The following is a 72,089-nucleotide window of genomic DNA, read 5'->3' on the forward strand; positions in this document are numbered from 1 at the left end:
TGGTAGCGATTGGAGGATTTGCTTCATTTGGTGGTGATGCCTCACTTTGGCATATTAGCTGGAATCATGAATAAGTAAACTGTCCAAGTGTATGAGGAAGTTTTGGCTGGTGATGGATTTAATGAGCTAGGTGAGATAAGGGGCAAGACCAGACAAACCATAAAACTGACGCTGAGTAGTAGTAGTAGTATTTGCATGATTAGGCAGACTGCTTGCGCGTGGCCGCACAAAGGAATACGATGGGAAGCAGTGTTGCCAATAGTAAAGTCTGTATTTTCTTCCTGTCATGGCTGTCTGCCATGCAACGCTGGCCTGAGGCTAGCAGAGAGTGAGCTCATGGTAAAAAATAAAAGAAGTTACGCACTTGATGTCATGACAAGTTCATGGTGAGAACATGAAAGGCGGCATTGTTTAGCATACTTTGATGCTTTCTGTCTTGATATTGTCAAACATTCCTACACAGTCCCATGTCTGCAACCCTTCCTTGTCCTACAACTAAATCCCCAGTTCTTAGCTGTAAAAATTATGTTAACTTACTGTATCTAGTGCAGCAAGCTTCAGAATTACATATTCTTTTTGCCGAGTCTGTACGAATAATATGAAGCTACCCCCAGCAACCAGTTAGCTTAGCTTAGCACAAAGACTGGAAACAGGGACAGAGGTTTGTTTAGTACTTCTGTTTTTGTACTGATTAAATAATGTGTTAAATAGTGAGCTTGAGAAGTGCTAGCAGGACAGAGCCAGGCTAGCTTTTCCAACCATTTTCAGTGTTTGTGCTAAGCTAAGCTAATTGGTTGCTGGTTGTAACTTCATATTTAGCGTACAGATAAGACAGTGGAAACCTATCAATCTTCTCATCTAACTCTCAGCAAGAAAGCAAATAATTGTATTTCCCAAAACTGTCCTTTACAGTAGTAACACAATTTAAAGTATTGATTGATTGACTTAAAGGATGTAAGAAGTTGAATCGGCAAAACTCACTTGAATGTAGGCCTGCTTTACTTCAATAGGGAATTTTCCCAAATTACATTAATCTTTTAGGCTTTCATATCAGTGAAATGTTAAGTGTTAGTCACCTCTGCAACAGTTAATCTGGAGGCTGACGTCAGTATCAGCAGGAATGTTGATGTCTCAGGGTCAAGAAGTCCATTAAGGGGTTGGGGTAGAGAAGGAACATTCTTCACTCGGCTGGCGGACTCTATTCTGGATCAGTGTTAGGTTTGACACACAAGCTGAGAGGAATGCCTAACCTCTTTGCTAAAGGTCTCAGACGCAGTATGGTCTCAGACCTCTCTGTGAAAGTTTTCAAACTGTGCCTGAGTTGCAGCAAGGCGTAGGAGCAGTTGAGAGATAGACAGTGGAACATGACCAAATACACTTCAGGGGCTTTCAGGCCCTGCCAAGCATGAGATAGATGTGATTTTTCATCCATTTGCATAGGTGTGAGTTTGATCCTCCTGTGCAAGTGAGAACAGTCACTGTCGGTCAATTCCCACCATGAAATTACTGTCACTGATGTTGAGCATGCACCCCTCATGGACAGTGCAGGGTGGCTGAAAGGTGGGAGTTTAACAGGTAGGGCTGCTTTGAAGAACCACACCCAAGACAGAAATTCAGCATGAAGACCAGGACATACATATGTGGGCAGGGCTTACAGCGCTTATAGCAGCACTATATGTACAATGCATACTATTATGAAATAGTCAGCTTATAGAAAGAATGAGTTTAAAGCCTCTTGTGAGCTGGGTGGATGTGTACTGTACTGGAACATATCCCAGCATGAGCTGGGTGGAGAAACCCAAACCTAGATGTACTGTTGAAATCCCTATTAACAGACACAAAACTCAGAGTAACTTCCGAGGGAAAGAACTACTGATCAAAACCGCTCAGATGCAGAGTGAGGCACATTTTCCTTAGAAAACTGCTACTGACTGTAAACTTGTAGTATTACTCTGATTTTCCAAATTCTGTAGGTTTGTGTGAACGTGCCTTAAAGGCTCACACTAAAATTCAACAAAAGTGCATTCATTGCACCAGCTATAAAAAAAAGGTAGGAGTGTTAATAAACCGGTACTACTTTCAAACCAATGTTAGGGAGGGGAAAATGGCTTAGTGTCAAGTGAAATTCTCAAACAAATTAATTAAATCATGGAAACTACAAATTAAACCGATTAAAACACAAATGAAAAATACAGTATGTGCATTTTGGCACTGCACAGTGAGCGTACAGCATATTGTGATTTACAGGTCATTTAGGCCACATACCAACTCGGCAACTCCCTTTTCTTTTAAGAGTTAATGCAATACTGACATCAAGTGATGGTTTCCTGTAAATCTAAGAATAACTGTCACTTTGTCAATAAGAGTTTTAATAAGATAAGAGTTAGACAGTCATTTTAAGACCTAAAGAAAAAACACATGTTGCACCTTGTGACAACCAAAACCACACAGCCATTCATCATGCCTGAAATTAGCTCCATACATGCAAGTACTTGCCAAAACGAATCCTTGCATCATAAATCAGCACTCAGTTTCTCAACATTTAGGCAATTCATAAAGACTTTGTAAATGTGTCAGTTTGAGGAAAACATCAAGCAGATATTTTTGTTGATAGTTTAAGGACTGCTCCATTTTAAAAATGTGTTTGAGAATCTTTTCTTCGTAGCAATAAAGACTGAACCAACCATGCACACTTATATCAGTATAAAGACTGAATTATAAAGGCTTCTTGCACGCAAATTACATAATGTGGATGCTTCTATATAGTGATCTATCACACTCAATCTCTACATTGTTTTAGCTCTGCTAACAGGAGCAATTATGATGGAAGATGGTTCAACAAGAGTGCACAAAAAGAACAAACTCCGAAATCTGTTGACCCTAAAGGTCCATCTCTTTCACTCTGTTCTCTCCCAGCAGACAAATGTGACCCACTGCTGAGCAACTGCACACATTTACAGGCCTGAGTGCCTTTTAAGGACGTGTTCTTTCTGTTAAATAAAACCCAGCTCTGAGTAACCTTGTTCAAGCTATGAAGCATTTCTGACCTGCTGGGAATTTCAAAAATGACAATGCTGCCACCTGCAGGGCAGGTTTTAAATGTTTGGTTAGCTTTTGCATGTTGTTTCTAGAATAAGTGATATATTTTGTATCTACAGACCTTATTTATTAACCAATACTATTTGTATTCTGAAATTATAATCAAATCGTTAGAAAGTTGTGGTGTAAGTTGTTTTTTTTATTCACTTTATTTTTCCTCTCTTTGTGATCTGCCAAGAGGAAAGGCTCTTAACCTGCCCTTACAACAGATCTGTTATCAAATTACCAACACACAAAATCTGCTGCGCTAGTTACTGTAGGTTTAGTGACTTCATAGTTAGGCAAATACAACATAAAAGTGGGAGTATCCCAACAAATGTGTGTCTTCCCGTGACCATGACACCAGTCACAAAGACATTTCTTGCTTCCACAGTGGTTTGGACAACATTCTTCAATTGCTCTGTTGACTAAATTGCAACCAAGAATAATCATTTAATATATACATGGTTAAGCAAAAATCATAGTTTTCAGCCCCTTAGTTTAGTTTGTTATGGTTCACACAAACATGCACATAACTTTACTTTTACAATAGAGGATAAATACTGACGCTAACTGATCTGAGAAAGATGAGAATAAGTGAACACTGATCAAAGGCAACATCTTGATCCAGATAGATTAATTAAAGCCATTCAATGACGTCACAAAACCTCACACGTTTTCCTCTATTGTCAACTTGAATCACAAAAGACACAACAAAGCAAATCCTTTATTATCACTTTAATTTTATAGGGGAACCACAAGTACTTTAAAAGAAGGTTATACAGCGCTGTACATTTGGGAGCAGTACTGACAGACTTGATAGTCATATCTTCTCCCGTTAAATACTATTCATTTAAATGTTCTATAATCTTATAATGATACAGTGATACAATAAAAGCTTGTGTAACTGGTCCTGCAGCTTTTCTGATATGTCGATATCATTTTTGTTAGGACTGTTATTTCCTTGTCATTTTTTTTTTTTCCAAAAAAGGAAAATAAAAGTTATGATCAAAAACCATACGACAGGCAGAAACTGCCAGGCTGTAATCCTGTATGACTCCCAATTCACTCACACAATAGAGAGAAAGAGAGACAGAGAAAGGGAGAAGGGGGAAAAAAAAGAGATACAATTTTCATATTCTGAAGGCTGGTCCATGATGGAAATGGACATCAGTTCATAGTGAGGTACAGAGAAGCACAAGATATATTTTGTACTTTCTGCAACTTTGACTCCTTACTCTGCCCGACCATCAATCCCATTGGAGGCTCACTTCCATAACTGAGTGCTCAGAGTCTGGCCAGATCCAGAGGCAGCCCAACCACCCATAGCTGACGGAGGCTGACCGAAGGCCATCTGACCGCCCGCACCGTTCAGAGCCAACCCTGACATCTGCTGGTTCACCTGGGGGTGTTTGAGAGATCAGTATTAATAATCAGGATTAAATCATGGACTAAAACCTGTAGTGGTCAACTGGCCTCTAGCCTTAAACTACTACGAGCTGAAGATTTATTGACGCATCATTATACCAATCACTATCTACATGTTGGATGCTATTTTTACCATGTTTTTAAAAATCTGCTCTCAAAGTTTGGCTCAGACTAAAGCTCTTCCTGTTCCACTGCTACCTTTACACACAAAACTCACTTCTCTCGCTTAAGTGTCTCGTGTTCTGCCCTTTAATAGTCAGAAATCAAATACTGCAGGTCTAAAAAGTACCTAAACCCAGTTTTAAAATCCTGCTTGAGGTGCCATCTAGTGGTTGCTGCAAGCTCTGTCCACACGCTGTACAGTGGAGCTTTTCACATGACACTATTGTGCAATGCATCATCACAGCCGGGTGTGGTCATAAGTGAAAGATCTGACGGAAGTGCTACACACTTTAACCCAACCCATAGAGCAGGTGATGTGTTTGTATTAAATACTTTCAGGCCTCTGAAAATCCTTCAAATGCAACAATCCAAGAATGACAAATACTGCTACTGATCCTGTGATGAGGGGACACATATGCTTCTCTTTAAGGGGCCACAAGCCAAATAGAGCTGTTATTGCAGAAGAACAAGATATAATGTGAAGTCGTTTGTTAAATAATCTATGACAATAGTGCTGTTGATCTGATTGTCATACCTGACCCATGTTCCACTGAGCTTGCTGCCCAGGCTGGATGGCGTACATGCCCTGAGCAGGCACCATGCCTGCAGGCATTGCACCACCCTGTGGTCCCATCATTCTGGGGGCCATGCCCATCACACCAGCGGCGGGCGCATTCCCCATGAAGCCATTAGGCATTGTCATCCCAACCATCATGCCTGGACTAGGCCCCATCATGGCTGCCCCGCTCTGAGCCATCATAGCGCCCATGACAGTTGTAGGCGGCATGGCTGTGCCCATGCCAGGGAAGGCCTGATAACCAGCAGGGGCCTGGACAGGAAACTGCATCTGAGAGGGGCCCATGAACATGCCAGCTGTGGGGGGAAGGAGACATGGAAACAGAGAAACAAAACAAGTTCATATTTCGTTGTATGCGTTTCAGGAGCCTGTTAGTGAATCAGGATTAGAAGTTAGGACAGTTATTTGTGACTGTGTTGGGAAATAAAGACAAGCATCTACTTGCTCCTTGTGGATTCAGTTCTAGTGATGTCACCACATCCTCAAGTCTTAGCTACTACTTGGTGAGTAAAATGTTACTCTAGCTGACAGAAATGATGGCCAGAACTAAAAAAATAACATCTATGTTGTCAAAAATATGGGCTTCCAGATGGGCTGGAAGAGGTTTTATCTGAGAAGAGCAGACAGCTGGGCTTTGGGTGTGTCTGATAACCAGAGATGTAGAGGGTTTCAGCATAGAGGAAGGTTAGCTATCAAACCTCAGAACTTCTTTGGTAAAGACTCAAAAGTGTCTGTAAGACTGAGAAACCACAGCGGTTACTTTCTTTTTTACAAAACGAAACACAGCCAGTAGTCCTTCAGCAGATCCGGAGGTGTAGAGATATGAAATGCCAAAGTACACGTTATCACGAGCTCGTTATCTTTAGAAATATTTCAAAAGAAATCGTCATCAAATGTTTGCATTGTACAGCACCTTGTAACTCTGGTTTTGAAAGGCGCTTTATAAATAAAATTTACTTTTTTACTTACTAATTTAATTCATAATGTCTAATTATTTTCTTGACATGCATATACATACTTTTTTTCTCTTCTTTTCCCCAAATTGTTTTTCATGTATTTCTTTGTTTTTGTTGGATTGTTGTCTACTGATTGGTTAGTTTTTCTGCTCATTTTGTTTGCTTCTTGTTGTCATTTATTTTGTGTTGTATCTTTCTAAATTATGTTAGCTTACTTTGTTTTTCTTTCCCGATTCTTGTTGTTTGTTTTTCTCCATAAGTTGAGGAGAGGTCCATTGTGTTAGCCTGTGGCTTTTTGATCTCTCCTAACACATCTCTTTATTTTTATTATTTGGATTTTACTGCAGTCCTATGTGTGTGCAAATAAAATAATAATAATAATAATAATAATAATAATAATAATAATAATAATAATAACAATAATAATAATAATAATAATAATAATAACAACAACAACAGTCATGTACCAAAAGCTGGCAATGAGTGGTCAGATTTGTAATATCTCTTGCTAATTCTTTGAATAGATATTTCAAAGATGCAAATGAAAATTTTTGCCAATTTTAGACTGCATTTTATTAAGTTAACAGGCTTGTGTTTAGACAACATTTTTCAATTTAAAAAGGTGCACTATGCAGAATTTTCCTAAAAAAAAGAACCAAACATACAATACAACAATAATCCCTCTCAATCATCACTTATGACCCACTAGAAGTGTGTGGCAGTGTATTTATCTACAGAGACGCTTTGCTTTAGAACGTAACCGCCGTGAACATTCAGAAAACAACACTGCTTTGTTCAACCACTGATGCTCTCTCTCTCTCTCTGTCTCTCTCTCTTTCATTTGTGCTCTCAGCTCGCAAAATGGGGTGGTGGTGCAAAATTTGACCATTTTTAACCGCTCAAGAATTGACAAAAACGGTCAAAAATCCCCCCAAAATACCACATTAAGACATCAAGATCTTGAGGAACACCACAAAAAAATCATGCTGTGATTTAGTAACAAAAACATTTGACATTTAGAGTTTTTTGTAAGAACTGCATTTTTCAGCGATTGGATGGCGAGCACTTCTGTTCTGGAAATTGCTCAGAAACCCCCTTATTGTGAATGTACCTAGGAAAGCCACACATCCTCTGAATGCCCTCAGTCTTTGGTTTGTGGTTGTAAAGTTTCATGAGGCTGTGATTATCCTAGAGGTCACAATAGGACATTTTACAGAGTGAGGCGAAGTTTCAAAAAATTGGTCTCACTACAATGAAATGGCTATTATGAGGATTAACATCATCACACATGAAAAAAATTGGGCTAATTGAATCCACAAGAGTCTCAGCTTTCCAGTCATACCAAATTTATGCAATTCAAAGACTGTTTAGGGAACCCAGTGTGCCAAAATATTCCAACCCACCATTTTTAGAATAGGCGAAAATACATTTATACTGCATGCAAAAAACTGCATGGGATTAACATAAAGTGGGCATGTCTGTAAAAGGGAGACTCATGGGTACACCTAGAACCCATTTTCATCTGTCTTATCTTGAAGTGAGAGGTCAAGAGACCCCTTTCAAAATGGCCATACCAGTTTTTCCCTCGCCAAAATTTCTTTTTATTTAGCCCCCTTCCTGACGAGCTAGCATGACATGGTTGGTGCCAATGGACGCCTGAGGTCGTCTAGTTTCATATAATACCAGCATCTTCACTCTAGTTTTAAAACTGAGCCCACTACGGCCTAAAAAAAAACATTTATATTTCTCAATCCACAGAGACAAGTAACACAAATGAGTTACATCATAATAACAGGATAAACTTCTAAATTTCTGAACATTAGGGTCCTTACCGGCAGGAGCCTGCTGGGACATGCTGTTAGTTCCATACAGGGACAGGATGGAGTCCTTGGACAGCGGCTTCTTGGCATTGTCCTCCGTCTTAGTGGTGCTACTGCTGTCACTGAACAAATCGAGGTCTCCCTGTCCTGACCCTGAGCTGGCTGCACCTCCTGCTGCTGGAGCTTGTGTTGGGGTGCTGGCTGCGTTACTGGAGCTCACCTAGAAGGAGGAAAAGGACTCTGCTGTTTAGAGGACACACTGATAAAGAAAAAGTATGAAGTGACAACAGATGTCTCAGATTCACTTTTTAGGCTAAATAAATAGTGAAATGATTGACAGAGAAGCGTTAGCATACTAAATTTGGACTGGCCATTTGATTGGTACTGTAGCAGTAAGGTCATTTATGACAGAGGGAAACTGATGATGTTTCTTCTCTTTCATTTGGTTTCACTGACTCGGTTTCACTATCACTGCCTTGTGGGCTGTGGATGCTGATTTTTTATTTTTTTTACTGCACTGTTAATTTCAGTTTTTTCAACTAGACAACCATTTCTGTTGAGCCTTGGATGAGGGAACCTTTGCTTGGTTTTACCTGAGAAAATTGAGCTGTTGATGTGGATGCGGGGAGGGGGTTGGATACCATGGGGCCAAATATATCCAGGTCATTGTTGTTCTGGCTTGTGCTCGTGCTACCGTTGTTAGTTGATGCAGCTGCCGGTGCGTCTGCGACAGAAAAGTGAACAGACTGGTTTTACAGGTGAAAAAGTAGCTTTAACAGGAAGAAAAACAACACCGTGAGACTCTTAACATCAATTCAGAATGTCTAACTGGTTGTTTACCAACGTGAGGCTTCATTTCACTGAAAATAAAAATCCTAATCCAACATCTAACTGCTGTGAAAAAAAGAGAGAATATTTATTCTGCAATCCACCCTCACTGCCACAGAACTGCCCACACAGTGACAATAACTATTAATATAGTAGTATAATAAAAAAATAAATCAGCTTATGCTTATTGGCTCACTGACCACAGAGCAAAAACAACAGTAAACATGCCATTCTCCTTAAATAATGCCAATTCCCCTCTAAGCCAATTGGTAACATAAATAAGTAATCTTTTTAAACAGTAAATGCTGTAATGAAGTATCGACATCCAATCACAGTCTGAGCTACCTCATTAAATAAATAGATGGACGAGTACACTGACAAATGGACAGATAATCAGGTGTACCTTTACCTGAATGTTTGATCACAAAGGACAAGAAATATCGACAAGAGCACAACTTTCTACACATCAAGACACAACTAACTGCTATTTGTACACTGTAAGAACTACTGCAACAGATCCATAAAAACCAAAATTATCTCTCCACTAGAGTTGGGAGATATGGATTTAAAGTAATATGCCATGTCACTATATGTTTGGGATGCCTGTGCTGTGCTGTAGGCAAGTGTGATCATGTGTTGCCTCTTTTTTGGTGAGACAACAGCTACACCGCTTCCTCTAGCTGCCTCACAAAAAAAAAAAAAGCCTTGCAGTGGTTCACAAAGTGTGTAAAGCAGCGGGAGGAATTTTATACTTTCCTTTTAACAGGAACTTAAAAGAACAACAGACTTCCTTACAGCTCTGACACAGAGAGCGCGCTGCTGCCTGTTAGTTGAAAGGAACAGGGGCATACAGTCATAGTGCTTCCTTTGTTAGGCGGGTGCTGCACGACGAGTAGCAAGCAAGAAAGGTGACGGTTTCTCTCTAATCCGCTGTTTGATCCATACAAGCTGAGTCGATCAGTTTACGGTGACAACTCGGCTGAAGAAGGAGAAAGTCACAGTTTGATGCAGGATCACGACACGTCAGTCTAGTTAAGTCGTCCCCTGCTGTGAAGGTATATAATCTCAGACACAGCTCGATCATGCTGCATCAAGCCAGAGGTGAAACGGAAGCCTGCACCCATCATATATATACAGTGAAATGACTGTATACTGTGGTTCCTAATGCCATATACATATTAAATATCAGTGTGAAATATCAGAAGCTTGATCAAGAATTATGAGGCACCTGAAGTCCACACAAACTCCAAACAACTGGCTCAATCATTTTCATCTAATCATTTATTAGATGAAACTTTATTTAGGCTGATTCCATAAACAATATCTCGGTCTTAGTCAGCAGATTTTTAGGGCAGCTTTTTGACAATTATTTTTGTCCAGTAACATATGAACAGCAAAGATATCAGAAACACTCACCAAGGCCTAGTAGGTTCACAGCGGGTTCTGAAGTCTTAGCGGGGCTGATTTTGGGGGCTGGCCTGGACTCTTCACTCTTTAAAAGAAATGTGGTAGTTGTGATAAGTAGGACTCACTCAGTATGGGTGAAAAACAACGCTGAGGAGCATGTTTATGCAGCTCTACTCATACTTACTTTGGTGTAGGATGACACCTTGCTCCCTCTGTCAGGCTCCCTCTCTTTCTTACTATCTTTTGGCTGAAAAAACAAAAAAAAAAAAAAACTCAACAGTGAAGAGCAGGCTTGAGTACACAGGAAAGTGTACACTAGCTGAAACCAGTTGTCAGTAAATGTGTGTACACTAATTCACTGAAAAAACACCCTCAAAGTGAACAGTAGGGAATATACACAAGAAATTATAGAGAAAATGAAGTGAAACATACACTGCTCCCATTGGTCACATTCTTGCTGTAGTATTTCTTCTTCTCATATTTATCCCTGATGAAGAATTCCACTGCTCTGAGGTCAGAGTTAAGGGAGAATGAGGTGTCAAGCAAGCCAAAATGAATTACTATATATACAGTTGGACACTTTTAGGTTCAGTGTGTCTGCTGATAGTGAAGGATACTGGTCTGTTTGAGGTCTTCTGAAGTTTTCTGGAAGGTTGGCCTCATAAAGCTGCCTGGCCTTGGTGTTACCCATGTCCTGTATACTCTGAGAAAAGGAAACACAAAGGGTTAAACAGAAGACAGAAACTGTTCATATAAGCTGAAATATTTAAAAGGCACACTCCATTGAGTTTACACATGATGATCAGCTTGCTCATCACGAGGAGAACTACTCATCCTGTGAAGACAGCGGTATAACGTCTGTGGCTCGAGCGCAGCTTTCTCATGTATGAGAAAATAACCCTGATGATGTCATAAGGGTTATCTTGGTTTGGATTTAAGAGCTTGAGTCTTTGTTACAAACTGGGGGTGTGGAGTTTGTGACAGGTGGGTGTCTAACAAGTAGCACATCAAACGGGATGGGGGGTGTCTGGGAGCATTCACACCATCAGGCAACTTTAGACAGTTGTGAGATTGTTGAGTTGGTCGTGTGAGGGTTAAAAATACAACGCACTTAAGTCTCTCTCCACTTACAAATGTGTTTTTTATATTGTTACTTCAGCTGGATTGTTGACCTTCACTGTACACAATGATGTATATGCAGAGTTTAACGCTAGAAGACTGTTTTCACATTCATCTACTGAAAGTGCAAATTTCTCTGTGCTCATTGAAAATCTGATTTTAAGGGGTGGGTCTAAGAGCAGGATTTTGTGACATCACAACTAGTTGGAAGTCAATAGCACTTTACAGAAGTGTGATGTGAGAACCTGAAGAGTGGGAGACATCTTAGTAGAAGTTAAACCTTTGAATATTCACAGATTCTGGAGTTTTCCAAAGAGGGAGAAGGAGTAGATGTAATGTAATAAGAACATATAACAGGTCATTTAACTTTTTTTGTGCAAAAACCATATTAGTACAACTGGGCTGATGTATGACATCAATATTTGTTTAACTTTACCATCACTTCCATATTAAAAAGCAGCAAGTCAGATACATTGGAAGTTTCACAAAAATGTTTCCCAGTTGTAATTATGACTCAGACCTTCAAGTGAACAGTAATTTGAAAGTTGAAAACTAGTCATTATGGTAACATCCATATGACTATATAATGATATATGAAGTCAGCATACTGAAATACCCTGTCAAGTTGCATTATGGGACACGTAGGATCTAGCATATTGGAAGCTTGACCCACACTATGGATTTAAAGTTAGGATGTCTCGGCCTCTGCTGCACAGAATCTGAACGTTCTGTTTTTCATCTGTCTCTCCCCAGTCCATCAACTTTATTGAGGTGCAGTGCTAAATTATTGGGAGTGCCCTTTAAAAAGGAAATGGAAATTTGCAATATTGTCACAGCTCTATGGGATTAAAAAGAGAAGGCTGGTGGTCAATAGAGGACAGATGTGCACAAGTAAAAGGATGCTGAAATCAACCTGCTTATGTCCTATAAAACAAAGCCTTTGAAATGATGTTTCACCAACATTACTTAAATTAATTTAGGACTGAGGTGATAAAAGGCAGGACATAAGCAGATACACTGTCATTTTCTGATACACAGTACCTGGATTTGATCTGAGGTCCATTGGTCCAGGTTGACTGATTTGACCCTGGATATGTGTACACCCAGGTTCCTGTGGATGCCAGCACACCGGATGCAGATAAATACTCCCAGATTCCAGGATGCCCATCTTGGACCTGATAAAGAAAAAAAAAACATTGTGATTTGAAAATGGAGAAATGTCTGAAGAAAAAACATAAACATGAACAATCTTGTAGTGACTTAAAAGTGCCAAGAACAGTCTCTGCATTCTTTACCAATGAGCTCACATGAAAGCCAGAATCAATTTGCCACACTTCTCTGAACGCTTGTAAAAAAAAAACACAACAAAACAGGCAGCTGAGCTGGAGGTGTTACAGTTTAACTGGTGTTGAATCAACTGGTGGTTTCCACGTGTGTGAGGCTGTTGTTGCGATGGTGATCTCAGGACGCTAGAGGAGAGGACTAAGGAATGTAGGTGACTGTGTCAATGTCTGTTCAAAACACTGCAAATATCAATGAATCGTTCAAGTTGTTAGCATCGTAATCTGATGTCAAGTGGATCTGAGAACTGTTTAATACAGCACACAAGTGAAACATAATGTTACATGCATCTCATACTCGGCTCAAACGCAGCAGGGAGTGAGCAGGAGGTAGAGCTTGCGAAGTGTGATCGACCAGATTAACTTGCAATTCATCAGCCATCAATCATGTTTTATATGAAAGGCTATTTATTTCTCTCACCACAATATTCTACGTTATTCATCACACTCATTCATTGGAATCAGACATCACTAGACTTCAGCTTTCATTCTGCAAACAGGAACTGAAATTAGAGAACCTTTCACTGCATGCGTTTAAACACAATCACGTCTGATCAGTACTGTTGTCTGTCCTTATAACAGGTCACATTATTAGGTTAGTCTAGTTACCATGTAACAAGACACAAAGCTGCACCGTACTGTTAATGTAAATCTGTAGGATTGACACTATTATTGTTATTTTTCCCTTTACATCTTTACGCCAGAGTTGGCATGTTGTCTGAGCTGTTATGTTAACTATTTGATTGGTTTCACTGATGCAAGATGTAAAAGGCAGCCAGTATTACTTGTAAAGATACATGATATTATTGTTTAAACAAAAACAACTCTTGACATTTTTCCCCAAACTGGATAAGAGGGCAGTGAGGGCAGACAGGAAACAAAGGTCCCTGGCTGGAGTCGTACCAGGGAAGTTGCAGTTCGGTGGCATGTGCAGTGACCATTCAGCTACTGGGGCATTACACTGTTTGACTATATTATATAACACTACAATTCACTCAAGGCTAAGGTGACCAAGTTCACACCAGTGTTTTTAAAAGCATCCAGGTTTTATTACTGATTACTGATTACTAATGTTAATATCACAGCCAGCTCTGGGACTCGTAGTTTCATGTCTCTCCTATTGCCTCGATGTCTCCGTGATAGACTTTTTAAGACAACAGTGGTAATACGTTAAAACGTTCAACGGTCCAGTAGGTCGTTACCTTAATGTATTACCTCATGTATGTTTGTTCAGACGAAAATGAATATTCCAGTAAACCGTTTCTATTGTAATGTTTCAAAAGACACCGAGAAGACAAAGGTGATACAGAGAAATACATCCGAATTTATTGTTTATTAATGTTTATTTCCTGGTTAGTCGACAAGCCACGCCTACGACACATCTGTCTCACGCACGCGAGTCCCACCAGTCAAACTGTAACAGAGGCGGCGGAGAGGTAGAGCTTATGTAGATTTAGAGAAGTTAGCTTGCTAGTTAGCCACTTTGTTTAGCTTAAGGGGAAGAGATGTCAGCTGACACACCAGCGAAGTAGCTTAGCCTTGCTTAGCTTAGCCGACGCAGATGCTACATAAACACCAGATTCTGAGTGAAACTGCGAACTTTGTGTGGTTAAAAAAAAGAGAAATATCCGTCAGTGTGAGTGTTTTACCTTTCGCCTCGCAGTCGGCGCAGTACTTGTTGTCTTCCTCCCTCAGCATTTTGGACAGGATGGCCTGGTGCTGCTCGTTGAGTTTCTGGGCCTTCTCTCTCTCCGAGCGGGTCGTCATATTTACGGCTTAAACTGGACTTACTAAATAAAAAAGAACTCTACTTTAATCAGTCGGCAATCGAAAGAAGTTTCTGATAAAAGAACATAATCAGAGGAGCGAGCGCCTCCGACTGGGATCTGAAAACACCCGGAACCGGAATCCCTTCTCCGCCCACAGGGATTGTAGCGCTGACGCGGCGACCGCACTGGATTGGACGACGAGTTCTGACGTTGTATGACGTCAGCTTATGAGTTGCTTATGAGTTAACTTTTAACAGCTGTTGAGTAAACTGTCACAATTTATTACTGATCATATCTACCCTCAGTTTTTATTACTTTGGAAAAATGTATTGTTTGGATTCACTCACTTAAATCTCTGCTGGCAGCTCTATTTAATTCATTTGTTTACTATTTTGACCAAATTTTATATTCACAAATCCAAATTCTTAATCAAAAAGCCAAACTTTTCAGAGCTGACTGTTAATATATCAAACATGCCTTCAATCTCTTAATGTACAAAGAAAAAAGCTGTTAAAGCTTATAACCATTGTAAGCTTTGTAAGATCTTTATTAACTGTTTTTTTTTATTACAACCTTCAGTCCTCCTTGCATGTTTGTGATTGTAGACTCAAGTTGTACACACAATGTGTGTATACAACTTGTTGTATACTTGTTTCAATAAAGCTGTTTAAAAAAAGAGTTAACTCTTATATGAAAAAATGCTCCTCAAACTTTCTTCATTCCAAAAAAAGAAAGCTACTGGCATGATGTTTAATTCACAAGCATAACTTCACTCCTCACAGGCTTTTTATCTGGAACAATAGATATATTTTGTATAAAAATAAATCTATTTTATAACAGTGGTTTTGTAATAATATCTTATTATGTCAGTTATTCAACCAACATGGTCAACTTTATTCAACTCTATGGTATCTCTGTTCCACCAAAGGATTTCTCAGTCATCTTTGATGCTGTCCCCTCGGGTATTATTTAGCTTTTTAAAGCCTTTAAGAGAAATGGCAATCACCCTATACTGTTAGATGCAAGTCAGTCACGTAAGTTGTACGTTTTATGGGGAGCTCAGAGAAACACTGGTATATTTATTTTGGTCCTGCCTGTATACAAAACAACTTGTACCTTTTGTTTTCAGTCAAGAGTGAGGGACAGCCAGTAGGCCCTGGTCAGAAGACCTCAGTGACCTACTGGCGATATAGGGATAGAAAAGGTCACAAATGTACTCAGATGCCTGTCCATGCAGGGCTATATACATGAAAACAAGAACCTTAAAATGAATCCTAAACCTGATGAGAGGCCAATGTAAAAAACATAAAATAGGTATGATGTGAGTAAAAAGTTCATCTCCTATAGATAATTTAGACGGTGAAAGATGCCTCCTGGTCACCTACAGCATTACGAGAAGATCATTGACGATCCGAATTTTGAGCTTTTGCCTCGGAACACAATATCACATCACAACAAATGCAGTTACGGTGTTTAATGAACATTAGGAACATACAAATGAACAAAATCTACATATTTACAGTACATCTCATAATGGGGTATCTGACTGTTTCAGAGAGTCAACTTAATGAAATTCTTTTAAATGAAACTGAATTTTTAAGGCCAGTTTAACGTAGCTGGTAAAACAGCTATTTGTTGTGGAAACGCTGCCAATGAGCTGACACTCTCTAATTAGAAATACAGGCAGATAAGTGGTGCTTGAGATGCTTAATACACCACTGCCTCAGCAAAAGTCTTCCAGGCGGATCTTGAAGTTATCCTCTTGGTGCCTCACTGCAATACAGTAGCGGAGCAGCATCTCTATGTACGGTGGCCAGAAGGTGGAGTCTATTGTCACGTAGGGGTCATGTGGTGTTTCCAGGGCCTTGTTCATCAGCAGCTGCGGGGCACAGAAGACAGCGAGAGACGGGGGTTAAGGTAGTAATGGGGAAAGATGATATAGTCATCAGGTATACAGAGAGATGTCCTACATTTACACAGGGACCATTCAATAGATTTTGAGTTGTATTTTTCCTTTATCTGACAATACACACTGGAAGCAAAGGAAATAGATAAAATGTGACAAAAGTGCTGTGCCACATTTAAAGGATAGGTGAACAATTTTTCAGGTGTGTCTTAAAACAACAGTCAGGTGTCCATATAAACACTGAGAGAGGTTTTCCTCACTGTAATCATCCTTCCTGTTCATACTGGCTGTTAAAAGATTCCCTTCAAATGTGCTTTCAGTGTAAGTGATGGGGGCCAAAATCCACAGTGTATCCACACAGTCATTTTGTGCAAAAATACATTGAAAAGTTGATCTGAAGCTTATATGAGGCTTCAGCAGTCTGAGTTAGTCATATCAAGTGCATATCTGCCACATTTACAGTCTTTTTAGCACCTCTTTGTGTTTCCTCAGACAGTGTTTCCCTGTTGAGCTGCGGTGGAAGTATAGTAACAAAAAGAGGGACTTGACAGATATCTACTTGATTTGACTCATTTGGATGCTGAAACTTCATATTAGCTTCAGATACACTTCTAAATACATTTTTGTACAGAAGGAGGCTTGTGGATTTTGTCTCCCATCACTCATATTGTAAATGCATTATGAAGGGATCGTCTAATGGTCAGAATGAAGAGGAGGGATGATTATGGCAAGAAAACATGTTTTAATGTTCATCTGGGCAATTGACTGCTGTTTTAAGACAGACTTATCCTTAAATACAGGATGTTTATGTGTACGTGGTATGTGCCATGGCCACCAGGACATTAGATCTGTGTTTAAGAAGAACTTTTATATACATATTACAAAATGAGTTGCTGACTATGCAAATCTTGACACCTTGAAGCAAATTGTGACTGTGTATTTACTTCTGTACTCTAAGGGGATGTTAGGGATGGGATTATAACTAATTACTACATATTTATATAGAAAATACAAACAGTTACAGTATAGCTTTTGTTTATATTACCGTCACCACTGCAATAACTAATAACAAAACACAGATGGGAGCTTTTCCTTCACCACAATTAATTAACTAATTCACATTAACGATGCTCTGGTACCAGTAAACCAGCATACAGAATACCAAGGGCTTCTGGAGACGGCTGACATAAAAGATACGCAGCTGTTATTAATTTTATTAATTACAGCTGTGCTTTTCCTGCTATATTTCAATATGACTGCAGTGAAAAAGGCTGTATCGAGACCTGCATCCTTCAAAGAACATAACACAGTCACTACCATCAAGCACTGCTGTGTGAAGTATAGTCAACAAATGTTTTAAAACTATCTCAAAAGGTTTTCATCTTACTGTATTTAAGTTATTATTAAGATTATGTTGTAAACCAAGACAATTTACCCCAAAAAATTGAACCATTAAATGTTTTTTCAAATCAGCTTTGCAAAAAAAAAAAAAGAAAACTAGTAGAAGCAAACTTATCAGGATATGAGCTCCATAAACACTGTTGCAATTCCTGCTGTTTGTTGACAGAGGTCAATAACCAAAGGTATCTATCACTATCACTGACTGTAGTAAAATCAATGATTTGTCCCAAGTTGCAAGGACGCTGTTCATGGAATAAAACACATTGCTGGTGAGTTTTTCAGATGTCACTTTTGATGCTTTGAACACAATGAACAAAACATTTTTTTTTTTTTTTTTTTTTTTTTTTTTTTTTTAAATTGTACTGTTGTGTCTCAACGACTAATATCACAAAACTTAAATGTAATTTAAACAAGCTGCCTAATTAAGGATCCACCAGATGTGAGTGGATTTTTCTGTTATTTGGGTAAACTGAGCATTTTGCATTCATTCTTATCCTGACAGAATAACAAACATATTTAAAGTATAACGAGGTGGAAGCTGATTTTTGAAAAACCTACAGATTTTTAAAAAAAAGAAAATAAAAGAAATAAATAAATAAAAAAATCCTTCATCAAAACAAAACCTTAGTGGCAGACAGCTATGCTTAACAAAGCTAAGTAAAGACTGCTTTCACTTAAAGGAAAATGAATTTGACATACAAAGCTGATTATGTGGTGCATCAAAACCCACCTCCAGAATTTCATGGAGTGAAATCAAGTCTTCATTCAACTCCTGGGGAGCGTTCTGTAAATAAAACCAACAGATGTTAAGCTACACGGGAGTAATAACGACACAGATTTGGCCTGTAAAACAAGCTGCAAAAGCACAGACGACCATCAGACACAAATCAGGTCACTGCACCTTCTTCTTCTTGTTTGCACTGAAATCATTCTTAGGAACAGGAATGTGTTTCTCCAGGATGTCTGCCAGACACTCCATCAGCCTCTCCTGGTAGACCTTCATTTTCTGGATTTTCACCTTGGTGTCCTGTAATATACTGTGAAATGTCAACAAACACACAAACGTTTAGTGCAATATTCAGAATTTTGAGAATTCTTCCAACATATGTCATTTGTCATTGTTTTTATGAGTTTCAAAATGTTTAATTTGAGTATATTCACATTTATTCATCTCAGCAGAATGGCATTATTTTTCCAAGTTTCTCTTAAGATGCTTTGCTGCCCTCCAGTGGAGATACACTACTTAAACTCCTGTGGTTCAGTGTGTCTTTGCCGTCACACTTACGTTTGCTCTGATAAATTCTCCTTTTCCATTTGAAGTCGTTCCAGGTGGTCATTGACAGCTGCCAGCACCTGTTTCTTCTCCTCTAGCCACTTCTGTTCACTGAAAAACATCGACATGAAACTGATGAAATGTCTCCTCCATTCACCTCTGAAAAGCATCGGTAGGAAGTTATGGAAAACCTCCACTCAAACTAAAAGGTTACTTACAGTTCTTTAGTTTCTCTCAGTTTGGCTCTCTTGGCTTCATAGCAAGAAACAACCATCTCAAGTTCAGAGCACAGCTTGAGCATCTGTGGAAAACAAAGAGGGAAGAATGGATTACACGACTGGAGCGATGCATTTAATTTGACACTTCAGGAAAACACATTCTTCAGTGTTGCATTTCACACAGAGACGTACCTCCTCGTTCCCAGCTTGAAGTAAAACTTCAGAATTTGCCGCCAGCACTGCAAAGAGCAAAATAAATAAATACATAAAGTGAAAATGATATAATCTCAAGTTACATGCAGCAAATATACAATGTGAATTTGATTTGAATTTGTGTGGAATCACAATTACATATAATCAGGGATGTTTAAGGCACCAGCAAAAAAATCAGGTGATTAGTGTCGATTTATGAAAATCATAATTCAGCTGTAAACAGTCATATTTATTTCATATTTATCGGTGTTGTATTGTTAACGGGGAAACTTACATTTAGGCTCCACTGTCAGCCACTGCTTCAGTTCAGCTTCTGTTGCTATCAGCCTGTTTACTGACTACAGAGATTAGTATTCTCAACAAACAGAAGAAAGAACCGCACCACATTTATGATATCAGACAATTAAGTTATTAATACTGCATTTATAAACCAAATAATGCCACATTTTGTAGAAAAACAAATGCCCGTAAATGATTCTCAGTGGGATTTCATTCTTATAGATGACGGTAAAGTTCCTAATGCACATGAAATCAAAATTCAAGTGACAGAAAAGCAACAGAAAAGATAACTGAAACTGTCATTAATATTCCTTTGTTATGTTGGTTTGGGGAATCTATTCTGAGCAGCATTTAGTAAATGCCACAAATAAAAACCAGTCATTACCCACAAAGTATTCTAGACAGACATTTACCACTCTGTACAACATCTATGCAGGACCACAGGACTCTGCCAAACTCACTCTGATTACTGTCTTGTGCTTCAAGTCCTGCGGGTTTATTCTTAACTTCTGAAAATCAACATTTAGTTTTTGTGCACCTGACAGTGAAATTATCATCAACACATCCTCAAGATCAACAGTCTCGATAACCCTGGACAGTTCAAGACTATGATCTCAAACCGCCAAACCTCACTATGCAATAGTTTAACTCTGCATATGTTCTTTTTACTCTGCATCTCAACATCACTGCAAATGAGGGAAACATCAATGATTTTCAAGGCTTTCAAAATAAAAGTTTGAATGAATGACGATAGAAAACGTTAGATAGATAGATAGATAGATAGATAGATAGATAGATAGATAGATAGATAGATAGATAGATAACTTTAGTAAGATATACAGGAGAAAACACAGTGTTACAGCAGCAACTTGACATAAATAATAACAATGACGTAGGTATGAATGAATCTCACCTGTTCTTGTGGATTCTCACAGAAATCTGGTTCACTCAGTATAATCTCATTCTGAAGCTGCAGCACAGAGAAACACAGTCAGCAGTCTGTAACATTACTCCTGCACATCCAGAGTCTGTTAAAGTCAAAGGGCAGCGTGGATCATGAGTTTACCTTTTCCAGCTGAACAAACTGCTCCTCACACAGGTTCATCAGCTCGGTCTGAGCAGCCTCTGACAACTCTGCTACTGCCTGGTCACTCGCCTTCACCTCAGCCTGAACATGACAACACAGAAACGATTGTGTTTTGAATAAGTTAACGTTACTGGTTGTAGCTCGTGATGGTGAAATGATGGTTGAACTGATATTCATTTACGTAGCAGCGCCTGGATTCTCGGTAATAAACGCGACAACATGGCGCAGTGAGTTATAATGTAAGTATCTGGACAACAGAGATAAGCCAAAGGACTCGTAGTCTTACCATAGTGAGTAAATTTCACTTGTTTTCCTTCTCTGTGCTGACAACAACAAACACTTCCGTTTCAAAATACCGCCAACATCGATGACGTCTCGTCTGCGACAGAGGGGAGTGTTCAAGAGCGCTAATGCTGCGCAGGACTGCGCTTTAAATCTCCTCCTTCTCCTCCTCCTCCTCCCCCTCCCCATCCTCTCTTTTCTGCATCCATTCTTCTTCTTCTTCTTCTTCTTCTTCTTCTTCTTCTTCTTCTTCTTCTTCTTCTTTGGTTTTACTGGCGGAATAAAAACCAACGTTGAAAGTGCATGCCGCCACCTTCTGTATCGGAGTGTGAAACATCATGACTTTAAACAACAAAAACTAACAAACAAACAAACAAAAAACTTTATGAAGAAGTTATATTCCTTTGAACCTGTAATTGTTTGTCTCAAACAGCCTTAACAACCTTTGATGCTCCACTTCCTATATCTACCAGCCTGCTGCCCTTCAGTTTTTCTCTTTCTACCCTGAACTTCTTCTCTTCTTCAGTTACATCTTTTTTCCTACATTTACCTTAATTACTTCTCACTCTTTTGTAATAATCTCTACCCTTGGTGTCGTTATTCCAGATTTCCTGCCAAGATGTCATTACTCCCTAATGAATTAGTGATTCAGTAAATCATTTTTAGAGAGAATGACTTTTAAATGGTTTAAAATGATCTCTGCACAGGTCTTTTAAACTGTTCACAGTCATGTAGATTAAAAGACCAGAAGACCAAAGAACAAATAGCCTACCTTTTTTGAGGGAATGGGTAACTCTTGCTTTAAGGATGTCATACAGATCTCGACTGGTAAGTAAGTAGAAAATTATTGGTTCCCTCAGTTTTTTGTTGTAACCAATATGAAAATACACAGTTATGATGAAGCATCTTCACAGAGATGCAGAATAGGGCAATGAGGGGCTTGTTGTTTTCTCTACTTAATAGACAAAAATGCTTCTAAGAAAGCCTCCCGACCCTCCTGAATAGCAAATTAAAACAAAACTAAAACAAAACATACATTTAGATGGATTAAATATAAAAGACATGTATAATGGATACACAAATAAACTGTACCCAAGTTCAATTTAGAGGTACTTTACTTACCATTTTCAGCTACTTCTACTTCACTACATTTCTTAGGGAATAACTGCAATTTTTTTTACTCTGCTACATTTATTTGACGGTTATAGTCACTAATAACTTCCAGAAAGATCCAGATTTTATGTACAAAAGCACATGATCATCATGTCCAATATAATACATTGTTAGAGAGTTAACTACCCAACATATAAAGTACCAAAGTTAACATCAACAGTCTGCTTACATGTTGGTGAAATAACTCAGTAGGATTATCCTACATTGTACCTTTGATCGTAAGTTTTGCCAACAATGGTTTCACTCAAGCAAGGTTTTAAATGCAGGACTTTTACTTGTGCAGTAATTGAGGTATTTCTGCATAAAAGATCAATATTCACTTAATACCTCCACATAGGGTCATATGAATATTATGGAAATATGCTGCTAATTTCAGAGTCCTTTATGCATTGCACCCACCAGTCAGGTCCACTGAGGGAGCAGAAGGTGTCATTATGGATTCAGATTGTGTTGGTCAGTAATGCAGTGTTGTGCAAAAGGATGAAAACAGACACCAGTGAGCTACTATTATCCTGAACATGGGTTCTAATAAGTCTAATGAGACATAAATGCTGAGAGTCAGAGGAAGCAGACCTGCCTACTGCAGCCTGCATAAAGACATGACAACTGACTTCTTACCAAAATCAAACTCAGCTACCAAGAATTCAACAGATTCTCAGATCAAAACAAAATTCAGTGTTTTCTTGGGCGGAAACATTACGTTACAAACAACATTATGATGAAAGCAGTAAAAAATCTGTCAGAGCAGGTCAGAAGCTGAGAAAAAACAGAACCACACATGAAACTGTATTAGGCTCCCTCAAATCTTCCTCCTCTTTTTGATTTTTATCTTCGTCTTCTTTATCACCATCATCATTACATTTAATTACTAGACTATTTCTCACCTTCTCACTATCACATTGCAAACTTTACACAACCTGCCTAATCAAGCTACTTATGATCATGCAAATACAGCTAATTTGAAGTTTAATTAGAGAGCGCGAGGTAGACACACACACACACACACACACACACACACACACACACACACACACACACACACACACACACACACGCACATGCACACATCATGGCTGGTTAACTGCTCACTGTAGTGGAGTACAGTGTCCTGTGAACACCAGCAGGTGTCTCTGTTTATCTCTCTCCTCAGTAGCTGAACAGCTGACTGCAGTTTGCTGCTTGTCAACATCTGCACTTCCTCTTTCCTTTTCTACCTCCTTCCTGTTTTTTTTTTTTTGTTTGTTTTGTTTGTTTTGTCTTTTAAATGTATTTCATGTCGCAGTCACTTACAGATAACCAGTATTTTTTGGTCTTGTATGTTTTACATGTTGAAGCAGATTTGAATGTGCTTCACTACAATCAGTGATACAAGAGGTTTTATATTAATTGTTCATGTTATTTTAAGTGTTATTGCTGTAAGTGTGCCGTTAAGATATTACATTGTCCATCACTTATATCTAAATATAAACAACTTGACCATCTGAGCCCATAATGATCACATTCTCGCCTTCTCTGGCTTGTTTGCTACAATAAACATCATAATATTTCACTTTGGGGGCTACTTCTTTAAGAATTAAATCATATTTATGTCATATATCTACATCCTTGCTGAGCTCTGAGCACACAATGCTGCTTCGGTTGTGTCCATATTCATCTCATCAGATCAGCAGATGTGCTTATCATTAACCATTTATACAACAAACATCTCAAGAGCCAGGTAATAATTCTTGAATAATTATTTTTTATATACAGAATGATCTGCATAGTTCACCTGAAGACTGAGTTTTATTCTGCTTTTTGTCTCACATGATCTTATTGGAAGCTATAGTCTGTTTTAACATTTATAAAACTCTTGTTCTTCTCATTCTGCTGCTTTTCTGTGATATTAATCATCTTCCAAACTCCATCCAGCATACAGCTGCAAAACTGTAGCAGTGAAGAGGATTAACCTCCATCTACTAGGTAGCAGTCTGATTTTTTTCTATTTTTCTTTCTTAATTCACATTTTTTTCTAATTAAAAGAGCAAAAAATACTCCTCCCCTCTCCTCTTCCTCACACACATGTTCATTCATAAAACCACACAAGCACTTAGGTTTGCTTCTGTTTGGATGTAATCATGTTAATCAATGCATTTGTTGCAACAAAACAAAACTAGCAATTTAATCCAAATAGTTAGACCGCCTCTTCCTGTGTGTTTGATTTTAATGCAGTGAAGCAGCAGCAGCAGTCTGAGAGAATATACTGTAGTTATTGAGTTTCTTGTTGTATGTTTTCAAGCTACATCCCCAAAATCACATAGCCTGGATTATTTGAATGATCAACTAGAATTTGATTAATATGCAAATTTTCACACAGACTGTTCCATTTGAGCCTTCAGCGCAGCCTAATTAATCAACAGTTAAAGGAAATTAATACATACATCAATTCTGTCAGAAACATGCTTAGTTCAATCGCCCGTAAAATTGAAGTTTGAAGTATTAACTGGCTCCACAGGAAGGCTATGATTAAAACTCTGCAATTCGGCTCTATTTAGATATATAGAGTGATTTAACTGCAGGCAAATATAAAGTCATTTACAGATCTCTGTTTATACTTATTCAATAATAATAATAATAATAATAATAATAATAATAATAATAATAATAATAATAATTATTATTATTATTATTATTATTATTATTATTATTATTATTATTATTATTATTATTATAGTAATAACAATAATAATAATAATGATAATAGTAATAATGATCATAATAATAATGCAGCCTCTATATATTAGTAATTTATAAATTGATGGACTATTTAAGGTCTTTACAGCTATGGTTGTTCATTTCTTCATCAATTCTGCTTTTTGAGGGGAACAATTGCAAACATTAAACTAATTAATTCATTTAAATGCTTGTCTTAAATGCTGTCACTCGACCAGTATCTCAAATATTAATTTTCACTTTGCACCTGAGACTGTTTTCCACACAGGGTGCAAATAATAAAATGAAGAGAGAGAGGAAGGTGAGGGGAGGGAAGGGGAGGAGATGAAAAGAGGGAGGGCTGTACTATTGTTTCAGTAGGGACTCATGCATCAAACTTCAATTTTCCGGACGATTGAAGTAGTGATTTTTTCCATCTTGAAGTGAAATACTGAAATACACTTAAGACCTCCAGATTAATTACCACGAAGTGGTCCCTCAGACTGTAGTATTACTTATCGCCGGGCCTGCCTGACAAGCCCTCATAAAATAAGCAAGTGAAATCCATAAACTTAGCCTGCCTTAACACTCTCTCCCTTCATAAATATGCTTGATTCAGAATGGGCTGTAGTGTGTGTGTGTGTACGTGTGTGTGTGTGTGTGTCAGGAGCACACACACACAAACACACAGAGCAGGAAGATGCATGTTTAATTTTGTGCATTTGTGTATGCATGTATATGTGCCAGTGTAATATATGTAAATAACCTCAAAACAAAAGATCGATTGTTAAAAAGTTTTAAATGGACAAGTTCATATTTGCAAGTCAACATATAGAATAGAAAAAAAGAATAGAAAAAATTTTGTTAGCACTATTAGTACTTTTAAGATAATTTACAGGAACCTAAATGAATATTAATTATATATATTATATATATAATACTTATATATATAGTCCTACAAAAATCTAACTATCTATCTATATATCTATACATATATCTATCTATCTATCTATCTATCTCTCTCTATAGATATATATATATACACACACACACACACACACACACACACACACACACACACACACACAGTATACAATATATAGAATTTATTCAAGTTCTCTTGAATAAAGAATAAAAAATAAATAAAAAAGTAAACACTATAAACAACTCAGAAGAAGACAGCTTCTACTTATCATTTCTTTGAACAAAGAGGGTTAAACGGGAGGCAGCCTTTTGAGTTCCTGTTCTGGACACTCTCTCTTCCTCACATCACCATGTTTCAGCTTCATTAAACTCCTTAAAGACAAAAGAAATAAAGAGGCAGAGGACAGAAAAAAAAGGAGATGAGAAGAAAACAAACAAAAGGCTCCCTAACCAGACTTTGGCATAAATGTCACAGTCTCAACTCTTTATGGCTGCCTACTTAACATTAAAAACACTTTCAACAAAATCCATTTCTTGTTTAGAAAACGTTCTTGGACAGAAGTCAAACATATTATTCCGGAGCTAAAAAGCGAAGAGAGACAAGCGGCTCACAAAAAAGGGGCAGTTTCATTGTAATTCATTGACTTGTTCAAAACGCCAGGCAAAGAAAAGGGCTAGACATTAATAGCCGCAGATGCCCTCATGAAGGGAGAGTCTATGTAGGCATTATGGCCTTTGTTCGCACTCAGTTAAACTGTTTAAAAGGAGGGTTAACTCAATCCATCAAATTGTCTCAAATTGTGTGGAAATTTCAAAAACCATATGGCCTCCAAACGTTTGCGTCCTTTTTGTGCGGTGGGACACACTTGTCTCAGTATTGCTGCCTGCGGGGGACCGGCCCTGCTCCTTTGTGGCTCGTCCCATCAGGGAACGCTGCTCATTTGTCCCCACTTTTCATGCTTTACGCTCAAAATTATGGCCCAGTCCCGCAGAACAAAAAAGGTCTATAAAGGCCTGGAGAAACTGGCCCAAAACTTTGTGTTTTTGTGGCATCCTCGTCTTTTTTCCCCGGGACCAGATTTGTGTTTCTCACATAAATTTTTGCCACGAATGGAGAAACACGTCTGAGGGTCAAGAAGCCATGATACGCATTTAAGACCTGAAAGGGGATGTGAGATTCCGGGCCACAAAATGTTTAGAGCATCCTCGTATAAAAGGACAAAGGGACAAAATACTTGAGTATAATAACTCTAAATAGGCCTCTTTTGATGCGCTTACACGCCCAGATTTGGCAAGGAGAGGGTGTTTCAGATATGTTGCTTTTTTTTTTTTTTTGAAATAGAAAAGAAGCCCTGATATTAATTCAAGAATTACAACATAAAAGAAATATTCAGAAAAGCCATTTTATTCCCATAGTAGCCTATATACATTACAGTCTGTGCATTGGTTTTTCAAATAATGTCCTGATTTTAGAAAGGCACTTACAGGTGTACAAAACATAACAAATTTATAACTGTATCTATTGTATCCAAACAATAAATCTAAAAAGTAGCCTAGCTGTTCAAAATCACCGCAATATTCATTTTTGTTTGTCGCCACATCGCATGAGCATTCCCATAAAAACGCATAACTGTGAAATGTCCGAGTTTTGCCTTTCCGATCATCATCATCATCATCATCATCATCATCATCATGCACTGCAGCATCTGGACGCCACGTGTGAACTGAAGTCAAAGGGTTACAGTCAGGTGATGAGGAGGAGGAAGAGGAGCCGGGCAGTGACAAAAGTGACTCATGGCGATTTGGCTCACAGAACACAAAAAAAAAGCATTTAAATTAAAAAGGAATAATAAAGTAAAAATAAATAGATAATGATCACAAATCAAATCATGCATTTACATGCAAGAAAATATGGAAAAAAACTGGAGCGCTTGAACTGTGGTGTGTGAGCATATAGGCCATGTGAAACAGGAACAGGTGTGTGTGTGTGTGTGTGTGTGTGTGCGTGTGTGTGTGTGTGTGTGTGTGTGTGTGTGTGTGTGTTGGCCTTTAGTGTAAAAAAATAATAAGTTACTCACGTCATTTTAGACCATATTGCTTTGATTGCAAGAAGTAACAGTTTGCTAATGAGTACATTGTAAAATACCACTGCATATTTCTTGTTCAGTGTTCATGCTTCACTATGAATAGGTCTATCTGTGCCGATATAAAAGTCATTACATTTTGGTACATGTTCTGAGATATGGTACAATATAAGCAGTAAGTTACAAGTCCTCGGTAGAGATTTTTCTTTTATCGTCTTTTGTGTTTCCTCTCCAGCTCCACGCTGCGCCATCAGTCATCCACATCAATCTCCACGTCCTCGTCCTCCGAGCACTCTTTACTAGTTGTGTGGTCTGAGAAGGGAGACAGCGGCGACGTCCGCAGTTTCTGAGCGAGCTCGTGCTCCTGCTGGCCGCCCCGCGTGGGGGACTCGCCTCGAGGGTGGCCCAGCGTGCCGTTGGCGCATTTCTCCAGGTCCGCCAGCTTGGCAAGCTTATCCAAGGGTACCTGGCCGATGGCCTTGGCCGACTCCACGTCGGCCTTCATCTCCTCCAGGTCCCGTTTTAGCTTGGCCCTCCGGTTCTGAAACCACGTGATGACCTGCGCGTTCGTCAGGCCCAGCTGCTGCGCGATCTGGTCCCGGTCTGCGGGGGACAGGTACTTCTGGTACAGGAAGCGCTTCTCCAGCTCGTAGATTTGGTGGTTGGTGAACGCCGTCCGAGACTTCCGGCGCTTCTTCGGGGTGCTTCGTTGGCCGAACAGAGTCATCCCGTCCCGGCCTGTAAGGGAGAGACGGAGGCTGATTGAAAAACATGGATTCATGCAGGTACAGGGCTTCCTCTGCACCGCTGTAGTGTGCGCGTAAAAGTCATCCTAACGCAAAAATAACAAAGATACTGTCTGATACTGTGTAACAGCAAAGCCTTTAAGCCCCTGCGGGAGCAGATAATTACAAGAATATTACAGAGACACCACTGGGAAATATTGAGCACCACACATGAGGCCCTAATATTAAAGAAAAGCGATGGCGATTCATTTCGTTGAAGAACAGCCCAGAAAATGAACACGCCTTTGTTCGATAAGACATTTTTAAAGGAGAGATTTCCACCCATCAGCACAAAATACTTTTTTTTTGCTCTGGTTATTAGCACATTTAATGGATGTATTCCATGTCAGAGTGCAAATACAAGTTGTAACCACATTGTCATTTTCTGTCTGCTATAAGAAAAAAATTATCTGAGAAAATATTAAATCCTAAAAAGATGTATTTCAAATGCGTTTTGAGGGAAGGAGATTTACCTTCCGCAGCCTGTAAAACGCTGACTTCCAGCCCCTTGAAGGTCTTGCTGGCCAGCTCCTCCAGCGCGCAGAGCGGGGAGGTTTGGGTGAGCAGAGCCCGGCTGGACAGAGGGATGCTGGACGGACGGTGCTTCTCCGAGGACGAAATTAGATGAGCTGTTCCACAAATTGTGTAACTTCGTTTCACAGACGGTTTGTTGAGGATGTCCTCGATGCTGAAGGGGGTCAGCGGCTTGTTGGAGTTGGCAGGAGGCGGCAAGTGGTCCAGCGGACTTCGCCTCCTGTTTTCCACTGCACCACATTTGGCCACTTCTTTGGATGTCATCATTGGTTGCGCGCAGACTTTATAGGACTTCGTCGAAATATCAGCTGTTAAAAAACGAGCGAGGCTATTAAGGGAAAAAAGTCACATAACAGTTTCGAGTATAAAAAAAAAAACAAAGATACGGAGGAGAGGGAAACGAATGAAGAAAAAGAAAATCTTATTCCAAAGTGAGATGCCTTGAAAGTGTCGATCCTCGGGAGCAGCAAGTCCGGAGGAGTGAGATGCCTCCCTGAAAATGGCGAGGTCCAAAGAGTTGACGATTACTAACAAGTTATCATTGATTGGTAGGTAATCAATTATTTCCAGTGGCACTTTCGCCCTCTTCCCTTTCACTCTTTGACTATGTTGCAGTCCAGTGCGGGGCTTTTTGCGACTGGGGGTGTCCCATTAATTAGGACGCATGGCTGGAAGGAGGAGGAGCCCGGCGGAATTATAATGCTTTGTGCTCTTATCATCTTTGGTCTAATTTAGTCGTGTGGTGAGATACCAGAATAGGTATATGTGGGGTAAATGAGGGGAAGCAGAAAGAGAGAGAGTGAGAGAGAGAGAGGAAAAAAAAGAGAGATGGGGGGAGAGAGGGAGAGAAATCACATCCGTAGCCTATTTAAGCGTTTTTACGCGTAAAACTTCAGTTTCAGTTGGCAGGAGTTTCTATTCGTATTTAAAAGTATTTGGATTATCCGGATGTTGTCAAAAAAGACAAGTCGGCAGAGGGTTTATTTTAGATGTCGCAGCTAGTCAGAAGGATGTTTTCCTCGACCCAAAGCGCGGATGATCCTTTGTTTTGTAAAGGTAATGTAGAGCTGAGCCATATATCAGCTCTCATGATACCTCCTCTGGGGCGGGAGAGAAGGAGCAGCATGCATCCCTCTCAGCAACGCCAAATCCGGGCCATAACTCAGGCGAAAGGGCTCCTTTTATATCATCTGAGAAATATTTCATCTCCTCTCAAATTTCCCCGCGTCCTCCAGGTTTGACATGATGGGTTTATTTTGGCTCTGCTTTGAAAAATTGGCGAAGGACTATTTGCATATAAAAACGAATTTTGGCTGGAGGACAAATATGTGTATATTTTTTTTAGCTTGAACGAATGATGTTTTTAAAATGCAAAGAAGAAAATTGTAGTTTTTTTTATGAAATAAGATTTCAATTTTAATTTAATGGATAATTTTACTGTTGGAAGGGGGAATGTTAAACATCTGCTGCTACGCGATTATTACTATTATTATTATTATTATATACTATATCATGTAAAGACTCTATATTATTATTATTATTATTATTATTATTATTATTATTATTATTATTATTATATAGTTGTTAATGCTGTTGTTGTTATTTTAGGATTTTATATTTATTTACCTTCATAATGAATTAGTTCAGACTGCTTTAAGTCAATATTGAAATGATTCGTTTCACGTCACTGATGGTGAAAATAAAGCATCAACAGTGAGATGATGATGATGATGATGTTGTTGTTGATGATGATGATGATGTGTGTGTGAGAGAGAGAAAGGTAAGGATATGATAAATGCATGGTCGTACTTTAATATTATAATTAGTTATTTATATGTTTTCAACTTAAATGTTTTATTCAAATATTCGATGACTATATTTTTTTCAGCCAAGTTCTGTCCATGAATATTACATTATATTGTTATTTGTCTCATTTAGCAACACAGTTATACACATGGTTCCGTTGTGATGAAGAGCCACAGAAAAGGAAACAACGAAAAAAGATGCAGAAATATATTTTTCTTCTTCTCGTATAAAACAGCCTATCAACTGTCTCACATCTTGTTTATGTTAATGACAGCAGACAGCATGACATCTTCATTTTAACAAAACAAATCATTTTTACAATTTTTTTTCCCTTTACTCAATGGAATCAGATGATTTTTTCCTCAACCAAGATAAATGTTTATAAAGGAAAGGTTGAGGAAGTTATGAGTCCAGTTTAACTTAATCGAGGATGAGGGCAAAACAAAGAAAAAAGAGAAAAAAATATAAAGAAAAGAAAAGAAAAGAAAAGAAAAGAAAAGAAAAGAAAAAAAAGCTGCCAGACGATTTGAAGCCAGCACAGTTTATATTTGCTACAGTTAAGATCTGATTTCAGAGTTCATTTGCTGTTTTCTTGAAATATAAGCAGCTACATCTGAACACGTTTCTCTCACATTTATCAGAAGTTTCTTTTTTAGCTTCCAAAACATGTAGGTCTGTTAACTTTTATTATTATAAAACCAGTTTGGAACAATCTTTAAAAAAAAAAAAAGAAGGACAGATAAATGAAAAGAATCTGAATAAAACAAAAATAATAACATGTGGACGTCAAACGTAACAATTCAGACTAAAACTTAATACTTTTTAAGTTTCATAAATGCATTTAGTTGCATGGTATTAAGTCAAGCTGCATAAAAATGTTAAATGATTTTTAAAAAAAAAACTAGTATTGTAGCTGAAATCTTAACAAACAGGTAATATTTTTTTATTATTCACTACCTAACACATTTATAACACAGAGCTGCATTAAAAAAAACCAAAACAAAAGAAATGCATCATTACTACAAACATTACAATAATACATTACACTTTAGCACAATTTTAAATAACCGAATTACATAAGATGACACACAGGCTGATTCACAGTGAGCACACACAGTATCATTTTGAAGGCATATTAATGGGAATCATCTCCTTCAATTTACATGAAATGTGTGTTGCCAGCTATTTGAGCTCGGGGAGGATCATGATGTTCAGGCCTGTTTATTAAAGACAGATATTTGTAGTGGTGTGTCATCATCTCTGTGTCTCGCTTGCCAAGGTCAACGACACGGCCTGCCTCTCAGCCCTCCTTTAGCCAGAGAACTTAATCTCTTAAGCTACTAGACTGTGCAGGGGACGTTCCCTGGCAGGGGACAGTACACACCCCATCACTGACTGTCTAAAAAAAATGACTCTGATACACTTTTTCGCTCACATACTCCCAACTTTCTGGTATCTGATGAATGTTTCGTTTATGTCAAATGTTTTAGAGGGTTTGCTTTTGGAGATAAGATCTTCTGCAATGTTGACAGACTGGTATTGAATTTATATCTGCAATTAAAACCATAAAAAGCTCTGTTTCCCCACAATCCAGCACTGCTGGTTTAATTAATTACAATATTTTACACCGCTACTGTAATCTGGCACTTGAATGCATTTAAAGAACACAAGAGCCCCCTTTTATCTTCCCAACCAGGTGTTGATTTAGGCCTTCCACACTGCGGTCTGTTAGCTTAAAGTGCCATCCTGCAATATGTGTTAGTGACCTCATGCAGGAGGAGACACAGCGCTCACTGCAGGCTTAGACTGCGATTAGACAGCTGCAGGGGGAAACTATCCACATTGTAGCCATTTTGTGAGACCCCAAAGATGGGTGTCATGTCTCCCCTTCTCCCAAAGGCCTGTTATCTCACATGACACCAGATATAGGTACGGAGATAGTGTGGCTTGGAAGTGTCTCTCTATTTTAAACATGTACTGTAAATCACACGTCATTACCAGAGGTCACTCGTTGAGGTGCACCATTGGATGGTGTCATCATGAGGGCCGGTCTGATTGGAGGAGAGTGGATTTATCTGGCGGTTGAATCTCTGGAGAGGCAGCCATATTTTATGTGACTAGAGATGTAATAACAGGCCTCTGACAAATCCCTGATGGCCCGGCTTTTCCTGCCTCGCAGTGCGATGCAGTGCAGTGCAGTGCAGTGCAGTGCTGCTGGAACAGCGGATCGTGAGCAGCACCATTATCACTGCACCACACGTAGAGTGCACTGTGCCGCTCTGCAAACTGTTCTCTCTAGGGTCGGGGAGCTCTTTGCTGTGACTTTCACAAGGGTCTCGTTAAAGGGTCAGTTCACCCAAATCACACATTCTCTCATTTACCGCTAATGGTATGTGGTCATGAATACAGTTTTGGCTCTATCTGATTTTCACCTCTGAGGCTTCAGATTCAAATTTTTGTGGACCATAATTGCATCAGTAACACTGTATATAAATAGTTATTACAGTAAATGATTAATAACATACTATGATGTAGTTGAAAGCAGATATAATTGTTTATTTGTATTGTATTTGTCAAAAATAAAGTCTTCTTGTGGGCACCCACAACTAGAGGCTGTGTGTAAGCAGATAATTAATGACAATATTATGTAAAACACTGTTCATATTATTAAATAATAACTAATATTTAATAAATGGTTTATAACACACTATAATGTAGTTGTAAGCTGATATATCTGTTATTTAATGTAGTTATCAACAACTATAACTCCTGTGGCCACCTATCACTGGATATTGTTGTATAAACAATTAATGAATGACAATATAGTGTAGTTATAGATACAGTATAGTTGTAATAATATCAAATATGTATTCATGGAGGAAGTTATAATGGCTGACAAATACTGCACATTAATAAACACTAAAAATGTCCTTATATCTGCAAACTACTACTTTATAGTGTGTTATAAACCATTTATTACATGTTTATATGCTGCTTATGAATGCTAAATAATGTTACTGAAAAGGGAAACTTGTGAACAATAAAACACACATTTGCTCAATTTAGTACACTGCTGCTACAGCTTTATTCAGTCTGGTATGACCAGTAGCTTATGGTGGCAAGTGTCAGTTCACTGACTTTATAACTCTTCCCTACTTGTGTTACTATTACAGAACATTTTACCGTAATTGCATAATTGTTACTAGTGGCTGCTGTTAAACTAAAGTTACACAGTCTCGCTTTACAAGAGGATAAACATTCTTCAAGAAGGCACCGAGTTTACATTTAACTTTTGGTTTAAATTAACTTAAACATAGATGAACGGGTTAAATACATTTCCCTATTAGTCTGGAACAACTTTATACCAAAGAAACAGACAAATGTAAGCGTAATTTTTCAGTATTTTAAGCAACAAAACCAAAATTTTATTCACCTTCATTGTGTTGAGTAAGAGGTAGATAGTATCTGCGACGATAGATACCAATAAGGGTAACTGTTAAAATATGTTTATTTTATGATTTGGATGAACTAACCCTTTAAAATCAACTGATCATCTGCACTCTACCACTCACCAAAATGAGAAAAAAAAAAGTCATTTGTAGGGGCTGATTGAGAAAAAAAAAATCTGAAAATGGTTCACTGATTTCTTTCAACTCTTGTAAAAAGCTGCCAAAAATAAAACATAAAAGTAGAGTTGAACACAACAGTCAATAAATTACAAGTCATGACATTCTCCCCATGCAAGGAAAAGCACAAACAGGTGCACAGTCTCCCAAGAAATACAAGAAGCACAGAAGTTACCCCATGGGGAGTGCATAATGCAGTGTTACTCTCCTTAAAGGAACCTTTTCATGGGTCTCTGGCTGTAGTAATACAAAATATACTCCCTGCCATGGATTCTGTAAAGGACCATTCACTCAATAAATATTTTAATACCACCATTTTTATGTTAACAGACCGGCAACATAGTTTTTTTTCCCCTTCTGATGACAATAAAAACTGAACCTGAACCCCATAAGATCCATTCACCTGGTGGAACAGTTGCTCCTCTCACACAGTTCTGCCAGCCAGTAACAGACTGGTGATCATACTGGTGTGGTTTGGGGCCTGTACACTTGTTGTTGGCGCCGCCTAAACATAAGCATTTCTAATTTACAGAAAGCACACTTTGAAACAGCACATATGTGACTCAGTGAGTCCATGCCACGCCGGTTTTGACTCATTAACCCATCTCTGAAAAACAGGTTTCGCATTATTTTCATTCATCCGCTCTCAATCTGTTCTCTTCGTTTAAAAGCGACTAGTTAAACATCTATACAACAGCAGTTTCCACATGTTTCCCATGAACGTTTCCTACATTTGCAGGCTGCTGATGAATTTCTCCTCTGCACTACGCATGCCATACCGCAGCACCAGATAGTGCTTCATTTGAATGTTCTTCCTTTCTCATTCCCGCTTCTTCATAAAACACAGTAAGCAGTGATGCTGAAGGATTGTTTTATTTGGGGTGGCCAGGGTGGTGAAGATTATTCACCGCCTTTGGTAATAAAAACTGCCGGAGGAAAACTGGGGAGAATTATGACAGCAATTCTTTAGTTTTCGTTTGTGGAGGCTGTTTTTTTTTTTATTTCATGCAAAGACTTACAAAGGAGGATAAAGAGACGCAAGAAAATCTAGTTTGTCACATTCGGAAATGTAAAATTTATTTGTGACTTATGACTTACTATTTATTGCAGGTTGTAATCACCTGCAACATTTTCTAACTAATGATACTTCATCATCCAAGATGTTTGATCAGGTCAAGCTTTTCAATAAGGACCATTAATGGTGCAAAGGTATGTCAAGTGTCTGCCTTTTTAAACTAAATCCTAGCTTATATCGTTCAAATATGTACTTAAAATAAGATAAGACCATAGGGCCACTCTAATTACATGAAGTGGGTTTGGGTTGTGTTAATTCAATGCCCATAGGGGCTTTTCCAATATGGCCACATGGGAACAAATGGTGACAGGTCAGCTGTTCTTTCTGTGAGGGGAGGAATGTCTCTCTTTCTCTTCCTCGTTCCCTCTTCTTCATTCACTCCATCCTTTGTCAGTTATTTTTCTCTCTTTTCTTTTCTCTATCTCACTCTTCTCTCTGTCAACTCTCCCTCTCTCTACACACCCACACAAACACACACACATATACACACAAACATTGTCTTTGAGAGATGGCCTCTGTCTTTCAATTAGCCTGCAATGGCCCTCTTACAAGGCTGGCGTCTGGCGAGTTAGGCCCGCAGCAGATGCTGCTGTGGATTGGCCGTTCATCTGCAGCCTGCAGACTGTATTGAATAGTCATTAGGGTGGAGCTGAGTATTCATGACAGAAGAAGTGCCTTTGTGTGGGAGGGGATGCTACTACATCAGGTTATCTTTATTCTCTTGTTCTCTGCTGGGTTACAGTGTTCAAAGTGGGGGTGGGGGGGTGGGGGGCTCTGATTAGGTGGATAAACAGATTAATGAATGGTGATTCTCCTTGACAATCATGTCCAGGGTGGTCTCCTTTTTTAATGTTTAAGTTGTAACAGTTTGTTATATAATTTTGATCAGAGATAGAGAGGAGAGCCAGAGAGAAAAAGACAGACAGCTACAGAGAGCCCCCCGATGGGCCGAAGAGCCACGAGCCAGTCTGTTACATTTGTTTATGATTTGTCGACTCTCAGTGGGTCCGTTCATGAAGCACCTGGCAACCCTGCACAGAGGAATATGGTGGCTGCCATGACCATACACCAACACACACACAACCATATGCCCCCATTGTCATTCCAATGAGCTCAGACAACATTCACTTTCCCCTCCTTTCAGCAAACGCTATCAATACAAACCCCATGTGGAGGGGCCCGGGTCAAGAGGGAGGCTCACTACAAAGTGGCCGCGGACACACAGAGAGGCACAAGCAGGGACATACACACACACACACACATATGAATGTATGCACACACACACCCTGCTGCCTCCCTCTGCTCCCCCCTCCCCCCCCTTCTCCTGAACCCCCGTAGGCTGGACTGAGGAAATGTGAATTAGCTTCATCAATGCAGAGGTTAACATTGCGCAAAGACGATGTTGACCTCTCGTTGTATTCTTGGTTTGATGTCTTTCTTAGGGCCAAATGCTTATGAATAAAAATGGCAAGGGGAGAGGTTGACAAAGGGATTTGTCTGACTAATGCCAAGGGAAAACCCCTCAGGGAAAGCCTGGTTAAGCCCAACACCGCTGAATCCCCCCCTGCAGTATTATCAATCAAGCAGTGACTCACACAGTGCTGTTATTGTTTTTGCCATAATTGTGTCAAAATAGCTTTCATTTGTCTTTAATGAAAAGTGTCTGCATTCATCATGCTAATGCAGTGACGGCATAAATATTACACGTGGCAACATACAGCACCTTTTTAAACATGCACCATTTGAAATGGGCGAGATAAACACAGCGCCTGCATGGTAATAATTCAATTTTACTTTCATGTGTAAAAATTAGAGACACCCGAATACAAAAAAACATATTTTTTTCTCTGGTATCTAGCCACTCATACAGCTTTGGTTATATTTGCTCATGTTTTGAGATATCAGATATGGAAGTTAATGGATTTTAGTTTATGGTGCGAACAGCGATGAAAAATGGCATTTTAAAACATGTAGCAGCTACATTTGTTTCCAGAAACAGCATCTGTTATTCTGTAAAATCAATTGAACACTTGTCAACAGTTTTTATAGGAGCGATTCCTTTGGTCAGAAGTAGTTCCAATAAAGATTGTTCACATTGAGATTTGTTGATTTTCTAGACACTGTTTTTGGGATAACACACTGCTTTTTCATTTTTTAAATCTAGTTTTACAATGCATTGAGCTCAACAAATGAAAGATGGCGACAGAAATCTGACAAATGAAACCAAAACTTTGTGCATGGCTATATTACCCCTAGAAATAAATGAGAACATTTGTTTTGTAATTTGGGTGAATTTACCCCTTACACAGTTGAGGGTAAATCTCCTTCTGTCTTCTTCTCTAATGTGAAAATGAATTGTGATTTGTGTGAAACAACAGCTTAATTCAGCAAATACTGTGACCGATTCAACAGAATCAGCACTAATTTTACAGCCAATTTAAAAAGGATTTGATGGCTTCCTCACCATGAAAGCGTTCATGGTAATAACCACTGGTAATAACATAAACAACAGAAAACCCGGGGCGAGAGGGTTGAGGCAGGTTCTCAACCTTTAACCCTGATATAATTGAAAAACATGTCAGTGTTTCCCAGAACAACGGTCATCTCTCAGAGAACTAAGTGCTTCCACGGGAATTTAAAATGCTGCAGTGACATTTAAAAAAAAACATTCAAAACTGAGATCTTCTTTCACAATTTTTTGTGACTTTTTGTGTGTGCGGGTGCTCATCTCTATCTCTGAGCTGTTTTTTTTGTGTGTGTGTGGAAACAAATTAAAAACTACACACTCCCACTCACACACACATTATATGCTCCACAGGGCCTGGGCCTGTCTTTACGAGTTTATTAAAAGTGTCTTGTTTCATATCATGCTCTCCCAGCAAAGAACCATATACCCAATATATCACACTGTTATTGTAGGTAATTAACTCTGAAACTTGGTGTTATATGGCGCCTGTTGTGCATAAGCAAAACTGACCATTTTAATTGCAAAGGAAATATTTGCTTGCACTTTATCTAGCATGAAAGATAGTATTACTCTTCTTAATATTGAAGGAGGAGGAGGACCAGGAGAAGATAGCACAGACATTCATTATACTAACAGTCCCCTTTAAAAATGAATGGTAATGAGACACAACAGCTATTTACTTTGCTTTAATGCTGTGGCAAGTAGCAAGCAAGACCCCCCTCCTTCCTGCAAATACCCCGCTGCTGCCCAAAGCTTTTTAAATCTCCGGACTTGTTATACTGCAAAATACAACATGGCATTAAAAATTTAAGAGATACGAGTCCAGCCCATACGAATTCACCTCCCGCTGATTATCCTGCTAATCAGTGCAATGCAGCATCTGCTTTCTGCTGCTGCTGCTGCTTGCCATGCACCCTCACTCTTACCAGGGAGGAAAAATACCACAGCATCCTCATCCATCAATCATCATTTTCAGCCTCATCCTTCCTCTCTTCCTCTGTTTTCTGTGTCCTCTTCTACGTCTCAATATACTGTGCAGTATTTTTCACAGCGAGCCCAATAACCTGCGTCTCTCCTTCTCCCTAACAGACGAGTGTGGCCTGGAGGAGGAGGGCTGCCATTCATCCAGATCTGTGCCTGTTCCTGCCGTTTAAGCCCGAGCAGGCTCGACTAATGCCCCTGCCTCACTTCTCTGTCGCGCTGCTTTATAGGCTTTGTTCGAGGCGGCTCCTTTATTTCCCTCGCTATCCATCTTTTTCATATTTCTCACCTCCTAATTCTCTCTCCCTCTCTTCTCCTCGCCCTTTCCAGCATCATTTCTGTCCTCTCATCTGCTGCTTCCACCTTCTTCTCCCCTTCCTTCCCTTCTCTTGTGCTTTCTTTTACCTCTTTTACCTTTCATACCCCTCCTTAGCAATTGCTTTCTCCATCTCTTTCTCCTCATGTAAAAAAAAAAAAAAAAAAAGAGGAAGAAAAAAACAGGGGGGCCTTAGACGAGAAGTCGGTGGCGTTGAGCCGAGGAGGACACACTCCACTTAGATAAATATCCCCATCGCTCTGAGCAGAGCCAGAGAGATTTATTCATCCGCCGAGCTGGCAGAAAATTGACTTGTTTCATGGGGGCAGGCTAGTGACGCATCGCCATGAGAGGCAAAGAGACGGGAGGGAGGGAGAGATAAAGAATGATAAAGAGAGAAGGCACACAGAGAGGGAAGGAGGGAAAGAAACACGGCGGAGAGAAATGAGGGGAAAAGGGAAGAAAGAGGGAGTGGGGAGGGAGAAAAACGATAAAGAGAGATGAGAGAGAGTGATGTCCCTCCCCTTGTACCAGAGGATAAAGCTAGTGGGGTGGTGAAACAGTGATGAGGGAAATGGTACAGTTGACATTTATATAAGAGGATATTGATGAAGCAGAGACAATAGCAGACTCAGTCCACTCCTCCTCTTCCTCTTTTGCCTTTTTTCCCCCTTGTTTACTACTTTTCACTCTTCCTCTGCCTGTCTTTTCTCCTCTGTCTCCTTCAACATTCTCTGTCTTTGGACTGACAAAGCACCGTTATTGGCCACTACATCCTCATTGAGAGAGAAGGGCCACAACCTTGGGTGACTTAAGACTACAGCCGCCAATGCATCACAGTGATAATCTCTTATTTTCTCCCTCCCGCCGCTGCATACACACACTCCAGCCAGCCAGCATGCAGCAGCATCGTCCCTTTATAGGAAGAAACACTACAATGTTCCTGTGTTTCATATCGCGTCCATGCTAACACAGCAAATAGAGAAGAGACGAATGCTGCCTCCCCTCGGCTTCTCCGAAGAGGTGTAGTGAATAGAGTGTGTGTGTGTGTGTGGGTGTATTTGTGTGTGCATGCTTTGTATGTGTGTTTGTGTGCGTCTGCAAGTGTGTATGTGTTCTGGGAGCGATGGTGCGTGGAGTATTTCTGCTTGTATCAGCACCTGGGCTGCACCGAGAGAGAGGTATACAGGGGAGAAAGATGGGGGAACTGGGAGTCTGTGTGTGTGTGTGTGTGTCTGTCTGTCTGTGTGTGTGTGTGTGTGTGTGTGTGTGTGTGAGAGAGAGAGAGAGAGAGAGAGAGGTAGGGTGGGGGTGGCTAACAGGGAGTAGAGTATAATTTAGTCGCACTGAAGCTCAAGGCTCATGTCAACCTTGGATAGGGACCCAGGATGATAATTTGAATTGGGAATTAAGTCACCAATCAATGGTTATACTTATGCTGAATCAGTGGTTTATTAAGAGACGAGAACTCAATCATCTGATTGTGTGTGTGTGTGTGTGTGCGCAGGTGCATCTAACCATGTGTGAGAATTTGCACTCCACTCCTCTGTGTGCCCACATGCAGATGTTTTATGCCATATTTGTTTGTCAGTGGACTGGTGCATTGTTCTGATGGAAGTATTTTAACATGTAATTCCTCACACATCAAGACCTCCACCAAAACAGTCCAACAGTCCTTATCTTTGTCTCTGCCATCCAAAATATGTATGATCATTACAAAATTGATTCATGTTGATGATGTTTTGCGACCAGCCACCATTATGATTAAGGTTTGGTTAGGTTAAGGCACAACAACTATGTGGTTAAAATTAAGGAAAGATCATAGTTGAGGTTAAAAAAACCCTCTTGGTTAAGATAAACATTGTGGTCATGGTTAAAAGAGAACACATTTGGTAGGAAATGGGACACTTTGTTGACACATCTATCCACCCTGACTTTCATCTTACAACGCTACTTCCACCTTTGCTCCTGACAGACAACCATATAATTCTCACGTTAAACTGGAGCTGAACTTTGCTACTGGTAGCTTTAATCACGAAGCTTTAGTTTCAATACCAAAAATACCTTACTTTGAGGAATATATATATGCTTTTCTGCAAAACCCTTATTTAACAAAATAAAAGTAATAAAATAAAAATAAAATAAAACAAAATAAAAATAACTTATAATAAAAACTTCTGAAATATTTTGATTATAATTATATTGCTTGAATAAATGCTTCACAGAAAACATGTTTTGAGTATCAAACTCACTTAAATGGTGGCTCTAAAAACTTTGTAGTTAGCTTGTTTGTAGCTGAGATTCGCTTGGATTCAGCAGCTAGTTTCACAGTGAACAAAAGTATCTAAATGTCCACAGAAACTTCTCAAATCACTACTGCAACATTATCAACTTCTTCTGTGTTCATTTATGTGCTTGCTATAGTATTTTTCCCCCCAAAATATGGATACATAAAGCTTCTGTTTCTTTCTAGTGTGGTTAGCTGTTTACCACCGTTAGCAAACAGTGTCGCATGCGACAAGTGCGACAGATACGGGCAAAACGGGAAGAACAGGAAAACCTCCCGTTTTTCCGACTTGGGAGTGTTTATGCATCATTTAAAGATTGTTACAGCCTGTGATAGCCTTTTGTCACACCAAATATCCGCTAAACTTGCTTTTTTGTTGTTTGCTTTGTGGTTTCAGGGTTGCCATGGGTGCATATGTGTGTACACAGACTACAAAATCTGATTGATATCATTTGACAAACAAATAAAATATAATTAAGTGAGACAACCCTCTGCTCTGAACACTAAAACTAATTAAAGTAATTCTAGATACTGTTGGCAGTGCACAAAACTACAGCTGATGACAATAAAATCTTTTTGTAAGTGCACTCTCCTGTGTATCTGTATCAAATATAGGAATAGTGTTGTTACCACTAAAGGAGAAAGTAATAATACTAAGTAATATGAATAGAACAGTCTTTTAATATTTACATTAAAGTGGAATTAATTTACATCTTACAATATGAAATACACTTAAATTAAACTACAATTAAATGAAGCCTTGTTCCTATGAAAGGCAAGATTAAGGCTGCAAGCTAGTTTCTTTTCATTAATTAATGTTATAGCTAGGAAATGGTCAAACTAGCCTGCATTACGTAGCTGTGGCGTAATTTGAGTTGCTCTGATATTCTGCTTGCCAGCTAGCTTAATGTAACAGCTACCAAAGTTTGGAGGCAACCTGCCGCAAACTATCCTGTGTTATAGTACCATTTTGTAAAATGAAACATTGTTTAAGAAGAATATCAGAGCAATTCTACGTTCTACAATGCATGCTATTGTTAAACCTGTCAGTTTCTGACCTATTTTTCTCCCTACTTTGCAATCCACCCATCACTCTGCCATCTGTACTGTCTGATTGACTGACGAGAGACTGAGGTCGCTGATCTGCTTTTAAGGAAACCCATTGACAGAAAAAAGGGAAATCCCATTAAAATTCTGATGTTCTCAAGTTCTTGCATCACCTCATTAAGGTCTATGTTCTCTGCAGCCATGAAGAAAACACGTTTTAGTTATCGTTTGAATTACTAAGACTGAGAAAAGTGTAAAAAATATATACATTATTGAAGATGTGCAAAGTTAAGCGTTCCCTGACGACATAGAAGAGCGTAGGCCTATATGCTGGGGCTGAGCCCCAGAAACCCCCGGCCCAATTTAACCCCTACGAGAAACAAGATATACCATGCTTTGAAGACGTGTTGCCAGAGGGGTATGTTGACACTTAATGTCGTTCTTTTTGCCATTTAGGAGATGTTTAATATAGCTATCGGAAATTCCAGATCACTCTTACCCAGAATTACAAGTGGAGGCTGAACTTGGTTTCACACTTGGCTGCTGCGTGAATGATATGATGTGAACGTGGCATCAGCAATATTTTGATTTCATATTATATTATATATCATATCATATATTTTTTCAAGGTGTTATTGGAATTTATTGTTACTGTTGTGAATTCAAGCTAACAACAGTTGTTGTGCCCCAAGAGGGAGAAAGCTATAATCTTATCAATTTCAGTTCAGCCACCTTTCCAGTCTACAGACGGTGAATATTTAAGATTTAAAACACAGATTTGACTAAGCATTCAATTTAACTACAGGACAATTTTGGATCATTTGAGTTATAGACACACTTAAGTCGGTACCTAAAATGTATTGAGGTACGATACCCAGCCCTACCAAACACTAACTCTCCTCTGATCTAACATGGCACAATTGTAAAACACCCCCGAACAAACAACTTATACACACACCAATTTAAAATGACCGCAGGTTTCCTTGAGGGACTGTAAGGTGTGCTAGTGTAATTTCCACATATGAGAGCATTTGTACCTCCAGAGTCTGAGCAAAATGTGAGTGGCAGCCGTGTTGAAGAGGCATCGTGACCTTCTCTCTCTGGACTGTAACTCAATCAGAGCTCAAGGCGTGACACCGTAACCCTGCGTGGCAGGAAGCAGCCTGGCTGCACCACTCAGCTAATGCCTTCACTAACGGGCGTGACCGCACCACGCTCATATCCCCCCGGAAAACAAAGCTGCTCCACTGCCAGTTCCTTACAAATGAGAGATAAGCCTGGTTTTTTTGTGATTCACCGCAAAATGTGTGTTCAAGATGACAAGTTCACAGGTTACCAGCTCTCAGGTTACAGGTTCATTAAGGGAATTAATGATGCTTCTGTGGCAGATGGATTAAGGGAGTATCTGCTTTCCTTCCAGGCATGCTCTCCAAAAAGTCCTGTGGAAACTGTGTGTATTAACCACGATTATTTTAAATGGCCTGCAAATGTACAATGGTCACTTTAAAGAACATGAGCCCGGGTGTTGATTTTTCTCAGGCTATAAGGTGGCATTAGGTTAGGTCAGTAACACTTGTAGATGTTTAGATAAGGGAATCTAGCTAATCTGATTATGTGGAGTTCATCATTGACTCTAAATGGTGGAGGCTGGCTGTGTTTCATCAGCTGCTCAGAGGAACCACACAGCTTATGTTGCTGTGCTTACAGACACCTGCATACTCACTGAGTGGGTGGTGTGTGTGTGTGTGTGTGTGTGTGTGTCGTGTATTGCTATCGCTGAGTATGTCAAACTACTTCTGCTTTTAATGTGTTAAATTTCTGTTGTGATAAATGCTTTATTTTCCCCCCAAGGTTTAGGGTTAGTGTTTCATGTTTACAACACAACAATTAAATCGAGATTCATCAAATATGTACCACTTTCAAATTTGGTATACTTTTAAGGGTTTATAACCCACAATCATTGCCATTATCAGTAATTAATAAAGCATGTATTTACTTTATTTCATGTCGGTCTGTAATAAGCTTTTCATAAAAACAAATGTTGGGTTGCTGAGTTGTTAAAAATTCCCTTTTGTTTGTCTATAGCAAACAACATAACTTGCTACATCTTTTAAGCTAGCTCTTTAGTGTAATTGAAAGGTCTCTCCTGGACTGTTTGACCACTTAGGCCTACCTCCTTCAAAAGTGCTGCAGAGCATCCAGACCAAAATCAAAATTTGTCAACGCTTTATTAACATTTACAACTAGAGATTTAATAGATTTTTTTAGCGGTATAACCCTTTATTAAAGGATGAGGATGGTATTATTTCTATATTTTTCTTATTGTCAACAAATACCATGAAAAGACCAAAACCAACAATGTGTTAGTCCATTTCTCAGTACTTTATCTGTGACACTAAATCCCGAGGCCATTGGTTCCAACTGAAGAGGGAATTTTTTTTTAAAAAACATGTCGCAAATATATAGTTTCATTTTAAAAAAAGACTTAAGATGTAATTTTCTGAAACAGCTGGGCACTGTAGTTTTTGGCAAAAGTTACTCAAACCAGAATAAATAGTGCATTTGTTAGGGACTATTGTGGATTAACACACATTTGGTGCTCTAGTGAGTATTTACAGCTGCAAGACAGTGTACTGTAGCCCATTTTCACCATAATGAAGAAATATGTCGCACAGTGCAATGGTTTGGCTCACTGATGCATTTTTATTTGGACAACAGTGGAGCTTTATGGCACAAAAGAACGCGTTATATCATCTTTGGCTAGACAGACAATACTTTTTAGTACGATCAATTCATTGATGGTTTTGGTAGTTTCAGGGGTTTTGTTAACAATGATATAAAAATACAGAATGACCAGAAATACCCTTTATTTACTTACTGACGGCAGACCTGATGGGTAATTATCAAGTGAAAAAATTTGAGACCTTTTGTTAATGACCTGTCTAATAAGCTACCAAGTCTGCAGTTCTTAGGGTTAATAAGTTATTGATAAGTGGATCTTAATCCTATTACTCTGAACTTACCTTCCTCTTGAGAAGGTAAGTGGTTGAACCATTGGGGAGGTCTTCTAAATAAATGGTTTATCAACCACTAATGAAGCTATTAGTTTCAACTCATAAACCCTTTATAAAATTTGCCTTATTATAAAGTAGGGGCATGAAATCAATTAAATAAGTGAATTAATTCTATTCATTTAATCGTGAGTGAGTAGATCTAAGAGATTATCATCAACAAACAATCGCAAACCAGTCAAAAAAATCTCATATCAAATATAAAATTAAAAAGAAAGATATCTCTGCTTTAAACAACAATTCCAATTATCCAAAGTTGCATGTAAAAATAGATAATCGAGCCTTTATGTGAATACATCTGGTGGAACAGGTGCAGCTTTTCAAACGGGAGCAGCCCATTTGATGTTTCTTTCTATGAGTCAGAAATCGTGAGAGGGGACAAGGTCGTTCCAATGAGATGAACAATCTTGACCCGGCTCGTAAACTCTGAGGTGCCGCGGATAAAAAAAAATGTCAAAAATTCACGTTTGGACGTGATGGAGAAGTCTGGTGTGCCGTGTGTCGGTATGTGCGATCGGCCTCTGTGTGCTATTTCGGTCTACTGTCAGTTTTTGGTGGATGCTGTGGAATGATCACACATGCTGAGATCTGAATCGGATTACATGCAGCAGAACACAGAAAATACATGCAGGGAAATGTGAAGTTGTGCAGGCATGCACACTCACACATGAACACACAGTGTCCACAGTGATGTGCTGCCTGATACTCATGTTTATTATCATGGCTGGTGTTGGGGAAAGGGCTTAGTTGCAGATCAGAGGTCACGTTGGTGGGATTTCATGGCTAACACAAAGATCGGGCCACTTGTGAAAGAGCGTGGCCTCGTAGAGGTGCAAAAACAACAAGAATCCCAAATGGAGTCACTGCACAAACAAAGAGGATTAACAACGGACAACACAGAGAAAGAGAAATTGTGTGTTCTGTTGTCTGTCAGTGAGGAAAAATCCTGGCAAAAATACATTTTTGTGTTGTTTTTGAAATACAACAAAGCATCCAGCATAGCACAAAGCAAAAGAAATGTAAAAATGTTAATATTATTTACTGTCCCTATTTTCCTATTGCCACTCTCCCCCAGATTTGCATGTGTTCAAACTCTCCATTTGTCTTTGCTGGTAAACATAATTTAATATTAGAATAAATTACAAATGGAAGACTGATGCCTGGAATAGATTTTTCTTACGGGAAGTTCAGACTCCGCCAACATTAATGTCCCTTGCACCGTTGGAGGCATAAATCTCTTTTTTTCCCTCTTTTTGCCTTGAATCATATAGTGATATTGAATTACTCCCCTGCACCGCACACATAGAGGCATTGTGCATTACATTGACTGATAAGCTGTCACCGGCAGTTTAACTTAGAGACATTCAAAGAGTAATACACAGTTGAGGATAAACTAACCCCAGCTACGATGCTGTCACCGTGAAAAATACGACGAGGGCATTTCATATAACATGCAGCATCTGGAATCAGGAAAATAGAGGAAAATACCTCTGAACAATGCTTGGTTTATGGCTGTTTTCATACGGGGCGACAGTTTTACCCTTGAACACAAAAAAAGCTTGGATCAGAGAACCAAAGCGCTATAAAAGGCTGAAATACACGCTTCACCGTAATCTTTTGACTCTGGAGGAAGGATTGTACCAGTTTTGAATCAGGAAAACTTGACTTATTCATATAAAACAACGTATTTGGTTTTATTATCAGCCATCATTATTGCATTATGACTCCTTACAACATCACCTCTGCTTGTATTCTGAGCTCATGTGTGTGTGCGAACCTTCATAACTCCTGTAATGGATCACTCTTATTTTTTTTTTTTTTACCTCTTTACCATATTTATGAGAGCAGCTAAAGGGCCTTTTCATGCTACAATCTGGGAACAACCATTAACGCTTGGAGTTGAACCAGTGGGAGCGAGCCGTCTCTCACCCATCGTATCTGGCACGAGAGCGGGCCGATCCATCACGGCAAGTTTGGCGGCTAGTGAGACTTGTGGTGCTGTATGCCACGGTGCTTCAGGGTGGTCTGTCCAGTTCAACATCTGCATGAGAGACTTCGGCAGTGCAGCTGTGCACAGGGCTGCTGCTGTTGTGTGTGTGCGTGTGTGTGTGTGTGTCTTGGTTGTTTGGATGCTGCATTGTTACTGTCTGGACTCTGAATGAGTACAGGCTGGAGATAATATGACATCATTAATATAGCATTGCTTAGATGAACACAGGAGAAAGATAAGGGAGGGAGTTGAGATTCTAATATCTTGTTTTTCTAGTATCTTTCATTTTACGATGTTCAAAATCAATAGCTACATAAAAGCAAAGGCTGACTCACAATAAGATAAACTCAGATTTCCTGGTTTTAGGACTGTATGCACATCCTGCAATGACAGTGTGAACATTTAGAAGAAGTCACATTGACTATTGCAGATCCTTCTGTCTGATTTTATCTGCACATAAAAGATGCCAATCTTCCAGAAAAAAATCACAAATCAAAGCTTGTTTATTAAGCAGAGATTACTTAAAACAGAATTGATATGTAATCTACATGTAGCAGGTGTATGTTTTGAATATTGCTGCTAAAGGATTAATTCAGTATCTTTAAATCCAAGGCTCGGCGTTGACACAGAGCAGCTTAAAGGTAAGGCCGTAAAAATGTGATATAGCAAAGGACTGCCACTGACTGAGCGGCTGAGGGAGGACATAAACAAGACGGATGCTCGTCCCCTGTAATATAACATAAAGACTAAGCTGGAGAAAATAAAACACCCCATTGTAATGAAATGCATTTACTGCAGCACAGGCTTGAAATCAGGCAGAAGTGAGCACAAATGTCAAAAGAGCTCTCCTGTTGAGCAGAGAGGCAGAATTAAGAGGCCTGATATCTAATCCATTTCCAGTGAAACCGGCGGTGTAGGGGACATCAAAGAGAGTTAAAGGGGATTCAGTGAGAGCTGTTGGAGTGGCACGGCGGTGAAATATGGCACATTTGGTTTCTTCTCTCCCCCGGCACTGGGCCTTTGGAATAATTAGAGCCTAATTCTGTCTAATTAACGGACTCAATTACTCCTGAAGAAAGCTCATCAAAAAGATGGCGGGAAAGCAGAGAGGAGAATGGTAGCGTTTTTTCTTTAATTAATGAACTGAGTTGAATAACGGCCATGGAATTAAACATTTCCCCCAATGTGTATGAATTGCAAATTGGAGTGTCGTTTTTTTTTTTTTTTTTTTCCAAGACAGGAGCCCAGGGGCTAACGCTGCTGTCAAGTAGCTCTCTAAAAAGTCAAAGCGCCGATGCAGCACTAACAAATTACTTAAGATTACCATCTTTAGCACATGCGGAGGTCCTAACGAATAGCGATGAATTAATATGCCGTCTGTGTTCCAGCGCTCCCATTGGCTATGAGTTTTCACTGATCCTAAAAGAGCCAATAAAGCGAGCACCAGCGTGAACTTTATGGAACACTTTTCTTCCTGTACAATTGGTTGTCTGTCGAGTGCATATTTCACATCCTTGAGACGTTGATATAAGTCTTGTTAAATTACTCAGCTGAGACAGAGCTGTGCACACACAAGTGTTTTCAGGGGTTGAAAACTTTTTATGTGCTATCAGGGCCGTGTGTGTGTGTGTGTGTATGTGTGTGTGTGTGTGTGTGCGTGTTATGTGTGTGCTGTGCTCAGCAGCTTTAAAGGCCCAAGGGCCGGCTAAGCTAACTCACTGCCTCAGCACTCTTTAGCTCAGCTCCTCAACACATTCGCTGAGGCACTGGGAAACAAACCTAGAGGCCCAATATAATCACCCATATGTAGACGAAGAGAGCAACACAACAGCACAAGGGACCTTTGGTGCTATTCTTGATGTTTTTCCGCAGACTTTTTTCTAAGTAAAATATAGAGCTAACTACAGTTTGTGTGTATAGTATTTTGATAATGTATTTTTGGTTCAAACTTTTGAATTTCAAAACACATTCACAACAAACTATCATTGTATTTGTATCCCATTAATCTTCCCTGAGTATGATTCCTGGATTTAAAGCTGCTCGACCAAGTACTTGATCTGCAAACAAATATAGTTGTTTTCCCCAAATATCGCTGGTCTAAGACTCAAAAAACAAAAAAAATGTGATTTTAAATTTCACTTCAGCATCTTTAAATGACTTGGTGTTACATGTCTCCAGGCTAAAATTACCCAGCTGGTAGTCAAATGATTATGAAGCATTTTGTGCTGTTGTGGTTTCATGCTATTATCTGATTTGAGACTCTTCAGATGTAAGTGGATTGACTCTTCATCAGGATAATGTGGAGCATCATTCAATGGCACAACATTTAATCTTCCTGAAACTTTCTAAACAAACAAGATGCACCGTCAAGATTTCCACAAGGAAATTCATATTTTTTGGCTAATTTGCTTTTTGTTTGTTTGTTTGTTTGATGAGAGCATTGTACCCCATATCCCATACATTATACCTCTAACATTAAAACATAAAAAGAGATTTGTGCTCAAGATTGGATATAAAATGTAAACGTAAACTCTCCACAAAATTGTCTCACTATTTTGTGAAACAATAGAATAAGGAGAAATATCAGGCGGGTAGAACAACATGATCAATTATAGGAGCAAAAGAATATTGTTTTAGCCTCACTATTGTATGTAGGCCCAACTAACAGCATGCATGCATCAAATTATATTCAAATGGATATTAATGTTATTTGTAGTGACTCAAACTGTGTCTCATGGCAAGACAAATATATTTATTTATGACATTATTATTATTATTATTATTATTATTATTATTATTATTATTATTATTATTATTATTATTATTATTATTATTATTATTATTATTGTTATTATTATTATTATTATCATTACATAGTTGTCTTTCTTTATTTATTTTATTTATTTTTATTCTTTAAAAAACTAAAGAATTATAGATATCATTTTTAATTGCGTGCTTTCAAATTATTCCAAAATGCCTATATAGTGATCTCCTTAGAATATATGCCCACAAAAAAAATCATAATACAGAAATATATTTTATCTCTTTAAATGAATAGATTAGTATTCTTCTAACCTTCCTATTAAATGTTCACAGGTGTATCCCAAAGGGCATTATTTCAAACCTTCCTTCCTTCTCTTTAAAGGTATCTCTCAACCCAAAATTAGCAATGGCATAGGCAACAGATCTGCAGAAATGTTAATGAATCCATCTGAGTCTAGTAGTCAGGAGCTGAATTACACTCACTCAGGAGCCTCAGGAAGGAGGCCTTCCTGCCAAGATTGCCCTGCCTGTTCCTGTGTTACCATTTTCCAAACAAAAAAACACAAAACACAAGCCTGCGTGTATCCCAAAAGCCATACAAAGAAAGAAAAAAAAGAAAAAGAAAAACAAACACTTAAACTTCTGAGAGGCATTTTCAGGAGCTTTCTTCATTTGGTGTTAGATGTGCCATGACATGCCTTGTTTACATTTGAAATTGGGGAAAAAAGGACTTTCAGATCATCCAATTAAAGTTGTACCCCTCCAGAGACCCGATGCCCTTCCTCTCCTCAGCTTATTGGGCAGCACCCACTGAGAAAAAGCATTTGACTGCATTAACAGTAAATGAGGCCAACTTCGTTTTGTTCATTAAAGCACCATTCTGAAGATGATAAAATTGATAGTCGGCAGCATGTATTTCCAAATCTGTGCTCCTAATTTGACGTTTCTTATACTTGGGGAGATTGTTGGTGGTAATTGAATACATTTATAAAAACAAAAACAGATATTGTTACGGTTCAACTAGCAATATAAAAAAGATGTATGATAGCCTGCTATTTCGGCATTGTCTCCGATGATCATCGTTTAGGAGCACCTACTGTGTTTTTAATATCCTGTAAATCTAATTAAGAAGCAATACTGTGGTTTTGGGGTTGTGTGCAAACAAGTGTTGGCCCATGAAACTATTGTGGGTGTTGAAATTGAAATTAGAAAGAAACTAAAACAAACAAATCTGATACCTCATAATTGTCTGTGTCGAGACGTTAAAATCAATAACAAGGGTGTTTATTAGTTTAATCACTTTCCACTCACTTTGTTTGAGTTGTGGGGCTCATATCTCTCAGGCTCCCTCATGTTATTTTAAAGCAGCTGAAGAAGATTTAGCAGGTAGATAGAGAATTATTCAACCTAAACACATTTTAAAAAAAACAAAAAAACAATACAGATGGCTAAAGCGTCCCATCTGTTAAAGAAATGGTGCAATCTCGATCCTGAGGGTTGTTTCACTTTTAGACTGAATAGCATGTGGCTCGACATAAACAGTATCCTAGCTTATAAAAGGCTTCACTGGTTTTACCATTTGTAATTAGCAAAAAATAGACACCAGTAATTCGCCCTCTCGTAATAGCCTACACGAAGTCATTAGTTCATCGCATTAGTTTGTAAAGTTCAAAGATAATTCTGGACGACGTAGGAGAGCCATACATAGCTCCGACTGATAATGAGGTTCCAGCTAAATGAGTGTGTGTGAGGAATAGTAAATGTGGATGGAAATGTCATGACGTTTGGAAGGAGAAAAGAATCGAAACTTTTTTCTCTGCATTGCCAAAGCAAAGTCACACGCTCACAAGCTCACAGATGCACACGACACCACACACGCACACGCACACACGCACACACACACACACACACACATACACACACACAAAGGGGCAGGTTCCACTGGGGGGCATCCATCTTATGGTAAGCACAGCTGAACCATTAACCTCATTAGTATAATGGTCACACATGACTGGAATGCAGCTCCATGCTTCATGATGGCAAATTGATGCTGATACACTCCTAATGTTGCTTTGATAAATATAGGCAGGAACAGGGAGCTCACACAAAACTGGTATATATCATTGTTAATGAAAAGAAGCAACTGCAGCCATTAAAGCCTCCTGGCTGCTGATGGAGGTCTGCTTGCGGATGAAGCAGGGCTCTGGCTTTGAGGATAGAAAACGCGGCGCAGTGGCAAAGAAAATGATTGGAACTTCTTCAATCTGCTGAGATGATCAGAAGGGGGGGGCATCGGGGGCTGTTGTTTTCATGGATCCAGTGAGTTTTTGACATACTTGTACAATTAAAACATAAACAGAGCTCACTTAACATTCATTCTATACTTCTAAGCTAAAAAAACCTATAAAAACCTGCGAAATCCACTTCCCCATGCACAGAGTGACCTGTAAATCCTTTAAACCCATAGAGATTCTTTGCTGCATTCGTAGCCTTTTGAAGCCAACCTTGGTCCAGCATATTGAGTCAGGCTAAGAGCCTTAGAGAGACAGTCAGTGTGTCCACGGTGCGGTGCTCAGGCCGTCTACCATGACGGGGAGCGCGTGGCTCAGGCTGCGTCCCAGTGTCCTGCAGGCACCCTGTTAAAAATGTCACTGCAGGGAACGAAATGGCCGCCCCGGGGCATCACGGCCCCCTTTTTTCCATGGAGATAGAACACAAATTGCATCCTGGCAGTCACGATGGCTCTCCAAATGTTAGATTTCACTATCATTTCCTCGGCGCAGTGGCCTCGGAGAAAATAAATAAAGAATATGTTTATAAATATAAATACATTCAGAGGCGGCAAAACGTGTCCGATAGGGCAGTAAATGATAACACAGTAGGGAGCCATGTGGAATGTGTGTTTATCCCTTTGGAAGGCAATGACCTCTATCCCTCCTGACATTTCCCTGCCGCCCATCCCCAGTCAACACCAATGGGGGTAGAGTGTGTATGTGTGTGTGTGTGTCTTACTACTTTACAAGAAGCTAACACAACATGCCCCCGAGAGGTACCCTTTTCAGCCCGAGCCATAAAAACCACCAGCTTCAGCAGCCTTTGGAATCATTCACGATGAAACATCAGCAGTTCGGTATTAAGTGTTTTTGATAAATCACTTTTATGAGAAATGCTCAGAAAACAAACCGGGGATAAACTGCGGTGGGCAACGGCGAGTGAATTGAAAGAGAAAAATGTCTCCACCGCATTCGGAAAGACATGTTCATTAGTCTTGCTTACTAACATATGGCGTGGGGATGAAACAGAGCTGCTCCTCCAATGAAAGTGTATCATAAAGATGCAAAAGCGGGCGCATCTTATAGGAATTCACAGCAGACAAACAAGACAAAACAATGAGCAAAAGAGTGTGAGGTGATAATATGAGATAGTGCGGGGTGGGGGGGCACAGGAAGTTGTTGTACCACTCCTCCTATTTGGCCTTTTGCCAAGGCTCCAGTTTGGGTTGGATCCCTGAAGCATTAGCATCACACATTCAAGCTGTTCCAACAGCCTGAACGCTAACGGGCTAATGGGCTAATGGAAAGACTGCATCATGGGCGCGGGCTCCGTCTCACCAAACCTGCATGATAACACAGAGACACGACAACCAGGCACCAAAAACTGCGCTATCATTAATGAATCTGTGGAAATACCAAGAATTAGACATATAAACCTGTTTTGCTCACATCTGCCCGGCTAATTTTAATTATGTTTGGAAAAAGTCAATCAAAACCACATTGTAATGTTGCTCAGTTGATTAATTTACTTGTTTACAGTCTCCAGTTTACTTCATTATTGCTAGTTCTGTAAAGCACAACCTGTAAACAGTCCTGTAGAAAAACAAGCTAGCTTTTGTACAGTTTTCAGTTTCTTTGCTAACACACAGGACGCTACACTGGCTATACAGCACATTAATTAAATTGGAATGATTTTTTTAATTGCAATATGTGCACTTACAATAAGGGTTGTTATTAATGGATTTATTAATGGTTAACAAATCATTTACCAATGTTTTATAGATCACTTATAAGGCTACATTTTGGGTTGCCAGGTTGCGAAAACCCCCATTTGACCACTTATTTCCAAAAAAGGGCTGCAGAAGATCTTTACCAAACAACGTATCAACATTTATAACTGCTGACTTAATGGCTCACTAAAAAGTGAGAAATCCATGTGCATTAATGGATACTCAAGATTTGTTACAGCATTATTACCAAATAGAAAGCATAAACTCAGCACAAAATTGGTTTTCTTATTAATAACTGATCTATAAAGCATTAGTAAATGATTTATTGATCATTATTAATAAAGCCATTAGCTATGACTTATATGCCCTGTACTGTATAAAGGATGCCTTATTAGAAAGTGGTGCCCGATATCTATCTTTATTCATTTTATTTTGTATTTAAACAGAAGGACGAACACACTTGTTATGTGTTACTTAACAAAACCTTTCCAGCAAACCTGTGTCAGAGCACTTTAAAAGAGCTAAAGTTTCATAGCTGCTGCAGACGTACAGTCAAAGTATGCATCAAATTATCTAAACCTAATTTTAACTAATTCATTTTTCATGTATTTAATGGTGACTGGTGATGTATTTGTAATTATAAACCCCTTTTTCGTGGCTCATTCATTCATTCAGTTATTCACTCATTCATTCATTAAGAGGCTCCATCAGTTGATCTGGACTTTACCAGCCTCTCTTGCAGTAACTGAGTGGACTGGTTAAGTTGTCAGTGGTGTAAACTACTGCTATCTAGTGGTGTGAGGATCCATTACACTGCAGGCGGAAGAAGTTTCTCCCACAGATGACAAGAGACCCCAGAGCGTCACTACACATTCATCTGATTTGTCACGCACAGAAATCAATTTTACAACTTAACACTTTAAATATACTATACTAGTTTTTCTCTGAGTGTATATTTTCCAAGATTTTTTTTTTCTTTCTTTCTGTGAGATAAACAAAAAAACTCCACTGCGTCTGCAACTGACAACAGCTGTCTCAAGTTTTTGTCCAAAGAAAAGAACATGGATGCTGAACCAAATTCTACCTGCTCCAACCAAATGAGGGAATATGTTTTTGGAAGAATGCTGTTTATCTCTCCAGTACTGTTAGGATCTGTGACAAGGACCATTGAAACTGGCTCAACATCTTAAACCATAACTGTTTTTTTTTTCCTTTAATCTGTAACCTTCTATCACTTTGAACAACTATTACTTACATGAGTATCTCACATCACATAATCACAAAAATAAATCTATAAACTTTTACACACGCTCCTGTTTTGGCTCGAACAATGTTGTAGGATATGATCCTTGCAAAGTGGGAGCGCACTGATGTTAAAGATGTAACTGCATTCACTCATGTCCACACTGATGCCAGATTACTTAACAGGCAGTAATCCTGCAAGTTTGCATTCATACTGAGTATCACATCCAGCGTATTAGTAGAAAAAAACATAATGGATCCTTTCATGATTCCTTCTGATACAAACTGTCACCATCTTCACCCACTCTGATACCCTCACGTCACCCAACTGCCACACCCCCAGCCGCAGTGACATCTCCATTGTCCCCCCTCCTTTCCTGTCCCCCTCCCCTGCTCTCTAACTGAAGTGTGGCGGGAATGAGTGATGAGCCAGTGTTTGGGTTAACGACAGGGACGGGGTGTTAAACCTGAAGTGTTTAATTAACCCCACAATGGGCCTGCCTGTCAGCCTGCGCCCATTCCCTCTTGATGGAGACTTCAGCTCACCCACCAATTCACACACACACACACACGCACACACACACACACACACATACACACACACACCAGCCCGGGAGAGGACGAGGGGAGGGGAGTAAAGTGATAATGCTCCGCCACAAACGCAAGATTGCTTTTTTTTTCTCCCTCTCCTTCTCTAAAGTCCATTTTCTGGGTCACTGCATTGCATTCATTACTGTCTTTGAAGACATTGGGCTGGGAAGGAATAATGCTTCCCTTTCACTCGCGCTGAGAGAGAGTCGAGAGTTGTGAGTACCTGAGTCAGGGCCAGAGGCCTGGGAGGGAGGAGAGGAGGGTGGGGACGCAGTAATATGTGACATCTTTATCTAGTTTTAATTTCAGTCATAAATATCGAATGCTTTATTTGCTCATCTGCAGCTGCCTCCACTCAGTCAGTGTTTGTGTCTCTTGTCTTTTTTCTTTTCTTTCCTGCTCTGCCAGCACACACCATGTTTCTTATGTCATAGCTCGGGGCCAAAGCAATAGGATTAGGTAACGATTTTTCCATTTTCAAATGAACTCCAAAATGGACTTTAGCCGATAGAAACACTAAAAATTCAGACTGTGGATCCCCTCCAGATTGAATGAATATGAATAAAGCATGATTTAAAATACTCTTGTCTTGGACCTACATTAACAATCGCATGAAAGGGAGCAGACAGGGAGGAGAGAGGCTAGCGGCCGTTCTGTGAGAGGGTGACACGGAGCATTATGGGAGTCATCTCATCCCCTGGGTGAATCAATAGGTGCCATATGACGGTGGCTCACCCATCAACTGGCGTGGTTCTGGGAGTGCTGCTGCTGGAAATTTGCTTAAAGCCTACACCAATTAACTTCAACATGACAGATTCAGGCAGCCAATGAGTGAACGCTTTGCATTCTGCCGCCTGCCTGGCTCCGTGGGTGCAGAAGGGAAACCTCAGCTGTTAGACGGATGGTGAGATGCTTTTGTGTGTGTCACAAGCATCAACCCTTGTGCATTTGCATGCAGTTGTTTAAGTGTGGTGCATGTGTGTGTGTGTGTGTGTGTGTGTGTGTGTTTGTGGGAGGGGAGGTGGTGGTGGTGGTGGTGGTAGTGGGGGGTGGGGGGTAAATCTGCAGTGATTCAGGCCCTGCTCTCGCTCCTTAATGATGATGTCAATCTGTGAAAATGCACGCACACATTGGAGCTGTCAGGGCCTCATCAATCAGAGAGGGGTTTGTCAAAGGAGCCCAGGCCCAGATTAACGAGGCGGGGACAATGACGGCAGCCCATTTGCATAGAAAATTACCCTCATCTTTAGGAAAGTGATAGCACCAAGGAACAGAGGCTGACAATGGGGATGTTAGTGGCATTGCAGCCGTGTTAGATGCTGTTGTAGCAGTTATTGAGGAAAGAAAACACTTTGATCTCTGTTTTTGTATCTAATTTGACTGTAGGAGCGCAATTAGAGGATGTGACTGTTAATGTACTTCATGACATTGACACTTGAATACAAGCAAAGCACATGTTTTAGCATTTCAGCTGTGATAAATGGATTTAATAGTTTCAATAAAGGTGTTTTTGCACTTTCCCCTGCTGACGCCACACTCAAAACTCCCCTCAGATCACACCACTTAAGTGTTGTCCCCCTACCGTGTCCATTTGCTTTCCTGCCCAAATGAGACAGTGATGAATCAAGTGGGTTTTAGCTCTGTTTTTATGAACTCCTCCAAGAATACACGCCGAGTCCATCTCTAGCTGCAGCTCCAGCGAGCGCTCCTCCCTCCCAGCTCGCTCCATTGTCAGGAGGAGACAATGGTTAAAGCTACATATTAACTCGGCCTGTTGTTCCTAGCTATTCGACTCTGCTGCCATCTGGCTGAATTGGCTCCTCTCTCTCTGACATACAGGACAGTAAGGGTCAGGTCACCTGCAGGGACAGGCCAGAGTACATTAAGGAATAATGGTTGAGCTCCAGTGTGTGTGTGTATTCATGTGTGCGTGAAAGAGGGAATCAAAAGGAGAATTGTTTCTGTTGCTCATGTAGAGAAAGTGTGTGGTGTGGGAACTGGAAATCAAAGACAGTTTGTGTGAGTAACAAAAATTGTGTGTGTGTGTGTGTGTGTGTGTGTGTGTGTGTGTGTGTGTGTGTGTATGTGTGCAGGGTAAGTTTGTGCACCCGTGGACACGAGCATGCATTTACATTTGCACCTGTGTAAGAAAAGAAACTGACCACGTGCAGTATGTGTCATTGTGCTTGTCCTTTCAGCACCACAAGAGAAAGTGTGTGTGGTGTGTGGTTGTGTGTGGTTGTGTGTGTGTGTGTGTGTGTGTGTGAGGTGGCAGGGGGCCTTCCTCGCTGAGCGAGAGCAGGACAGTTAAGGTGTCACCGCCATGATGGAAAGGGTCCTCCTTCACAGGAGGCCAGCAGCTGCCAGGTTTTCAGCAGCTTGTGCCGAGGCCTCCACATAAGTTAGTGGTCAGAGATTTGGATAATGTGTGAAGAAAACCAGAAGATTTACAGTGGAGGTCAAAGGTGAGAGGTCAAAGTGTGGAAGGTCAGAAGATGCAATCTCTCGCACACACACATACACACTTAAATAAACAGAAGCACTTCTGAAAGATAATGTTAAACAATGCTGTAATGCCGTTTACTCACTTTTTCGATCTCCACAGGAATTTCCAACCCGAATGTATTTTTTATGTAAGTGTCGACTCACCCAAACTACAAAAACACATACATGTATTTCCTCACTTACTTCAAGAGGTGGCATGGTAGCTACATAAATATTTTTTCTTTTATTTTCCCTTGTCTTGAGATATCTGAGATTTCTTTCTCCAGCCTAACACAAAAATAGGAACTTTTTCCTTGGTATAATGTATTTTCTGTGAGTCTGTGGATTATTCAATTATTAGGAGTATTGTTTGTGGTAAGACTCGCTGTTGTACAATTTTTCAGTACTGTGTACACAAATTAAGTTTCAGTTTACCTCTGTTGTATTGGGGCGTAGTCTGGCATTTCAGCAGCAAATACCTGCAGCCAGAACCTTCATAAATATTGATCGGTCATGAGTCCCCCTAACCCCCACCCCAAAAATAAAGTACCTTATTTGATTTTGTCATATTGTATTTATCAAGTCAGCTGGTCAATTATATTTTTTTGTAAATTTTATTGAAATGGAGCAAATGCAATATTCTGAAATTCCTCCAGAAATAGCTTATAAACTCAACAAGTAAACGAATTAAAAGTTCTGTCTCAGAACATTTTTGTGTCTATTTTTCCTATTCTAAAAGATTACATAGTTCTTTCCAGAAGACTTCAGAAATCCGTTATCTATTTATTGATTTATTTTGTTGGCATTAAAGCAAAGAAATTTAAACATACTGGGTCTGGAATCAGGTAAAAAAAAATGTGCACGTTTTTAACTGTAGGATATTAACTTCGCCAAGGTTGCTTAAATCCCCAAATTCCCAGAAAATATGCAAAACTTTGACCTCTGTGTCCTCAGTGGTACATCTATCTACAGCCCTGCTATCTGCATGGCTAGATACCAGTAGATGTAAGCAGATTTTTAAAATCTTTTTTGGGTGAACCGACCCTTTAACAACAAATATTTTTATATACACCTTTACAAACAAAACCAAAGAGCACCGCCCTTCAGTTTTCACCTAAAAATCAAATAAGAACCAAAAGCAGATGCTTGGAACCTTTCCTCTGTATTTCTGAGCTGAACTTTAAATCTACTTAGAGAAAAGTAACAAACTGTATTTAAGGCCAGTAAATAAATAAATAGCCTCATTAATCACCTCTAGATCAGAGTCGACACTTAAACACCCTGACAGTCGACTTGGCATCCCCCCTTATTACACTGTCATGGACCAATAAACACCCAGGCCGGGGCCACTCCACCAATCAAGCATCTGGCATCTGCAGGTCGTTAGGGAGGACGACGAATCAGATCCCTCGCTCACGCAGGGAGGAGGGGGGAGTGGGCGCCGTGCCCGGACCCTCCTAATCTCACCAATGGGAATGCAGCACTCCTTGTAATCCAATTAAAGGAGCGTAAGCGGTTTGTTAGACACTGTGTGTTAATGTAAGCACTATCCAATATACTCTGGGCTGGTAACAGCATGGCTGGGGATACACTTTGGTCCATGGAACATAGGAGTAGTATACAGCTGGAGGGGCTGCTGTGGTAATATCAGGATCAGCAGATTTCCATGGTATTTGCTTTGGCCTTTTGGAGTCTCATTTGTACCATCTCAAACCAGGCTTGTGAATGCAGCAGAGGGAGGGGGGGGTGGGGGTGGGGGGGGGGGATATAGCACTCAGAATGATAATACTGCTGACCTTTGGTTGTTCTTCTTCAGGTCTGATGACGAAGGCAAAAGAGATTAAAAGAGAGGAAGAATGAGGAAGGTCATTCACAAAGTCACTGCACCTGTAAAGTATATACTTTAGGCCTATGACTGTGTAATGTATATATTATCGTATTGTTTGAAGAAAGGATGCACAGAGGGCCCCAGAAAACTGAGTGGGATGGTTGCGTGATTGTAGTCATATTAGCTATTTCAGCTCTCATTGTTATTCAGGGCCATTCCCTCTGTAATGCAAAGTTGTGCATCTTAATTGCATTTTCTAGGAAGCATTCAATAACTGTATATTTGTACCATTTGCAGTCGTTGCAGACGTAAAGACGAGTGTTTTCTCATACCAGCACCTCCCATTTCCTCCGATCCAGCAGTTGCACGTGAACATGCCGCATCTGACATGGAGGAACTTAATCATATCTCCTTTTTTCTCTCTCCCAGATGCACCGAACTGAACTTAATTAGATGCTACATCACCTCGGTGAGGGGCTGCATGGCAAATCTTATTAAGAAAAAGCAGTGTGTTTCTCCGGCACTCACTGATTCCTTTACATCTTGGCATCTGTGGGAGAAAACCCCGCCGAGGCGTATTCTCCAGCCCCTGTAACTAATGACGGCGTTGCCCAGATCTGACAGTGAGCTGTGTCTGTATATTGTGCTTAATATCATAATAATAATGAGAGCAAATTAGAACAATCAATTTCCATGGCTGGTTGTTGATTGGAGGAGGAGGTGGAAGTGACAGGGGGTGATCCATCATCCTCGGCCAGTCACATTAAGGAGAGCGCTGTGGAGCAGGTGGGCTGGGCTGGAGGCCAGCCGCAGCCAATGGGAACGGGCGGGAGGGGAGGAGGGAGATCCATTACACCCAAATCAACTGCTAATGTAGCTGTGAAGTGGGTAAAACACAGATCAGAGGAGGAAAGAGAAGAGAGAGAGGATGACAGGGTTTCGCTGAGACTTATGACTGGTTCAAGTGGGCTCTCGAGTATGTGTGTGTGTGTGTGTGTGTGTGTGTGTAGTTTGTCCCATTTATCTATCTATCCGTCAGTGTGTCCATGCATCCTTTAGCTACAACCACTGATATTTTAAAATGCATCCAGTGGAACCTCATCACGACTCTAAACTGAAGCTTGCACAAAAATATACAGCATTTTGTCCCCTTTTTCAGTGCGTGATCACACTCAGCATGAACTGAAGCTCGAGTCCCACAAGGGGTCACTAAAATCTCACTTCCGTTCAATCCTCCAGAGCTCTGTCCCTCAACTGTTTATCAGCACAATGAGGCATTTATAATACAGCAGCATCATGTGCTATTTGCAGCCTCAGGGCATAATACACAACCTAAACATGTGTGTGAAAATGCAGATTCCAAATCTCCTGCCATTAACCTCTGACCTCGCTGACACAAACACACACACACACACACACACACAATGACCTAATGGCTGGTTTAACAATAAAATTAAATTTATAAAAAAATAATTAGCATGGTGCAGCGGCTCGGTTGATGACAGTCACTCCGCTTCATGGTTTTTAAATGTACAAACTGACCTCACACACTCGCACAGACGCACACTTCATTTCCCTAACTCACTTTCATCACACACCAAGACCCAAAGTCATCGCTCAACAGTTAATGTCCCAGACTCCTGTCGAAGCTACTCGACCACAGCCAAAACTCCAGAGTTGAAAATCTGCAAAAGCAACATTAAAATACATTTCCACCTTCTATCAGCTAGTGTTGGAGTCTTTCTCTCTAATCCTGTTTCTGCTAAACGATGGCATGGGGCGAGTAGCCTATATTAGATTTCATCAGCAGCCATCAATCATGGCCGCACTTAACACGATCAGCTCCCCAGTTTATTCAGAGCGAACAATGGGGGACAGGCACGTCCCGCCTGCAACAGAGTAAATGAGGAATTTAAATACTGCACAAGAGACTACGGCGGCTCGGAGGGGGCTGACTGATTAAAGGCCACAATATCTACTTTTCTAGGCAGATGATCTGTCAACGGGATGCAAGAGGAGGTTTATTGAAATAATGGGCTGCTAATGTGAGGTTATTCTGCGCTCGCAGCACACACACACACACACACACACAAATGCTGGTGAGGATACTGTGGCAACATGTCTGTGCACGTGTGTACATGTACACACAACACACACACACACTTCTTTTTCTCACACGTGCACGAAAAACGTTTCCTGGCACAGCATCCCCTACTGTCTGGTATTGATGGGTAATTTATCAAATGACATCTCATTCACTGTTGAGAGGAAATTAAATCATGTAGTTCCAGATCCTGATTATGATCATGAGATGTCCCTCTTGTAAATTATGCTGATGAGATGTTCATTCCTTTTCTTTTTTTTTTTTCACAGCTTTTTATTTTGCCAGCCTCCGAGTCTCAATCTGGGGGTTTTCACCTAATCATCCTGTTAATAAGCGGATACAATGAGATACCGAGGACGGTAATAGAGACGGGACAGGCTGTGATGCAAAGGTCAACACTTGAAAATGACCACCTGCAAACCCAAGTCACGAGCAGCATTGCGTGGGGGTATACATATTGTTCAGATATACACAGTGAAGGAAGGAATGAATAATAATTTATGTATAATGGAGAAGTAGAATTAAAAGTGAATATCTGCACATTCAGTGAACACTTATAATTGTGTTATTGTAACTGGTGGCCAATTCTGAGTGTGTCTATTACAACCTCCAGTCTTGGCCTTGATCCAAGAAGCCCAGTGAGCACCAAATGAGTGTAGACCTGACATTCATTAAGATCCATCAGGAGACAGAGAGATCAGTCTACTCATTTACTTTCATCAATTCAACTTAACTGATGAACCTGTTCTCAAATGCAGGCCCCTCTGTTTGATGGATTTAAAGAAATCAGCATCTAGACTTTTTTGGCATTATTTTTCCAAAGGTCTGATTATAATTATAATAGTTGGTCACTTATTAATTACTGTTATGATGAAGATTTGTTGCTCACTGAAGGCCGTCTCCAGCCACCCTGGCCCAATCATTTATGAGGAACTTTCCCGACCTGCAATTCTTCACCTGCCCACCAGATGCCCTCAGACTTTCCCACCTGTCTTGCAGTCCCTCCCTTCACACACCCACCCAGATTGTCAATGTTGCCATGTGCCTTTGCATAACAGCCACCAGATCCAGATCCTGATCCTGATTGTGCTTCCTGCTTCCTGCCTCTCTGGACTTGTCTGCTTGTATTTCTTTTTGGGACACTGATTAAGTAAAGTCCCTTTTCTACTATGAGTTCCTGCCTCTGTCTCTGCATTTGGGTCTTCCCTCCTGTTGCCTCGTACACACACCTGTGAAATCTGTTGGTGCTACATTTTAAAATATAATTTTATATTTTTATATTTATCACTTCTTTTGACAAACCAGTGATTTTAAATAATCATTAATATTAGGGTGCTTTACAGCTTTTTCATGAACTCCTATTTGATGTCTCCCTTAATGTAAATATAATTTACATGAGAAACAGACAGAAATAAAGCCTTAACTATAGCTCAGCCCTCTGTGTGCAACCACCCGACCAGAAACAACAGTAAATATTTAAAGCTGCATTAGTCAATATTTGTATTTGGATCATGTTTCAAGTGATTGTGTATAATGTGAAAGGATGTGCTCCTAGTGACACCTTTCACTAGGAGGATGTTTGTTTAGTATCTTTCAGCCCATTTACTTTACAAATCATACAGTTTATATATAGCTACTTGAACGCTCTGTGGAGCGTTCAAGGAGCTTAACGTTTTGGTTATACTGCCTGCAACTGTTTCACTTCAGTCTCAACACTCTCATCAGTGTTTTCAGCAGCAACAGGCAGTTTTCAATACAACAGATCTGTCGTAGTCCAACGACTAGCCGGTGAACATGTTGCAGCATTTCGCAGAGAAGAGTTCTCCCAAGAGAAACGACAGCATCAGTAATTTCAGCGAATGCCCGAAAACAAGTGACAAAGCCTTCTAGCAGCTGTAGGAGTTACGACTCTTATCCATCAGGAGCAAAGGAGGAAGTAGTGTGACATTGTTATTGAGCCACAAAGTCCGTAGAGGGAAAAGGTTTGGAATGGGTGAACAAAATGTCGGGCTCTCCTACTTCCTCCAATGTTATAACCATGACCTCGATCTTTCCCTAACGTTAATCACGGGGTTATTATTGTAACCATGAAGACGAAGGTCCCATAATCTTTACAAATTAATCATTTCAACCCAAACTGCTTAGATCTTTCCCTAAACCTAACCAAGTTTGTGTCTAAACCTCCCAAGTTTTATGTTTGAAACATCTGTAACAGTTGTTCTGTCAATAGGAGCAACAGACCAGAAGTTGCTTATAGGTTCAGGTGTTCAAACTGGACTCCTGCAAGTTATTTAGATGTGAAATAATAACACAGTACAGGAAGCAAACATTTATTAAGTGTTTTTCAAGGTCATTTTTGAGGTCATAACTGAGAGGTGTCTCTCAACTACAGTATGACCTCATAGTTGAGAGTTTATTACAAAAGATGATTTTAGATTAGTATCTAATTGTATTGGTGTGTCTCATAAACTTTGTTATCATTTGAAGAGAAAGCGTGTCTTTCCATTCTTCTTGTCTTCAGATTATTTTATGTGATTGCACAGAAGAAGTTTATCTACTTCTCTTTGTTTATGGTGTCAGCCCTGTGGGTTGCCTCCCTATTCGCAGCATAATTGATTTTTTACACAAAAGCAGCATGAAGCCACAGATATTTCACACAGACAGAAGTCATATGACACAAGCCATTTGACTTGCGTGATAGTCTCAACTTGGCTCATTGCGTGGAACTTCAGAGCGCAAGTCTGCAGGTTCATTGCTTGTGTATCGGAGGATACTGTGTGGGAATAAGCTGTAGCACGAAATAGCAGCAGGGAGGAGAAAGTGTGATGGAGCAGCATCAGGCAGGTGAAACGATACTGAAGGCAGAGAGATCCTGTATTGTTTGAGGACTTTAGTGATGAAACAGCCTTGAAGAAAGAACTGGCACTAATTTATAAGTCATTTTTTTTATTTAAACCTCTCTCCACATATCACATAAAACATTTAACTTTGCTGTGTGCTTTGTATCAAAATCATCCATTTGAGATCCATGCTTTGTTCTCTGAAAGCCACATGATGAAACCCTCATGGGTCTAGAATAGAGTAAAGAACAACACTGAAACTTCTGTCATTTCAATGCAAAAAAGGTTATATGTTGTAAGCTTTTTCCCTCGAGAAGTCATGTGGTTGGAAACTAAAACATTTTACCATGAAATCACTGCAGAGTGAAGAGCAGTGCAAGAGTCATATGTTAAGCAGGAACTACTGTAGCCAAAGGCCATTACAAGGTGACCAAATAGGTCCACATGTAAGACAGTCATGTGTAAAGAGGAGATGCAAAGCCTTTTGTGAATTAATCCACATGATTTATTTGTGCTTTGTAAGCACAAGACAAAACCTTTCCTGAGGGAGGAACAGAGATATTTTGTAAGTTTACAATCTTCTGTTTGTCTCCACAAGTTTAATTCCATTTGTTTAATAATTCATAAAGAATATATCAAAATAAAGGACAGAAAAGAAACACTAGCTCTCCTAATGTATTACAGCAACACAGTAATGGAAAGAAAATCCAGGGTGAACTGTAAACTCTCATTACAATCTGTTTCTGGTCAAAGGATGCTACAACATTGTGATATTGTTGTAATGCAAAGAAAAGCATGAAGGAGAACATGAATCGACATCAAACAAAGATCAAGAGAGATCTTAAAAAAAAAAAAAATCAAACACACTATCAGTATCAGCTTTGAAAGCATCTTACTTGAATTGCTTTAAAAGCTGTAATCTTAAATCTGAAGGCATGATGCATGCATAATGCCAAGAATGTGTGCTCACTAGATTAAAACACATAAGGAAAAAGTGGCTGGATATAGAACACAAGGGGCCCTTGGATGATTTGGCAATTTATCTTAAAGGGACTAAACCTGAACAATTATTTTTTTTGTTTGGGTTTTCTGCTGTGATGAGTCGATTTTTTTCTTCTAAGAAACCACACAGTAATTTTACGGGTTAAGAATTGGAAATGGGGAAACCCATAAATTTAATTTCATTATTAAGCTTAAATCTTTTTAATATAAACTTTTTACACCACAAAGGACCCATTGATCAACCATTCAATCATAGCAATCATCTGTCTCGTAGAAATGTTTTGTTTTTTTTTAAGTTTAGTGTATTATTTGATTGAAAATAGGTGTTTTCTGTTTAGATTAAGTTTAAAATTGACATTTAATACTGACATTCTGGGCCCCTGGAACGCTCACCTGGGACGCGCTCCAGGTATGATAGGTACAGTCATGATGCTCTATGCAACCTAAACACTACTGATAATCAAATCAGCCAAAATGTCAAACAAATTTTCTACATCTCTGCATGGAAAAAAGAAATCATGTTACTTATCTTCATCAGTAGTCGCACCTTTCATTTGGTGCCCCTGACTACAATGAACAGTAGTGCAGGAGATGTTAGCATTGATTGCAAAGAGAACATTTGTGCAACATAAAAAATTCAATCAATCAATTTCCTTTTGTAGAAAAGAAGCACTTAGTTGTAGCTGATGCAAAACATCTTGTAAAATATCTTAATTTTTACAGTCAGAATCTCAAAGTTCATTATAAAATGTGCAGAAATGATGAGATGAGACTCCCCCCTCCTCCTGTCCTGGGGGAAGGTGCCCATAAAGGTGCCCCTGAGCCTCAGCCAAGCCCCTAATGTTTACTAATCCTGAAATCGCCCCTGGCTACAGTTAGTCATAGACTATTTAATGACAACTGTCAGTACTGTCAGCCACTTTGGCTCATGTGATCGCTGATGGACCGGAGCAAACGATTCACGGCTGGGATGGGCCTGCTCCGTGACGCGCTCCGGTGATTGGAGAGTTTGGGAGTTTGACAAGCTTGTTAATTCCGCCCATCAGCTCCGCGCGCCTCCTCCCCGCCGCGCGAGCATGGCTGGAAACTACAAACGGGGGATGAGAGGCGAAGAGTTTTGAAAAGTTGTGCATATGAGCTGTTTCTCATCTCAAACGAGCTGATCACACATTGGGAGTAATTATTCATGACTTAAATGGCGGAGGAACTGTTACTGGAAAACGATGGCAAAATCAGCACGGTAAGTGGTGAAATGTCACTTTAAAAACCATCATTTGTAGAGTTGATTGATTGCTGTTTTCTACCAGCTCTGTTTAGTCTATCAATGACATCTTTTAATGAGCACTTTTTTGTTGTTTTAGATTATCCTCAGTCTGAGATCAAATAATATTTTGTTGTCTCCATCAAGCACTATCATGTTTTATCTTTACAGACAGTACAAATCATTAAGTTACAGTCTATTTGAACTCATCATCAAAAAATATCTACATGTGGTAATGCTGCCTGTGGATGCTTGACATGAAAAAGTTTTGATTCTTCCTGGTCACAGTGAGACTTGAGTCAGGATGGACAGATTCACACAACATCAAAACCAGATTGAAATTTAATCTAAATTGTTTCTTCAATTACAAAACAACAAAAAAAACTTAGAAAAAGAACTAAACTAACTAGTAAAAGTCTTAAACAGAGCTTTGGCTAGAGTGGTGCAACATGTGAAGAGCTGCACATCTGACAGCTAATCATCTTAAATTGAATGCTGACTGCCCTGCATTGTCTGCCAGCAGCTATTTTCACGTGTAGTCGTCTAACTCCCTCCATCAGGCCATTACTGGCTAAATTAAGTTTCTTTAAGGCATCTGTGCTGTTATTGTTCAGACAGAGCAGAGGGTTCCTGGTTCTCTCTGCTCAGACTCTTGGTGTTAACCAACCAAACATCCTGTATTTTCACATTTGTTCTGCTATATGGGATCTGTTATAGGATGGGATTTTTGTATGATCATTTACACAACTAACATTTTTCTCCATCCTCCATCCGAAGTTATGGACATTCAAAAACACATAATAATCCAGCCGACCTTCTAACTTGGAGGTCAGCTAAGCTTAGTGTGCTGGAATTTAGGATGGCAGCCAAGAGGGTAGCTGCAGGCCGTTCCTAATGAAAATACAGTACCTCGTCCGTCTCCAAGACAAAGTGGAGCTCATGTGACTTTTTATAACGTGTATGTGACACCAAATTCTCTCTTTGCCCTTCAAGTGCCTCTGGAGCTCAGCTAGTGCCTGAAAAGTGGAGCCATTGGCGCTCCACTCTTAACTGTGTTGATCTGTTTAGCTCATTCAAAGTGTTTCTCCCAAAGCTGAAACAACCAGAGCAGGCCAGTTGCATCTGGATTGTGTCCAGTTTGTTTCACGTCTTCTGATTTAGTCACGTGCTGCTTGGTGCCTGTCGAGCGCTGTAACAAAGTCCAGAGATCACAGACTCATATGTAACATATACCCTCATGATGCTGTTAAATACTCACACATAATGTGCTAATCTTCTGTACAGGCTGCACACAAATCTAGAAAAATAGAGTGAAAATGGAAACAACAGTTTGCTTTCAATCTTCTCACTAGTCCATATTCTGTCTTTTTTTTCCCACAAGGCAATTTTTTCCCAGTTTTGAACAGTCACAGTCAAATTCAAAAGTTTGGACACACCCTCCCATTCACTTGAATGAGAGAACGTGTCCAAACTTTTGACTGGTGTGTATTTTGGTTGCCATGAAATAATTTTATGAATATCCAGCTCAGATCTTTTTATTTAAGCTATTTTCTGTAGATCTCAAAAAGCAGCTTATTTTGACCTATTCAGTCTGACATCATAGTTAAAGACAAGTACTTAAACCTTATACCTGAGTTCTGGTGTGATCTCACATTAAATTGGACTGTTTATTACTATTTATTGAATATTTAGCTGTTTTTCTTGCATGACTTTAAATGTTTTACTGAGTAGTTTCTCTCAGTATCTCACTTGTTTCTCGCCTCATCTTCTCCTCAGCATCTTACCAAGTCACTGCTGGCGGTGGCGATCTTGGCGTCGTTTGGCAGCTCCATGCTCTATGGCTTCAATTTGGCTGTTGTCAACTCTCCTGCACAGGTTTGTGTCACCATCACATCAAAAACATCATCATCATCATCATTCTCAATCTTATTGCTAATGAAACAGTCTTATTGCTGTCGTCATCATGGACATGAACATTAAAATACTTTTCATGATTTTTTGGAGAAACTCATAAATTCCCAGTATGTATGAATACTGGGGGTGATGGTGGATGACATTTGATCTTCCCAAAGTTGAACACTAGCACATAATGGGGGTCCGATTGTATTTCATTGTCAAGTGGAGTCATGCAGGCTTGTGTGTCAAATCTAGAAGCTGCTGCTCGTCTCACCATGTCATCGATGTTCTGACGTTTTTTTATCCATCATGTGCTCTGTTCTGTCCCTTCGATGTTCGATTTGCCGCGGTGCAGTGACTAAGCTGTGAGCCATTCCTGTTTAACCATGGACCGTCCCACATGGAAGCATGTGAGCTATAAAGTCACATCTCATGCTACTATACTGTACTATGCTTCGGAGGTGCTTTACATGGAAGGACGTGCTCCTGCTGGTTTGGGGACTAAACATGAGGGGTCACTTTCTTTCACTGTCTTTCTTCACTGAATGAGAATTGACGTGGCCTTTTTTAGGATTTCATTTTCCAACTTTTTTCCCTCATTTTGAGCTGTTATTCTGTTAGATTGAGATATATGAACAATATCAGGAAGCTAAAACTGTATGTGAGGAACATTTTTTTGTCATTTATAGCATTTTTAAAATTATTATAATATACATTTTTATTGTCTTTTTTTATTCTACCACTGTGGGGGAATTTTAACATTTTACACATAATGGCTTTGAAGGAATTGTTTGACATTTTTGGAGATGCGTTTATTCACTTTCTTGCAGAGTTAGACAAGATGGCAGATGGATAAACTGTTCATTAAAGGGCAGTTTCAAGTGTGTCTTAAAATAATAGTCAGGTGGCCAAATGAACAATGAAACAGGTTTTTCTTGCCGTAATGATTCGTTCTGTTCATACTGACATTAGAAGATCCCTTCATGATGCACTTACAATGTAAGTGATGGGAGACAAAATCCACAGTCCTCCTTCTGTGCAAAAATGTTTTTAAAAGTTTATCTGAAGCTAATACGAAGCCTCAATCGACCAAATGAGTCAAATCAAGTAGATATCTGTCAACATTACAGTCTTTTTAGTGCCAAAGTCCCTCTTTGTTACTATATATCCACCGCAGCTCAACAGGGAAACGCAAAGAAGGAATTTGATGCTAAAAAGACTGTAAATGTGACAGATATCCACTTGATATGACTAACTCAGACTGCTGAAGCTTCAGATCAACTTTTAAATGCATTCTTGCACAAAATGTCTGTGGATAAACTGTGGATTTTGGCTTCCATCACTTACATTGAAAGCATATTTGAAGGGGATCTTTTAACAGCCAGTATGAACAGGAGGAATGATTACAGTGAGGAAAACCTCTTTCACTGTTCATATGAACACCTGACTGTTGTTTTAAGACTTTAAGAAATACTTACAGCACGTAAAACTACAAATTGTCATTGTTAAGTTTCTGTTGGTTTATGAGTATGAGCTAACCGTCTCTCAGTTTTAAATACTTAACAGAAAAGTATGAGACAAGTATCAATTTTCTCATCTTACTCTCAGCAAGAAAGTGAACAATTCCTCAAAACATTGCACTATTCATCTGATAAACAGCAGCATACACAGCTCAACTTTTGTCCCTGTCAGTTCTAAGATTTCATCACACTGGGTACCTTTTCTTGGTAGCACCGGCAGGAACAGTTCTGACCTGTGTTGTATTTCCTCTTTCAATTAGAGCCTGTTGCTCAGTGTCACACACATACAAAGTTGCTGCTAATTTGGTGAGGTCAAACCTTTAACCATGGTCCATGTGACTTCAGTGCCCTTTTGTAGGATTCACTGCTGGCTGCTGTGTGTCATCTGACATTAGTTACGCCTGTGTGCTCCAGATCAAATTTTAGGTGTGGCAGAAGGTTCAGTTGGTCTTGAGGTGAGAAAAATGGTTTTTTTGATAGGATACATTAAGAACTAATGGTCTGCTGTCATGTGTCTCAATTATTAGATTATATTATCCGACAGCTTGTCACAGA

At 39.5% G+C, this 72,089-nt stretch overlaps 4 protein-coding genes across 4 annotated transcripts in view; 1 reads left to right on the top strand and 3 right to left on the bottom strand.

Annotated features, from left to right (window-relative positions):
• Window positions 1-3,801: 3,801 nt before the first annotated feature.
• LOC122979015 (stromal membrane-associated protein 1-like) lies at window positions 3,802-14,656 on the bottom strand. Its single transcript, XM_044346169.1, has 10 exons — window positions 14,365-14,656; window positions 12,417-12,550; window positions 10,874-10,959; window positions 10,689-10,764; window positions 10,441-10,503; window positions 10,266-10,341; window positions 8,615-8,745; window positions 8,034-8,241; window positions 5,204-5,541; window positions 3,802-4,480 (listed from the first exon to the last, which is right to left on the bottom strand). The coding sequence occupies exons 1-10, from the start codon at window positions 14,480-14,482 to the stop codon at window positions 4,346-4,348; spliced, it is 1,365 nt and encodes a 454-aa protein (XP_044202104.1). The 5' UTR covers window positions 14,483-14,656; the 3' UTR covers window positions 3,802-4,345.
• A 1,287-nt stretch (window positions 14,657-15,943) lies between these two features.
• Window positions 15,944-21,301, bottom strand: cenpk (centromere protein K). The gene is made up of 10 exons (XM_044346180.1): window positions 21,148-21,301; window positions 20,841-20,942; window positions 20,688-20,744; window positions 19,770-19,833; window positions 19,475-19,521; window positions 19,283-19,365; window positions 19,077-19,175; window positions 18,693-18,828; window positions 18,522-18,575; window positions 15,944-16,363 (listed from the first exon to the last, which is right to left on the bottom strand). The coding sequence occupies exons 1-10, from the start codon at window positions 21,148-21,150 to the stop codon at window positions 16,208-16,210; spliced, it is 801 nt and encodes a 266-aa protein (XP_044202115.1). The 5' UTR covers window positions 21,151-21,301; the 3' UTR covers window positions 15,944-16,207.
• Window positions 21,302-27,347: 6,046 nt separating this feature from the next.
• Window positions 27,348-29,940, bottom strand: lbx1b (ladybird homeobox 1b). The gene is made up of 2 exons (XM_044346179.1): window positions 29,274-29,940; window positions 27,348-28,753 (listed from the first exon to the last, which is right to left on the bottom strand). Exons 1-2 carry the CDS (start codon window positions 29,599-29,601, stop codon window positions 28,266-28,268), a joined length of 816 nt encoding a protein of 271 aa, XP_044202114.1. The 5' UTR covers window positions 29,602-29,940; the 3' UTR covers window positions 27,348-28,265.
• Window positions 29,941-67,670: 37,730 nt separating this feature from the next.
• slc2a15b (solute carrier family 2 member 15b) overlaps window positions 67,671-72,089 on the top strand; it is a 17,319-nt gene continuing 12,900 nt past the window's right edge. The window contains exons 1-2 of the mRNA XM_044346167.1: window positions 67,671-68,097; window positions 69,895-69,993. Of these exons, the coding sequence (XP_044202102.1) occupies window positions 68,053-68,097; window positions 69,895-69,993 (144 nt within the window). The 5' untranslated portion in view covers window positions 67,671-68,052. The remainder of the gene's footprint in view (window positions 68,098-69,894; window positions 69,994-72,089) is intronic.

The sequence above is a fragment of the Thunnus albacares genome, chromosome 3 (assembly GCF_914725855.1).
Source record: "Thunnus albacares chromosome 3, fThuAlb1.1, whole genome shotgun sequence".
In the NCBI taxonomy this organism is placed as follows: domain Eukaryota; kingdom Metazoa; phylum Chordata; class Actinopteri; order Scombriformes; family Scombridae; genus Thunnus; species Thunnus albacares.

Coding starts and splice junctions, on each gene's coding strand:
- LOC122979015 (XM_044346169.1), bottom strand. CDS start 14,482: ATGACGACCCGCTCGGAGAGAGAGAAGGCCCAGAAACTCAACGAGCAG. Junction 10,765..10,873: donor AGAAGACCTCAAACAGACCA/GTATCCTTCACT, acceptor CTCTGACCTCAG/AGCAGTGGAATTCTTCATCA. Junction 10,342..10,440: donor AGGTGTCATCCTACACCAAA/GTAAGTATGAGT, acceptor TTTCTTTTAAAG/AGTGAAGAGTCCAGGCCAGC.
- cenpk (XM_044346180.1), bottom strand. Junction 19,834..20,687: donor GTGAGAATCCACAAGAACAG/GTGAGATTCATT, acceptor TAATCTCTGTAG/TCAGTAAACAGGCTGATAGC. Junction 18,576..18,692: donor GTGCAAACAAGAAGAAGAAG/GTGCAGTGACCT, acceptor TTTTATTTACAG/AACGCTCCCCAGGAGTTGAA.
- lbx1b (XM_044346179.1), bottom strand. CDS start 29,601: ATGATGACATCCAAAGAAGTGGCCAAATGTGGTGCAGTGGAAAACAGG. Junction 28,754..29,273: donor CGTTTTACAGGCTGCGGAAG/GTAAATCTCCTT, acceptor TCTCCCTTACAG/GCCGGGACGGGATGACTCTG.